The following is a 56,283-nucleotide window of genomic DNA, read 5'->3' as shown; positions in this document are numbered from 1 at the left end:
TCCAACATACAGTTATCAGGTTACGACGGCAAGACAATACAAGTGATAGGCACAACGCGAGTGAATGTAGAATACGAAGGGAATTCTCAAATTTTAGATGCATTAATCGTAGACAGTAACAAGATACCTTTACTAGGAAGATCATGGTTAAAACATTTTAAGAATATACTTGAAAGATTCATAGGCATGATTGATATGGATCATAAAGATGATTTGGCGAAGTTGAAATCCAATTGCAAGTCAAAATTAAATAAAAAATCTGAAGAAGAAATGCACATTATGGATGATATAAAAGAAAATAATATGGGATGTACCAATTAATTTTAAAATGATCGAAGAAGAAGCTTCTAACGACAGAGAATCGATGGAAATAATAAACGACATTAGAAACGGTGACACGATAAAAAATAAAACCTATAACAATATGGTGAGGGAATTATATATTATGGGAAATGTCTATTTAAAGAAATTAAATCATCATACCGAAAATTTTAAGAAAATCAATACTACAACATTTACACGAAGGACACTTGGGTGCCGGCAAAACCAAACATTTAGCTAAAGAATACCTTTGGTGGCCTGGAATTAACAATGATATTGATAACGAAATAAAAGAATGCAAATCATGTAACATTTGGGCCCATAATCCCATTAACACACAGCTTCCTTGGATGTTAACGGCGAAGCCATTCGAAAAAATACACTTTTAACAAATACTGGTTGCTTATAGTAGATACGTACAGTAAGTTTCCTGCCGGTGAAATTAATAATCGCGGAATTCACAATAAAATAATTGATGAAAACTATTAGCTTATTCGGTATTCCAGAACAAATAGTTTCTGATAATGGCTCAAACTTTACAAGTCAACTGTTCAAAAAATTTTGTAGAGACCATCATATACATCACTTTCAGACTTCAGCCCACCATCAACAGTCATATAGACAAGTGGAAAGGATGGTGAGAATTTTCAAATCACACATGAAAAAGTGTATGGAGCAAAACAATATAGATATAGATATATCTCTTGAAAATTTTTTGTTCAACTACAGAAATACGCCTAACAGTACGACTGGTATCCCACCAAGAAAACTTATGTTTAATCATGATATGAGAACTAATTGGGATTTATTAAAGTATAAAAAGGACGACAACATTGTTCACAGCTTTAGCAAAAAATAGAACTATGGATATTGGAGAAAAAATTTGGTACAAAACTTTTGGAGTAAATAAATGGGATAAAGGCGTTATAGTTAAAAAAAGAAAGTAACATGCTATATCAAATTCGCACGAAAAATGATGTATTAAGGAGGCACTTAGACCAACTTAAAAAAAGATTTACCACTGACAAAATTTTCATGCATGAACCAAATACTTCACCAACGGTTACAAAAAATGAAATGTTATTGACCAAGAAAAAGATTGTACAGCCGACGTTACGAGGCCTAGTTGAAATAGAACATTACCCACACGATACCAAGATTGTTTTTGAACATAAAAGATTCAAGTCCAAGAAGAACTTGATCGGAGTTTATTTCTTAAAGGGTGGAATGTTGAGATGTCCTGATTGATTTTTTTTAATAATCTTTTTCGCTATCTATTAACTTAATATTAACCTTACGGATTTATTATTTTTTTTATTAACTTAATATTAGCCTTACGGACTGATTGTATAATATTAACTTAATAGTTTGATTTAAATTGATTACTGTTTATGTAAACTATTAAATTGATTTTTATAAGCTATATAAGAATGAAAATTTACCACATTTTTTTGTTTCTCTCCCTGCCAACTTTAACAAATATCACTTGTAAATATGAAATGCATAAATATCACATGTAAATATAAAACACATAAATATCACATGTATATATAAAAACAAAAACACTTTTAAAATTAAAAACATCATTGATATATAAATTTATAATAAATAAATAATTTATATATTGCTATTAAATATATCTAATGCAGATACTGTAGGTGTTGGTAAAGTACCATATGTCTTTAGTTGATCTTGAAATTTTAAAACCTGAGTTTAAATAATAGTTGGTTGTATAAATTTAAGGTTTATGCATCCTCTACAAGGCCATTCATAAAATGTCTAAATAAAATATAAATAAATCATTGATAAAAATTTTACTGCATCCCAGATGGCCTTTCTTCCAAATCATTTATTAACCTGTTAATATCATTTGTAATTTTAGGTTTTATCAAGTTTGAAGGTGACACAACATCTAAATTGCCAGATGTTGATCTATCAGCAATAGTCCGCTGCATAAAGTTTCTATATTTCCTATATTTGTATTAATGCTTACCACCTTTTGAACTCGATGAACTCCCTAGTTTCTCCTTATTTAACTGATCTTTGAAATTTCTCTTTTCCTAAGATATAAAGTCTGGTATCAAAACCAGGGAATTCCAAAGCTAAGCTAATTGAATGATTATATTTAATATTCTTATATATTTATACCTGGAACCAATAACAGATAAATGTTTCATAACAATGAATGTTTTTTTCTGGTTAGAAATTCCTGGTTCCATATTATCTCGTCTGGTTCAATCATTTTAGCAAATTTTTTTGATCATCATTCCATGGGCTAAATATTTTATTGTATCATTTTAATATAATTATTCTTACTTTTTAGAAGATGTTATATACTCTATCACTTCAAAATTTAAAAAAAAAAGCAAGATATTTTGTTTTTTTAATAAATAATTTGAAATATAAAACGGAAATATTCTCAATTTAAACATATACGTTTGAAATGTATTATTTGCGCTTTGAAACGCTCAACTTGTGCACACTATAATATCATCATTCCATGGGCTAAAAATATTATCGCATCATTTAATATAATTATTCTTAATTTTTAGACAATTCTATCACTTCGAAATTTAAAAACGTTTCAGAAAACGCAAGATATTTTGTTTTTTAATAAATAATTTAATATGCAAAACGGAAATGTACTCAATTTAAATAAATGTTTTGAAGTGCATTATTTTCGTTTTAAAACGTTGGTTGAAACGCAATTCGCACTAGCCGATTTTAAAAATCGGCTCAAATGGAGCGATTTTTCACTAACATAAATTACTATGCAATTCAAAAAATGATAATTTGAAATGGTAACAATGGCATTGACAGTGGCAAACTAAACGAACAATTCAAAGGTGACAAAGGACCACGTTATGCCATATAGGCAGAAAACGATACCATACAATTGTGCATGATAAGCTAATGACAAAACAAAGCCAAAGCTATACAGGAATGATCTAATCGAACATAAATTATAGACAAGAAGGAAACTCAATTCCGAATCTTAAAATTTTCATGACCGCTCTTTTTTTTAGAGGAGAATATTGATATTTTATTATTTTTATCTTTTTAAAATATTTATTCTTGATTTACCCATAAGATATCTATCGCACTACCTAACATAATTTAACTTCAAAAATTTACTCTTGGTGGAGTGAGGGAGGGTCACGTTTTCTGCTTTTATTATTGAACTCAACTGAGAAATAGTTTCTTATTTCATTTTATCTCTTATAAAATCACCCCCCCCCCACTCCGTTATAGAAGCCTCTGAATAAGGTGCCTAACCAACGGAAATGGATCCCTCCATCGCAAATTCGTCTGTTCCCGAAAATATCATTTTAAGCTAATAAAAAATTTTCCCTACACCCCACCCCCCTTCTTTCTTCTTTCTACCCCCTCTCCCTGGCAAATATAAAAATTATATCACTAAAAAAAATAATTGTGAAAAATTAGTAAAACTAAATAACTATTTAAAATATGACTATAATTCAAAATTTTTAGAAAAAACATTTTTACAAAAAATAAGGGATAAAGGCCTAAAATAAGTGGACCTGAAGACTTCTAATAAAATTAAGGTGGAACCCTACCACCCCCTACCCCCCCCCCCCCCGCCTAATAGTGCACCACCCTATTTATATATGTAACCTTTCTATAAATATGGTTAAATTTTCACTTTAATCTCATTGCAAAAAATAAATACCAAACTGATAAATTATGTAAATGGTGGTTTTACTCAGGGTTTCGAACCGTTTAGTATAACGGTTCGGTTCGTTCCGGTTTTTATAAAATTTTATAAAGGTTTTGTTCCATTTCGGTTTTTTTAAAAAAAATCATATCGGTTCGGTTCATAATTTATAACGGTTCTTTTCGGTTTGTTCCGGTTTTTATAAATTTAATTTTAAAAAAAATTAATCATTAACCATGTATATATTAATTTTAGAGAAAAATCTTTTTAGTTTATAATTTCTTATTTAATTTATCCATGATAATCTTTAGGAAATATAAATTAGACAAATTAGTTTTTTTTTATTTCATAAATAAATAAGATAAAAACAAACATGCGTAAATAAATAATGAATAAAATAATATGTATACTATACTATTTAGGTTTAAAAAGAGAATTCGAACGGATAACTAAAATATTTTCTAATATTTCAGGATTTAATTTAGTTCTCTGCGCAGAGAGTATAAACTTAAGGCTTGAAAATGCTTTTTCTACGGAGACCTGCGTAGCTGCAACTGCTAGCACAGTTATAGCTAACTTATAAAGTTCTAAAATACTATTCTTTACATTTTCCCAATAATTCAAAAGGTTAGTATCTTTTTCTAATCTCTCTATATTATCAAATGACCGAATTATATATTCTATTTCTATACATTTATTATAATTTTCGATGCCCTGAGAATTATTCTTAGTAAGAATTTCATGCGACTTTAATAAATCTTCAAAATCATCATCTAAATTATCCTTCGAATACGAACACGTAGGCATAGTATTTAGAATTTCAATATTCTGATTATTTAGATTTTGTATCAAGTTCCAAGTTTTACAAAGATGTTTTCTGGCGATCTCTCTTTCTTCAAAAGTTAAAAATACATTATATCTAGGGTCGAGATAAATAGCAGAGTAAAAAACTTCATTTTTGAAATTTATTTCTCGTGCTTTCATCGTAGAAACTAAAAGTTTGGCAAATGGAGTGTCTACTTTACTCGTTTGCATGATTCATTTGATCCACGCAGCATAAAAATCGCCCATTGTCAATTGTTCACTTTGTAAATATTTTGTCAAAACATAAGCTGGATATAAAGCTTTTAATATGTCACTAATTATTTTCCATTCATTCTCTGATAAACATTTTTCGCGATCGCTTTGGATCGATATTTCTTGGCAAAAGCTTTTTAACTCTATTAATCTCTCCAACATTAAATAGATAGAGTTCCATCTTGTGCAACAATCTATTAGTGGTTTTTTCAAATTTAATTTTGAGAGAATAGCCATTGTTGTCTGATTTCTTATTTTTTTGCAGATGTTTCTTACTTTATTTATAATGACAATTTCATTTGAATTTTTAATGCAATCATTAATTGCTAATTGAAATGTATGTGAAGCACATCTAATACCTATTAATATGGATCTGGCATTTGATGCAAGATTAATATTTTCAATATTAAAAGGTTCTTTATTTTCATCATGAATTATATCATTATTATTTAAATCATCATTATCTATATTATTATTATTTAAATCATCATTAATTAAATAATCGTTAAGGTCATCATCTTCTTCATCGTGTAGTATTAATAGCTTAATTAACTTAATCATATTTGCTGCATTATCGGTGGTTATTGTGTAAATCTGCTCAATTTTTATTTCATATTCTTTTAGAACATCTAGAATAATTTTTTTAAGATATTCTGATGTGTATCGTTCTTTAATCACTTTCATGCATAGAGTCCTTAATTTTATTTTTCCGTTATTTATAAATTGAATATTGATCCCCAATATGGACCTATCATATCTAGTTGCTATATCTAATTTTAACGAAATAAGTTTTTGATATAATTCCTTTTTTATATTTCCCGAAAAATCTAACGCCATTTTTTTAATATTATTGCGTATATTTTCCGAATTGATAGTTAAATTTCCACCCAATCCTATAATTATTGGATCTATAATATTTCGAAATGCTTTGTCGTCAATTGATTTTATTGGCCTACCGTGAACTGTTATTAGCTCGGTGCAGGAGCGGATTAAAGTTTCTTTATTTATATTGATTTGTATTGTAGTAGTGTTGGATTTAAAAGCATCTTGGATTGTATTATACTGGTTTGCAGTTTTCGTTATTTGATTTTTTTTAATAGTCAAATTTTTTTCTTAATAATTTGAATTTCCTATTGTGGAATCTTTCTATATGTCGTTCAAGATTTGCAGCATGGTCCCCAGTTAAGACCTTACCACAATCTTCTATTTTACTAATAGATTGATTTTTTATGATATCTAATTTAAAATAGGAACGCACAGGATTTGACTTTTCCAGAACAATTTAATAGATAACTAAAAAGCTATATGATGATAGATGAAAATCTTTTATTATATACATAGAATAAATAAAAAGCTTAATAGAAACAATTTTACTTTCATTTTTATTTTTTTAAATAACTTGGATTATAGAATTTAAATGACGATAAATAAAATGGGCAGCAATAAATATTTTAATGATATAATAATTTTTTATTTATAAAAATCATATTTTTTTTTAAATTAGAATTCTAATATTTATTATTAAAATAATATGTTAGTTAGCATTTACCATTATCATATATGCAAAATAAAAAAAAATATGATTAAAGAATGGCATTTGTAATGAATATTTTTCTAAATCTGTATTTTTAAATATAAAAAATCTTACTATAAATCTTCAGTTTAAATAAGTTAACTAACATTGCATTAAATTATTTTATACTTTTATTTATTTGTTTTATATTAAATAGACTTACATTTAAAAATAGGAATTACATTTTGATGTTAAACTAAATATAACTAGTATAGTTTAATTCAAATTACCCACTCTGATATATTCTATATAAACTAAGATAAACTTTTTTTGAATATATCAATTAATAAGAAATTATTGTAAAACAATATTATATAAAAATTGGTCAGTACTTTATTTCTATTAGATGTTAATATAATATGACATGACAGAATAGGTAATTTAAGTTAAACTATAGTATTTATATTTAGTTTAACATCAAAATGTAATTCCTATTTTTAATTCACTGTAAGTTTATTTAAATATAAAACACATTAATAAATAAATAAAAGTATAAAAATAATTTAATGCAATATTAATTAACTTATTTAAACAGAAGATTTATAGTAAGATTTTTATTATTTAAAAATACAGATTTAGAAAAATATTCATTACAAATGCCATTCTTTAATCATATTTTTTTATTTTGCATATATGATAATGGTAAATGCTAACTAACATATTATAATAATAAATAATTTATAATATTAGAATTCTGAATTTAAAAAAACAATGATTATAAATAAAAAATTATTATATCATTAAAATATTGCTGACTATTTTATTTATTGTCATTTAAATTCTATGATCCAAGTTTTTATAATGAGATAAAAAATAAACCATATAATATAAAAATGAATGTAAAAGGTACGTGATTTCTATTAGATGTTATTTATTAATAATAGAATTATATAATTTTTTCCTAATTATTAGCAGGTATTATTCTAAAAGCTTATTAATATCTTATATATAAATTTGTTAATTTAGCCAAGAATAATTATGTCTGATTTTAAGATATCTTATCTAATTAACAGATAAAATGTCTAATCTCTTATAAATTAAGTATTTAAAGAAAAAACAACAAACCTGGTATTATTTGATATATAATGTTGATAATATAAAAATATTTAGTTTGATATATAATGTTGATAATATAGAAATATTTAATTTAAAAAGAAATCACCAATTTAAAAAATGATCCCAAGGAAATATAAAATTTTAAATTTAGGTTAATAATTTAAAATTAATTATTTTTAAAAGCGTTTTGAACCGGTTTAAACAACGGTTCGGTTCGCTCTTTTAATATTTTCTTCATAACGGTTCGGTTAAGGTTACGGTTCAGAAAATCATAACGGTTCATTCCGGTTTTGCGGTTCGGTTCGGTTCGGTTCGAACCCCTGGTTTTACTTTTAGAAAACCATGGAAAAGTGAGAAAAAAAAATGATTTTCAGATACTTATGATTTTAAAATGAAATTTATTCCATTCACATATTTTGTATTTAAAAAAAAGGAGCAGATTAATCAATTAAACTTATATTTTTATCGATTTACAAATAAATCATAAAGTGCTAAAAATAGAAATCATGTGTAAATATTTTGGTCTTAATTAAATATTCTTTTAATATCGAGTATATTTATATTTTACTTGGGGGGACCGGGGTTATATAGTCCATAAAAAATTAAAGTGTTATAAAAAATGGATGAAACAAATTTTCCATAATGTTATAGTTTTTTATTAATATAAAATTTAGAGAAATAAAAATTTAAGAATTATGATAGACACCCAGGGTACCTCTTAACTTTTCGCATTGCGTGTCATAGCGCTTCTTTATTTTTAGATAAAAATGTTAATTTTAAATAAATAAATGAAAATTGATTGTCAAATATGTTAAATTTACGTTCATCTATATTATGCATCACCTGAAAAACTTATTATCACTTTAAATTGTTATAAAACTTAATATCCGAATGATCTTTTATAAAATATATCTAGATTTCTACTTATGACCTTTTATTACATATATCGCGTCATCTCCCACTGTCATTCGTGGCTATAGGCAAAATAATGACTTTTAATGTTCTTATAGATTTAGTTGGATTTTTTTTATTTAAAATAATTCTTGCTTAAAAATGGCTAATAAGTATCTCGTCAAATCTGTGCCAGGTCTTCACAATTAACTAGAATTTAATTTGAAGATATTGAATTATCATAAATATTTTCAATATTTTTGTCAGAGACTTGCAGTATCCCTACTCTAAGCCTCGTATTTTAGTTTTATTAAAAATACCTGAGCTGGGAATTTTATTTATTACCAGAGCCGGGCCTAAAAATTTTTAAAAAAATACCCGCGGCGGGCTGGCCGAATATTTTAAATCGCTATTATTAGTTATAAAAACTAAAAATAAAGTTAATATATTTTTAAAAAATCCGGGACGGGCCTGAAAAATAAATAATTGTATGAAACTAAAAAGTTTACATAAAGCTACATTAAAAAAAGAATTTAAAAAAAACTTTCGAATAAAGATAATTTTAAGAAAAACATAATTTTAAAAATTTTATTTACATGTTCTGCCTAGAGTTGTGCAATCGGGGGGTTTTAGTCCGCCATACTTCGGAAGGGTGTAGTAGGGTTTCTAAAATATTTTTAACATTAGTAGGGTGGCGGGCGGGTTAAAATATTTTAAGAATGGACGGGCTTGGATGGGGAGGGGGGAGAGGTAAATTTTTAATATTTTTCCCGAGTTAAACAAAATTATAGATTTATGGGCAGACTAACCGATAAATTAAAAAAAAAATTATGAGTGGAAGGGTATGTCGGTTGAAAAAATCTCAAAACAGAGTGGCATTGGAGATATCTAGTTTGGCCTAACCCTGCATTCACTGTTTGTGCGAATATGTGGCTAAGTATTTAAAAATACACAAAAATACAGCATATTTTGTATCTTCGCTGCAAATTGGTGCTAACTGTGAATGCAGGATAAGGAATAAGAATACCCTAGGTTCAAGCGTTTGTAATTCTATTTTGTTAGCTAATTTTATTTAAAAAACTAAAGGTAATAGGAGCAAACTGCCTGTTGGTAGAAGTCATGATTAGCGAGAATATGAAATTACTGGGGCTTATATATATTTGTTTATTTTTTTTAACCTCTTCTAGAGTAAGCAAGTTGCTATTTATATTGGTGGGGTAGGGTGATACACATGTATAATTCCAAATAAGAGATTTGCCCATGGCCCAGGGAAAACAGATATTATTCTAACTTATTTCTTTTAAAACGTGAAATTAATTATAAAAATATATTAAACGTGTGCATTGGGGTATGGGGATTCGAAATCTCTTAACTTCAACTGAAAGTGATTTTTATATTTGAGAAATCTTATTTCACCGAAAATGTTCTAGCATGTTTAGACCACCTATTCTGACAAATTCAGACAATTATGACATAGACGTTTTTGTATTTTTCAATTTATATATATGAAAAATCTATTAAAAAAACGAATATAAATTAATAGTATTTCAAAAATTTTAGACCAAATTGCTTTAAATATAGAGTGCGGGTTACTCTGTACATGTTTGATGAAATGAAGATTTTTCAGATTTAAAAATCGTTCTCAGTAAATGATATAAAATTGAGAGACTCCGAAAGTCCCAATGAATTTCATATCCCAACACGACAAAAATCTAATATATGTAATCGTATCTTCCTAATATATTTAAAATTTCAGGAGACTATATAGTGTATTGTTATTTTTTTGCTCTCTACGAGAGTCGAACACAAGCCTCCCGTTTCAAAGTCGTATGTTATAAGCATGCACCAACTTGAATATAATTAAATTATATATATATTAATATAATTAATTAATTATATATATTAATTAATAGCTCTATTTTTAAAATTCTGCCGTTTATTACCAAACTAGCTGACGGAATTGAAGGGTAATTATTTAGTTTGTGTGTATGGTACTAAATATATTTTATTAATAAATATTAAAATTTAGGAGAGAAAGAGGTAAAATTGTTGCAATGTATGCCGTGAGCATGTATTAGAAATATCAAAATATAAATTTGTGATGGAAATCATATTGGATAAATTTTAAAATAGAGATGCTTTAAGATTTTTGAATTCTAAATATGGGTTATACATTGGCCTGAAAATTTTTTTTTGCAGACATAGCCAGGCCTGATCAAAAAACCAAGTCCCATACAACTTTCATAAAATTTTGCCATTTATTTTTATTGTAAAAAATGTCTTAAATTTAATTTTTATATTTAGAATAAAATTTAGATTTGTGATAGAAATCATATTGTGTAAAATATAAAATAGAAATGCTTGAAAATTTTTTAATTTTAGATATGGGCTAGTTGTGAAATTTTTTTTTATAGACACAGCTAGGCCTGATCAAGAAACCAAGCCCATGCAACTTTCATATTCTGATTTTATTTTTAAATGAATTATGACTTTTATATATTTTATTTCAGTTCTCAAATTACAAAATTATTATAGTTTTTGGCGGGCTTGAGAAAATTTTTCCAACAATATGGTTTTCAGAGATTTACCTATCTCCAGGCTTGGGAAAAAATTACAAAATTATTATGAGTTGGCCAGGTTTGAGAAAAAAAATTTCAAGCCAATGTCTGGTCCATATTTAAAATTAAAAAATTTTCAAGCATATCTATTTTAAATTTTACCCAATATGATTTCTATCACAAATTTAAATTTTATTCTAAATATAAAATTAAATTTAAGATATTGTTATTAATTTACAATAGAAATAAATGGAATATAAAAATCAAATTTAAGACATTGTTATTAAATTACAATAGAAATAAATGGCAAAATTTTATGAAAGTTGCATGGGATTTGTTTTTTGAACAGGCCTGGCTATGTCTGCAAAATAAATTTCAGGCCAATGTCTACCTTATATTTAAAATTAAAAAATTTCCAAGCATCTCCATTTTAAATTTTATTCAATATGATTTCTATCACAAATTTAAATTTTATTCTAAATATAAAATTAAATTTAAGATATTATTATTAAATTACAATAAAAATAAATGGCAAAAATTTGGGAAAGTTGCATGGGACGTGGTTTTTTGATAACAAAATTTTGAGGCCAATGTCTAGTACATTAAAATTCAAAAATTTTGAAGAATCGCTATTTTTAATTTTACCTAATATAATTCCTATCACAAATTTAAATTTTGATATTTCTAATACCTTTAATGCTCACGGGTTACATTGCAACAATTTTAACTCTTTTTCTCCTAAATTTTAATATAAAGCATATTTAGTATACCATATACACAAATTAACTAATTACCCCTTAACCCCGTCATTCTTGACGGGTTATTAGCTAGTATTAATATAAATATATCTCATTTCAACCCATAAAATATTCTTGAAAATATGAATTTACCTCTAAGGACTTTATTTAGCTTTAATTTGATTAATATGCTCTGAGAGCAAGTTTTTTTAATTAAAGGAAAATTCTATAAATAACACTTCTTCGTGTTAACGGCTTCAAATAAAGATTGGCTTATTATAACAAAGATGAGTAGCTGTTGGCCGAATGAAAACGGAAATGGGAAGATTGCAAAAGGGACTGAAAAGATTCGATAACAACTGAAAGAAAGAATTAAGAGCGAGAATGGATTTTATAGGTCAATTATATGTTATTTAATTTATAAATAAAATTATAAATGAAATGGCATATAGATCCTAATAAGATTCATAAATCGCCTCATATGATTGTAAATATGCGGCCAAAGGGTTTAAAGAAATAAATAGAGGACGATTTTTTAAAATATATTTTTTATTTAATTAAGATCACGCGGTATATATTTTTAAGCTTTTTAAAACTATATTATAACTTATTTAGGTTCAGATATAAGGTTATATCTAAAAATTCAGGTTTCTAAATTGAGTTTCATTTGAGGAATGAAGGAAGGAAGTAAGGAGTAAAGGTAGATAAATAGTCGGTATATATATGTTACACACATATATATATATATATAAATTTTGGTATAAAAAAAATCCATTAATCTTATACATCTGAGTATTCAGAAAGTATTGCTTAAATTATATTCTATTTCTAAATATTATATATTACTAGCTCTGTTCATAACCTAAAATCTATCTTAAAAATATAAAGGACTGGAGGTGGTTGGGCAAAAGATTAAGCGTCGGGTAAAAAAAGGGGCAAACAAAAATAAATTATTTTAATTTCTTGCTAATTGGAAATTAGATGAACTTTCGGTTATTAGCACATTATAAATTTTAAACGGGCTGGTTCAATTATTTAACTTGTTTAAAATGATTTGTTAAAAAAAGAAATGTTAGGGAGAAGATAAAGTGACAAACTAATTTTCTAAAATTAAATGGTAACCAAATTTTTTTTACGGGTTATTGAAACATAACAAGAACATACAAACTAAATTATAAATTCAGAAGTCTTTAAATAAATTCGAAGAAAAATTTAATTAAATATTAATATCAAAGGTAAATAAACTTAATAACACTTTTTCGGCATGTGTTTAAGCTCATTTTAAAAAAATTTTAAAAAAATACTATATAAAATAAAGGTTTTTTTAAAAAAAACTCCATACTTTGTTAATATCTATATTGTTCCATAATAAATTTTTAGCATAAACCAAATTTTTATTTATATTATATATTTATCTAAAAAAGCCATAATAATATCAAGTTACTACCCACCTAAAAGGTCGCAACCCTTTATGAGCAATATACTCATGGTTTTATTATATTAATTTTACTGTTATAAAATTAAATTTAAATAACATTTTACTTAGTCCTTTTGATTATTATTTTAGATATAATGCCTCGACGTTATTTTTTAAACTATATTCTGAAATCCTGAAACACATTATTTTAATTAGTTCGAAAAAAACAAATAAAACCAATTACGGAGCTACACAAGTTTTTTAAAGTTTTTTTCCGAAGATGATTGACAGTTAATTTATGGTAGATTAGTCAATATTATAGTAATATTATATGTAAATAAACATTCCATAAACTAAAGTCTACATAATGCGCCTTGCCAAAAAAAAATAAGATCAATTTACTCCTTCCTCTCTTTTCCAAATTTTAAAATACTTGTAATAACCTCAAAAACGAATAGACACTTTTCATAATTATCACGTAATACTAATTATTTTAAGCCTGGCTCAAATTTAATTTGTTGAACAATTATTTTGTAAAGTTTCTTAGATTTCAACTGATCATTGGAAATTTCAACAAATTGATGTCAAGAAATGCTAGAAATTCTACGTCTTATTGCGATATATACAATAAAATTTAATATATACGATATGCCATTCATTTTTGAATGAGAATCTCTATCCAGTTGCTTGTTTAGCTATCAGAGAGGGGCAGGGACAATTGGCAAAGTTTTATAAATAAAACTCTTCTTACTCTTATTCTTGACCATCTTTTCTCAAAATATGATTAAAATAAGATAAGTCATTAATAATATAAATTAACTATTACTCATATCGAACATTTTAGTCCTACCCTATTTTCTAAGATAACTCATCCTTAAGACTTATTTCATAAAAAAAATTTGTCTGAAGCTGGGGATCGAATTTGGGTTGAAATAATTATCGCATAGGGAGGCACTAACCATTTGCTCTTCATAAATCTTTCAGTGGCTAGGCTTTTAAAAATAATTTCCCACTAAGATGCTACTTCTGAACCGCACCTTCTACTATAAATGATTATATATATATATATCAGAGACCTGCAAAGTACCATTTTTACGGCCCGGCCCAGATTAAAAAATTTTTGGCCCGGCCGGATTTTTTTTTCAAAAATTTTTTACGGCCCGGCCCGGGTTTAAAAATTATAGGCCCAGCGCGGCCTGGATATTTAAAAAAAAATTTTTAGGGCCCGGCCTGGATTTTTTTTTAAAAAAAGATTTTTTTAAGCCCAGTTCGTAATTTTTTAAAATTATATTCGACTTGGTATATACAAAAAATTAATTATTTCGTATTTTATCATATTTTTCGGCGAGTATTATCATTTAATAAGCAAGTGTATTAGCTAATGTTGTTAAACGGCTCGTTTTGAGCCGATTTTTAAAAACGGCTAACTCAATATTTTCGCCAGAAAAATATTGTCTAAGCCTCGAAATTTCGATACTATATGTCTAGACCTTTGCTCCTTCTATGAGCAAAATTTTCAGGCTTGCATGATATTTTTCTGGATAAAAAACTGAGTTAGCCGTTTTTAAAAATCGGCTCAAAACGAGCCGTTTAACAACACTACTTTTTTTTTATTCTAAACAGATATTTAGTATATTACAAATTGATACTATAAAAAATTTGTGTAAATAAAATATACTATGTATTTATAAAAAAAATAAAAATGAAAAATGATATTTTAATTAATAAAAAATAAAAAATAAAACATATATATTATATAATAATGTATTTAATCCTTTGCGTATTTATTCCATGGCAGGAAAACTATAATTTTATTATGTAATAGATACTATGAGTGTTAGCTAGTGTTAACTTTCACCAAACATTAATATAATCATTATAACCATTCTAATTGACGAATATAATAATTCATGTTGTATAAAATTTTTAAAAAATACGGCCCGACCCGGCCCGGGTATTTTTTAAAAAAAAATTTCAGGCCCATTTTCAGGCCCGGCCCGGCCCGGCCCGGGTATATTTTAAAAATTTAAAATACGGATATAATGAGTTAATTGTCCTTTTTTAGAAACATAGTATACTTTGTCTATGTTAACTAGATTATTAAAGTACACCAAGTTTTTGAAAAAATATACTAAGAAAATACTATATATCACAATAATATTAAAATTGTAGTGGTATAAATTTATGAAAATGCTATTTTTTTTTTTAAAATATATAAGAAATAATTTTTGCAAATAGCATAAATCTTTGTATTGCCCAATATTTGGGATGTCGGCCTTTCCAAATACTAGTGGTTTGAAAACGGTGTGCGTTTGTTATCAACAGGTATTAACGAATGCGAAGAATTTAGAATTTATGTTCTGGTGCAAGATGAAGACTGAAGTATTGTCTTTGAAATGTTATCTTTTTAACCATCACCAGAGTGTGATAATTTATTTGTAAGATCTTATGGTTGTTTATTTTAGAAAAATTTTGCTAAATATAAACAAATGTAAATCCTAATTCTTTAGTAAACATAATGATAAGGAATGGAATATTGAAGATTTTTGGAATCGGGTTTGAATGCCAAAAGAGAGTTAAGAATATAAGAGGGTTCATAAATGGAATAATAGCATTGTAATGGATGATAGATAGAACATGATTGAAAATCAAAAGACAAGGGTACTCCATCTACCAGATTTAGTATGTAAAAGTCTTGAACCTAAAATAAAGTAAAAAAATGTGAGGTTGATGATTTTCTGAAAATATTTATAAAGCTTATATTTATCCTTTAATGAGTGAGTCGGAATTGAAGTAAATCTGTGAGAAACGGAGGAATTGAGGGTTTTTTGTTCAAGGAAAAAAAAGTAAAGGGAACTAATAAATTGTTAAAATTTTTCATTCAGAAGTCTCCCGTTTAAGGTTATATTTTTTGTAACAACTAATTTGGTTTTGGTCAATTAATGGGAATTAGAAGAATGAGCGTGTGGTGGTGTAATTTATAGTTGGTTTTAAATAATTTGAATCCGGTTTGGATTAGAGAGAAATCAGAACAAGGAATTTAGGTTCGAAATGAGAGGTGATCCGATTATGATTCAGAAAAAAATACCTAGAATCTGGGTCCGTTCAACTTAGTTTGAACTCTGTTAGCATTTTTTTTCCTTATATATTATTAACAATTTCTTTATAGAAAAGTAAAACATAATAAAATACACAATTATAATCATCTTTTCGATAAATACTTATCATTGATATTTTGATAAGATATCAATAATAATTAATATAATTATAACGTATAATGTGTTCTGCTACGTACGATTCAGACCTAAAATAAAATAAAAATAATAATATAGAAATCAATAGATAAATTTTTGTAAAATATTTTTTTTATACAAATATTTTGGTATACACCAAGATTTTATTTTTTTCTAAAAAAAAAAATTTTTTCTTCTAATTTATAAAATATTTTTTAAAGAAAATAGAAAACTGCAGTAAAGAATTCCTGAATCATCTTTAACTAATTTGTTAAATATTTTCTAAATTTTTATAATTTGAAAATAGAAAAAAAAGAATAATAAATTAATTAATAAAAAAAATATTTTTAATCCGCTTATCAAAAATCATATTGCGACAAGGATCTGTATGTATAACTTTGTAGGACTCCCTGTTTCCGTCATAATAATATTAATGATATTAGCTTTACTTACACATCATCTTTACTCATCATCTTTTGTTCCCCATCATAAAGTACGGGAAAATGATCCCGAAAACTTAAAAGACGATGCTAATCATGAGGATCTCCTAATCATTCCAGTGGGAAATTCCAGAGTCCTCCACACCAAAAATGGGGCTATAATTGGTTCCACTTGGAAAATCGGAAGCAGAGATAGCAATTTTGTTATGGTAGAACAATTTTTAGGCGTCTCCTATGCATCTAAGCCGTCCCAAAGGTTCATGCCAGCAGGGCCGCCAGTCAAATGGAGAGGCCTCTTTAATGCTACGCGTCATGGTCCTATATGCCCACAAAAGGTTGATCAGATATTATGGCATGAGAAGGAAGATAAAGATATCTATAATGATTCACTTTGGAATAGGACGAAATCGGGAAATTATTCATTTTTAACAACTAGAATTGAAAACTTAATTTCTATCATGTACACTGATGGAGTAGTACCGAATTACGATCAAAATGAAGATTGTTTGAACCTCAATATATATTTGCCCTCTATTAAAGGTAAATTTCATTTGTTATATTTATATATAACATAGTATAGCAAGCAATTTATCTAATATAAATGTTAGAGATGTTAAAAGACACTTATCAAAAAATGCAAATGTATCGAGATAAAAATAAATACCCGGAAAGTGTCTAGATACAAAATATGGCTTAAAATGTATTTAATGGTAGATACAAATTTCGGTATATTTTTCATTATAATCATGCAAGGTAACATAATGTCGAAATTAAAGATCTTTTGTAAAACTCAAATTTTGAAGCTAACCAAATTTTTTTTATATTTTATTTTTTATATAAAATACATAATTATATGACTATAAGATTATTAATAGCTTTTAATAATAAAACACTCTCAAAGCGTTCATCACCGAATTCCCATTTATCCATAAACACATTTTTATCCATACTAAAAAAATCCTTCAACTTATTCGATGGAAGGTTGTGTAGTATTTTATTTTATAAATTAAACTTTTATACTAGGGTAATCTCCAAATATAGTAAAATTTCAACTCTCATCTTTATTAAAAATAATCATTAAAAATATGATGGGTGTTAATTTTCTTTATCCATATCATCTTGAGGGTGGTGAGGGGGGGTGGGTGGTTTTCAATTTTTTTATTTGATTTTCTCTTTAATAAAATTTGTAAACTTTGAAAATTTATTGACTAAGCCATTTCTTACCTATCAGGTTTAAAAATTTGCCGATGCTGTGATTATTTCTTCTTTATCAGTATTACTTATATTAATCATCTAAAAATTTATAATGTATAAAAATTATTATTACCACCATTTACCTTTATTTTCTTTATCCATTGTGTAAATATTACTTTTCATTTGTCCAGATATTTAATAAATTAAATACAAAATATATAGGATTACATTTAAATAATTAATATAATAAAAAAACATAAAATAGTAGCAAAATGAATCTATTAAATGTCTATATATAGATACTTATATACCATTTTTTAATTTAGATACTTTAAAAATTCTGATTATATATACATACATCATACTAACATAAATCATAAAGGATAGGAATTTAAATTATGCGTTGGTTAAAGAGCGTGTGTGAATTTATAAAAACAGTTTATTAAAAAATACGTCTTATTTTACTAATAGAAAAATCAGGTTTTAATTTCATCGAGACTATTTCAGTCAAGTATAAATAAATCATTTTAATATCTAAGATATATTCAAGAACTTTTCGGTCATTATAAATAAATCATTTTAATATCTAAAATATATTTATTAAAATATTTCTTTGTATAATTGGGATTACAATGTTATAAATTTTCAAAGGGTTGTCATGTCACGTCCCTTTAATAATACATTTATAATTTGTACTGATTTGTTCAAATATGAATAGTTAAAATGAATATAAAATAAAAAGATTCGTTTGATTATTAATTATTTACTTATATGTAACAAAATAAAATTATTTGACTAAAAAAAATATTTCGATATTTAATATCTTATATTCTGCAAAAAAAATTATTATGGGCCAAATGAAGTTGTAAAGCTCTTTGTTCATTTCAAATGCAAAGAAATAAAAAAAAGGAAAGAGAGAAAGAAAGAAAGAAAAATAAAAGAAAAATAAAAGAAAATAAGGAGAAGAAAGATTAGGAAGACAAATAACTATAGTCTCATCATTGCCTCGATTTTTAATTGATTATCAATTTTTTTAACTTATATATTAATCTAGGAAATTTGGGGATAGAAATACATTAAGCCTAACAAGGACTAGCCAAATGAATAATATTAGATTTCATGGGGGAATTTAACGATAAAATCACAAATATTTTAAATTATAGTATTAATAGTATATCGAATTAATAATTCAACGCATTAAATAAAGTCTAGGGGATTTGGCCTATAAAAATTAATTAGTTATACAAGTGCGAAAATATTTATTATTATTATTATACATATTAATTATCGAGTTATTGCTAACTATATATTTATAAGTATGCACGAACTACATAACAAGTTAATCCCAGAGGTGATTATGTAATATGTAAATGCATATTATTATAACTAATTAAAATAATACATTATCTTATACAAAATAATATTTTATTACGCTTTTTAAATTGTTTAATACAGAGATCTGCAGAGGTACCATTTGTAGGGCCAGGTCCAGCCCAGATTTTTTTTTTAAATTTTCGGCACAGCCCGGGTTTTATATTTATAGACCCCGCCCGGATTTTTAAAAAATATATTATATTTATTTTTAATTTTTAAAGCTAATAATGACGATTAATATTTGGTTTTAAAATATAAGTCCTGGCCCGGTCCGGGTATTTAAAAAAAAATTAAAATACGGCTCTGGGCCGGACTTAGGGCCAGGCCTGCAAGTTTCTGGTTTAAAAAAATGATATAAATTGTAATTTGTACGATCATAAATTTTCCTGTTATCCTAAATATCAAAGCTAGTAAAATCCCCCCCCCCCTTCACACCCACACCCCTCTCCTCCAAAAATGTATATAATATTAGTGATCTGCATCGGGCCTAATTTTTCAAGCCCGGGCCGAAATTTTTTTACCCGAAATTTTCGCCGGCCCGGCCTGAATTTATTTAAATATAGAAATTAATTTTTATAATTACTCAAGATAAAAGATAGTTATATGGCGTCTAGTTTCTATAAATAAAATAAAATATTTTTATTTTACATAAAAAATTCAACATAAAATTGATAAATCTAGATATATTTTACAAATTTCCAAGGCCCCACCCGACCCAACCCTAATTATTTTAAAAAATATTAGGCCCGACTCAGCCCGAACCCGATTTTTTCAAAATAGGCCAGACCTGCCCGAAGCCCTGGGTCGAATACGGGACGGGCCTACTTTTGTAAATTTCTATATAATATATCATTATAATGAAGAATTTGAAATAAAAATTAGGAAATATTAATATCATTTTAAAATAACGACTATAATTCTATTTAGAAAAAAGTTTCATTATCCTCTTACCCCCCGCCCTTCCTCCCTTAAATTATCTAAACTTTCTAAGGGATGCCTATCTAAATGATGGATGCAGGAAACGAGTCCCCACTTGAGGATACCCTTCACCCAAACAATAATTTTAATCCCTTCGATATCAAAACATATTTAAAATTCTTTAACTCGACCACGTATGAAGTTAAAGTATTGTTGCCAAATTTCACAATTTGACCGTGATTACATTTTTTATCAAAAAATATAGGTTCTCTACAAAATATATAAATTTTAATTAATATGTGCTAATAACGGTAAGCAGAAAATAATTCCCCGGAATCGATTTTCTCAAAATTTTTAAATATTTTATTTGATGATTTTTATTTCGTGGATCTGGATATATTAGTAGCGAATTTTTTAGGAATTATTTTCCTAGATTCTTAAGCAACAAATCATATTCACTGGTGCATTTAAATTTATAAGAAAGGTTTAACATACGATGGAAATATTATTTTATCACGCTCACCAAATACTTAAGTGTTGGATAATTATTTAACCACGGAAAATTAATAAAATATTTAAGTTTGAATAACTATTCAAAATTTCGCGAAAAACTTTAAATTTATAATTATTGCATTTAAATATGTAATAATAGGAGAGGATATGTTATCTAAGGACATAAAAATATGGTAAGCGGAAAATAATTTCTCTGAAAAAAAATGCCCAAGAATAATTCCCCTGAATTATGATTCCAGAAAAAACTTTCCTCCCTGGAAAAAAAATTTCCCCATTTTTCAGATTTTAAAATAATTACCCTGAACGCTATGAGATATGCAGAATTTGACAAAAATACAGAAATACAGTATATTTTGTGTACTTTGTCGCGAATTTGCGCTAACAGTGAATGCAGGGTTAGGCGGAAAATAATTCCACTGTAAAAACAAGATGCACTATTAAGTTCAATTTTTTTTCTCGAATTTTATAAAGCAAATTACTAAAAATAAATGTTATAAAACAATACAATAAATGTATGTTTTATTTGGATTTCAGTGTAAAATATAATTATCTTTAACTTCCTTTTTTTTTTTGAAGTAAATGAGTATAAAAAAATATATTAATATCTTTTTAACATGGTGGAAACAAAGGCTAGCAGAATTTTTGACAGGTAGAGACTATATTTTCAAAAAATATTTAAAAAGTATTAGGATTATTTGTTGTTATTTTCAAAAAAAAAATTTGAAACATATTGATAAAATTTTTATTGTTTTATCAAAGATATATTTTTAAGTTTACATATCACGAAACACATTTTCTTCAAACTTTTATCGCGAGTGTTTATTATAGCGAATTGATTTTATAGCGAAGCTTGTCACGAATCCTCATTCGCGAAGACTATATATCACATAGGGTTATATTTGCTCATCTTGATCTTAACTGGTGAAAGTGATATCTGGAGCCAATTTATTGCGTGATGATTGGTAATTTTTAACTTTGATTCATCAATTAGTTTTTCCATTAGCTAACCAAAAATCTAGTTATGGGCTAAATAAATTATAACGTCATGCTTTGGAATACTTCTTTATGGGATTTTAAATCGCGATTCAAATATCAATTACATCTAAATAAAGTAAGTTTTCCCCGATTCAAAATATATTTGAATCTTATGATTCTAGAGTATGAACATCTAAATAAAGTAAGTTTTCCCCGATTTAAATATATTTGAATCTTATGATTCTAGAGTATGATCTTTATGGAACCTGTTGATATCATAGTAAATACAAAAAAAATTGATAGATCTGAATTCCAATAACAAAACTGAAATTCCATAGTTGGCATCAAACTTCAAGATAGAACAAGAAATATAGAAGCACTAAAAATAATTACAATAAATTTGTTATATTTTGATCGAAATCTAGCGGTTCATTTATATAACATTAAATATAATTTGATAATAATTTAAAATTCTATAATCAGTAAAAAAAAAATTTGACTTTTATTTATATTATCTCGTTAAGTATAATTACTAATAAGCTTAGAATTTTTTTCCTTAATTGCTTAGAATCGAAACTATTTAAAGCAATTTTATTGAATTTCATAAGTATTTTAAAATCTTAAATGATTTTGCTAAGTAAAAGTTTTTAATTTTCTTTCAGAATTGAATTGATTTTCTCAAAATTTTTAAATATTATATTTTGGAAATTTTTTTTCTATTTTTGTTAATTTAATATAAAAAAATTAATATTCTTAAGGGTCTTAAAAATGAAGAATTGTTTTACCGCGAAATATTTTTCGGAGAATTATTTTCTGTCGGAATTTTTTTCCCTGATTTATTTCCCAGGAGAATTTATTCTCCTATGATTTTATTTCCGGAAAATATTTTATTTAAGAATTATTTTTCCCAAGATTTTTTTTTCCGGAAATTAATTTTTCGGGAAATATTTTATGGATTTTGGAGAAAATATTTCCAGGATTATTTTTCAAGAATTATTTCCAGGGGATTTAAAAGTAACATGTTTCCAAATGAAAATAAATTACGTTTTCAAATGAAAAATATATGGCAATCATAGGGTGAAATAGAGAATATACTTCCTATCATTAGTCTCAAATAGCAATGTATTATTTCTATTAGCCTAGAGTTAATTATTCTCGAGTTTAATATGCCGGATTAACGACATTCGACTTAGTATTATGAATAAAAAGGTAAGTCAAACGAATGCTCTTGTTTAGAGGATTTAGTCGAATATCGTATCAAGTTTTAAAGTAGGATGATTAAATCCTCTAATGAGTTAGGGCCGCTTGGATCTTGATCCTGTCAATGTAAAACCCTAATTCGATAACTTTAAAATGTTGAGCATACTCACAAACAGCAGTTCCCCTCCCTCAGTATTTTACCCCATTTTATAAAATCCCCCTTAAAAAAAATTTAAGCAGAGAAATCTCAAGAGAACCTTAAATTTTAGCATCACACAAAAAAAATAAAATTTTGGATTTTTTTATTTTAAATATATATTTTTTTATAAAATAGAAGGATATTTTTTGTGAACAGATTTTGGAACATAATAGTAAAGTAAAAAGTATATATATTTACTATAATATGTATAATCTTTTATTAGATAAATTATTCATAAGGGGCAAGAAAGAGCTTTTTAGTATTAATAATAATATAAAACTAAGAATAATACTATCCAGTATAACTAAAATTTGTTTTTATTATTGATTATAATATATTTGTAATATGTAAATATAAAAAGTTACTGCAGAAAAATATTTTTTTGCCTAATTAAAAAATAAATTAAATTTTTTTATTTCTAAAAAATTGGAAAAAGGAAAAATATATATATTAATAAATAATACAGTGTAATTTATCCGAAATTTCACAAGGATAGAGTATGGAATATCTGAGTTAGAATCCAGAATCTTTATAGCACAAACAAATCTAGGAATAAGAACATTTTAAAATTTTCAAGAAGTCTAATAAAAATGACACTTATAAGAAAGAAAGATAGAAAAAGAAAGAAAGAAAGAAAGAAAGAAAGAAAGAAAGAAAGAAAGAAAGAAAGAAAGAAAGAAAGAAAGAAATAAGATATAATCAGTGTTTTCTTCTTGGTCATCGATTTTACTTTTGGATTCGCCTCTTTGGGTAAGGGATTGGATATTTATGAATTAATGATTTAAAAAATGAAATAATAAAAAATTTTATTTCAAATAAAAACACATATGCTTTTATATCTAAATATATTGGTAAAGTTTTTTTTTTCTTTAAATTAAAAATTCGATATGAAAATTTAATATTTTTGCATGTGCAGTTCATAATTACATTCATTTCCAAAAATAATATTACAGTAGTTTTTAAATGCGTCATAAATAACCTTTATATATGTGAAAAATGAGAATATGGTCAAGAATTTTTTTATTATTTCGTTATCATAATTTAAATAAAGATTAAATTTAAGTCAGCTCTAATTATAAAATATTTCTAAATTTTGAAATATAAAAATATAAAAATTCTAGACTGGAACATTTTTGTTCTAATATATATAACTATGCTTTGATAAATCTTAACGCCTCTCTAGGTTAAGTAAATGTCACTAGTGATCAGTGGTGCCACTAGATTTTTCAACTTTAAATTGGCTCACTTTTTAAAAATGTTCAAAGTTGGTTAAAAAAGGTAATTCTAACAAAAATCTCCTTATAATCCTCCCTATCGTAACGAAACTACTAATATTTATGAAAATCTTTCAATGTTGATCGCATAAAATGACAGAATTTTTCAATCATAAAAAATTTTAAGGCTTATAAAAAAAATAGACGGAGGAATCTCAAATTATTTAAACTTAGTTTTAAATTTTACTTATAATCTCTACGGTAGAAATTATTATATCTTATACATTTTTATATTAAGTATAATTTTAAAAAATAAAAATTTAAGAATTCAGACAGACTACCCTAATGCCTTATGTTATAGTGTCTTTCTATTTTTTTTTAGATTTTATTCATTTTTTTTATAGAAAAATGTTAATTCTATCAAGTTTGCCAAGTGAAAATTTTCAAATTGTTGGGTCTATTTGATCAAAAAAAAATTTTGAGAGAGAAATTCGAAAATTGCGAAAAAACAGCAAAGTGCAGGTCTTCGGTCGGGTTAATGAAAATGCCATTTTGGTTGACATTTGAATTTTCAAATATTTAGGGGATTTATTGATGGTGTAGATAAAGTAGGTAGACGTCCTTGTGATGCTTGACATTTTAAATACAATTTTATCGTTATTGTTTCTTTATCAGAAATATTGAGATTGTTATAAATGACTGGTTAATCAGTCGCTCAAAGTGAACTATAATAAATAAATAGATAATAATTATAACTTGATATTCAAGCAAGTGTAACCAAAAAGAATATCCCGCTTATAAATGTATTTTTCGCTTTAAACCAGAATGACGATGATGCTTATCTTTTGTGTTATTGGGATTAAAATATTTATCAAAAATTAACATCTAATAGGGAGTGGGAAGAGTTTGAATTTTTATTATTTAACTGCAGGAAATAATTTTCTCTTTTAATAAAACAAACTAGACATGTTTATTGATAAATTTTCTTATTATAATAAAATGAAAAAATATTCAAATACTGTTTCTCAAAATTATTATTTATAAATTAAAAACATTAAAATGCTGAAAATTATGATGCGGAATTTTAAAATTGTGGTAGATTTTTACGGGAGATTTTCAATAGCGGGAGTTTTGCGGGAGGGGGTATTTCTGCGGACTAAAAGAGTCTCCCGCTGATGGGGAAGAACTGGTTAAACTTGTCACTTAAAACTGTTTTACAAAAAAAATCAACCATTTCATATTATCATTCTTAGCCTTATATAATCTCATGTTTTTGGGTCTCCCCGTAAAATAAATGGATTTTTAATGTTACCAAGCATCTCGCCATAACCCTGCCCAGGTCTTCACACTTAATTAAAAATTAATTTCGAGACATTGAATTATAATAAATATTGTCAATATTTTTATACAGAATTGATATTGAGTTTAGTAAAATAAAAATATGTATAAAACTTAAAAGTTACTTTTGGAGTGTTAAATTTTTGTGGGCAATTTTTTAGAAAATATTTTTAGAACCATTTTAAATATCTTACAACTTGCTAAAATAGAATTTTAAAATTTAAATCTCAAGTTATATATTAATTTCAAACTATTTGACAAGAAAATACTTGTCCTGAGATAACATTTCCGGTCTCTTCTGCACAATTTTCCTCAGAAACATTGATATTTCTTTCTTCAAGAAACATTATTAACTAAATATTTCCACGAAGAGATATAATGAATTACCGAAATTACCACTAATCTATTTCCGAGAAAATATTATATAAAAAACATAATTGCAAACAGATAATTTAGAAGAATCTTTTACTGCTAATAGCAGCCATAAGGATCTATGTAATTTTACTCACGGACCAAAGTATTTGATTGATAATACAGGTAAACACCAGGCTGAACCCATGCTTAGTTTCGGTGAAATTAATAAAACATTTATATAGAAAATAATATATATTATATATATGCACATAATAACATAGAAGACAACTCCGGGCATCCCTACCTAGTTTCGGCAAAATAAGGCCAAACATTTCAAATTATTAATTAATATTATTCTAGCTTAGATCAGATCAGGTCTTTGCTTTGAATGCATTTGCAGTAATGCATTCGTGGTAATGCCATCGTAGGGATAATAAACATATAAATTAATTATACTTTTGGTAGAACCTGTTCTGAATTCTATATCGGTTTCCTGTAAATTTTAAGAGGAAGTGCTAGCTTAGATTTGACATTGGTTCCCAGGATTTCGGCTTCGAACTATACTTAGGACTCGATATAAGTCTTAAAATTGAATTATAAAACTCTGGTTTTTTGTTTGATTTATTAAAATAGCTATGATTCTGGTAATTCATAAATAACAATATATTTATTATTATAATATTATTTGATATTATTTCTTTTTAGCATTTTCATAATATTCAAATGAATATTTAAAACAAGGAAGCAAAAATTATGCAAAAAAGAGCAAATTATAAAAAAAATTGTACCATCCTTTTTTTCTCTCCTAATTTTTTTGCGTTTCATGTTTTTTTTTAAAAAAAAAACAATAATTTAATTTAATATTATTACAAATTATTCATAAATTATAATCTTTAAAATACGGTTATTGATTTTTGAAAGGGAAAAAATAAATATTTATTTTATATATTAAATATTGTTATAGATAATATAAAATTTTTGAATATTATCATGATTATTAGTATAATAAATTATATGCAGTGATTTACTAGGATAAAATACTTATAAAGAATAGATAGTTGCTGATAAAGAGATAGTGTTAAACCGATAATTAATTTACATTTTTTTCGGTATTGTTGTTGAGCTTCAAAATTGAATAGGCAATAAAAATATTATGTTCATGGGAGATAGGAAACATGATTTTAGCCAATACAATACAATTTTTTCCTTCCTTCCTTCCTTCCTTCCTTCCTTCCTTCCTTCCTTCCTTCCTTCCTTCCTTCCTTCCTTCCTTCCTTCCTTCCTTCCTTCCTTCCTTCCTTCCTTCCTTCCTTCCTTCCTTCCTTCCTTCCTTCCTTCCTTCCTTCCTTCCTTCCTTCCTTCCTTCCTTCCTTCCTTCCTTCCTTCCTTCCTTCCTTCCTTCCTTCCTTCCTTCCTTCCTTCCTTCCTTCCTTCCTTCCTTCCTTCCTTCTTTCCTTCCTTCCTTCCTTCCTTCCTTCCTTCCTTCCTTCCTTCCTTCCTTCCTTCCTTCCTTCCTTCCTTCCTTCCTTCCTTCCTTCCTTCCTTCCTTCCTTCCTTCCTTCCTTCCTTCCTTCCTTCCTTCCTTCCTTCCTTCCTTCCTTCCTTCCTTCCTTCCTTCCTTCCTTCCTTCCTTTTAATATCAATTTAAAAAAAAAGAAGTTTTGATACTACGGAAATCTGAATTGTATTGAAATATTGATAATAATATAAAACAGTTTAAAATGTCAACTAAGTTTATGTTACAAATCAATATCATTTGTTGAGAGGTTACTCTTCATTTTTTTTACAATAACCTATTGTTTTGGCATTTTTCATCTTATTATCTATCACTACTCGTTTTTTTCTAATCAATCGATACCAAACAAATCTTAAATTAGTCTGGCAATATATTGCTTTTTATATATTGCATCTTATTTGTTATTTTAAAAATTTAAAAATTCAAATTATACCATGCTAATCATTTCCTATTAAAATGTTTGTATTCTGAGTGGCACTCCCAGGAGATAACCTTTTAATTTCAATTTGATTATTTGGAAACTCTGGTCTTGCCGGAAAGTCTTTTATTCACCGTCTTAGCAAACCTTATAATTTTTGAAATTTTAATTTTCAAATGGAGGTAATATCAAGTCGTAGCTTAGAAAGAAAGAAAGAAAGAAGACAGATGTGCGAGGTAGGCAACAATTGATGTAATAATTAAACCTGCTATTTTATTATCAAATGATCTCTTAAGGGCAGGATTTAACTTCGGCATTTTGATCTTTCTGTAAATCCCTAATATTTTGAGACTTCACATGCATCTTTTTTCTCTCCGAGAAATGGATTGTGATAAAAATGTTTCATTAAAAAATGAAGTAATTAATATTTATTTATGTTTCATTGCAAAGAAATACAAATACTATAATTTTATGATCGACTTTAATAAAAAAAAATTAAAAAAAAAGAGTCAAACTATATATCTCTTTTGTCCCTAATATGTATTTAACAAAGTTTAAAGAAATCCTTAGTCCTCATTCTGACCCTGTTATCAGTCATCAATTATCAAATTTACAATGATACTAAAGTTATAAGCTATATCCGACGTCAAATTATATAATATGTTAGGAAATTTTTTAAACCTCTTTAAAATAAAAAAAACAAAACAAAATATAATCCTTAAAAAAATTTGGATCTTGTTATTCTCTCTAGTTTTATATAAGCCAAATATTATGAAAATACTTTTACTTATTAAAAAATAAAAATTATAAATGTTTTTTTTTGAAAAACTTTCGAACTTTTGTGACATTTTAACTTTTCTGATATACACTTCGTTTTATTTCCAGTTTCTTATCTTGATTAATTATTATATTCTTTATAACAAATTATATTATATCTATCATTTTTAATTTCATTTTTTAGTAAATCCTAAAACCTTTTGTACGATTATTTTATTGTCTTAAAGAGTTATATACTTTATATATAATTTGCCTTTTCATAATGCCCATTTACATTTTGTCACTTTTGGATTGTGTAGTCGGCATTTATTATATTTTTTATATGCGAAATTGAGAAAATGAATGTAAATGACTTAATTCATAATGTAATACTAGACTTCAGAATATTACATATTTATTAAGATTTATATGTCATTTTTTAAATATATATAACTATATCTTAAATCTTTGAAAAAAAATAACATACTTTGGTATTGGAATGAAATATTTCATTCATTTTTTTCATAGTTACATTTACATAAATTTGATTTTGCATTTAATAAAAGATTTTGTTTAATAAAAGTTAGAAGAAGGATGTTTTTATTTATGATTATTAAGTTTTTCATTTATATTATTAATCCTCTTCATTAGTTTTGTTAAAAAGCTAGACCAATTAATGTTATGTAAGCCTGAAGACTTTGCTCATAGATGGAAGAAAGGCTTGGGCATCTATTTACGAAATTTCGAGGCTTGAATAATATTATTTTAACTAAAATCGGTTTTTTTTTAAATCTACCCAAATCGGGTCCTTTAACAATACTTTTCTTCATAATCATTGCTTTATTCAGAATTTAAATTATCATAATATTTATTATACTATCATTATCATCTATTCACACGTTTCCAAAGGGCTTCGGAGTTTTAAATAGAAAGTTCTTAATTTAATTACTGTTTTATTATGATACCGCAATATAGTTTTCTTGCTATATTTAATTTTTAATTAGTATTTATTTTTACAATGAGTAAACTTTAACATTCATCCCCACCTTACCTTTAATCATTAATATATTTAAAGATTAATGTTGTTAAACGGCTCGATTTGAGTCTTTTAAAACGACTAACTCAATATTTTAGCCAGAAAAATATTTCCTAAGCCTCGAGATATCGCAGAAACCTTTTGTGCAATCCATTACCAAAATCTACAGGCTTGGGCAATATTTCCTTGGATGAATAAAATATTGAGTTAACACTATTACAGATAAATATTTTTATGTTTCATAAATAAAGTTTTTTTTTATTTTATATAAATTCCTTTTTCAATGTATAATTATGAAACCACTTTGAAAATTTCAATTGTTTCTAATTTGATAGCTAAAATGTTTTGGATGTTTAACATAAAAAGCAAGGATGGGAATCTAAAATCGAGATACTGAACCCAACCTGGAAAGCTTTTAATTTAGGGTTTAGGGTACAAGAATTGTTTATTATTTTTGTTTTCAATATTAAAAACATTATTTTTGTGAAAAATATTTTTCCTTGAATTATTTTCATTATAATTAAAATGTAAAGAATTTTTAAATTTCACCACCACAGTTTGTAAAAAAATTAGATAATACTATATTTTAGTAATATTAAGTATTATTTGTTGGATCAATTAAAACTAAGACCAAAGAATCAAAAGGTGAAATTGTTTTATTGAATGCAAGTTTCAATGCACTGTCAAAGTTAGTGTCGTCAAACTGCTCGATTTGAAATGACTTTTAAAAACGTATTACGCAAGCCTGTAGATTTTGCTAATAGATGGCATACTGGTTCATCAATTAGCGAAATCTTGAAGCATAGACAATATCTATTAGCAAAATCTTGAAACTTAGGCCATATTTTTCTGGCTAAAATATTGAGTGAGCCGTTTTTAAAAATCGGCTCAAATCGAGTCGTTAACAACACTATTATTCAACATTTAGTCATAAAAAAAATCTATATTTTAACTTTAACATCTAGATTTTAAAATATATCATGATAATCTCTTAATAAAATATTTATAAACAAATATTGCCTTTTAAATTGTATTGTATCATTCTAATTTTAATTATAATGATAAATTATTTTTTTGGTGAATACATTTATTTAAATAAGTTTTTAAAAAATTGATGTTTCTGTTATTTTTACTAAGTCCTTATTTTTCTGGACTCCGAACCCTGAGCCCCCTAACTGGTTCTGAAATTTTTCACTGAATGAACCCGAATTCTTTTTTTAGGACTAAGATTCACAGCCCTTAAAAGCTAACTATTACATATCAATATTATATTAATTTTTAGTATATAATTATGAAACCAATTTGAAAACTTTATCTAATTTTAATAGCCTAAAATATATTGGCTGTTTAACATTAAAAGCTAACTATACTTATTATACAAATTTTAGGCGAATAAATATCTTTAAATTACGTGTTATAAAATGACATTTAGATTTTCACATATCATATTTATATAAAGCATAAAAATTTTTTTTATAATATTTGTAAATTATTATATTCGATTCACGAAGAATTTGCTTTTCTAAAATAAAGAAATTTCATTTTGTTAAATATTCTAATCCCTCACTTTTATATGGATAAAAAATTATCAGGCTAGATCCTTGAGAAGAATTTCGAGAAAATAAATATGTTCATAAATTTATTTATTCGGAAATATAACTAACTCTCATTTATAAAGATGCACAATATTTTTCCTTTATATTACTTCACTAATCGGACTACACAAATTTGATGAAAAGGGAAAGAAAGATATGGTCTATATCCTAAGAAAAACAAAGCAACCCAACGATGATAGATATAATTCCAGTAAAGGTGCTTAAAACTTTTAGTCATTATCGAATAGAGGATCTCACAATGATGACGAACATAATATTCGAGAACTGAAATAACAGTTATTTAGTCCTCAAAAAATAAAATAATTATATAAATATATAAATAATCAAATAAAAATATTTTTGTATACAATTGTGAAAATTTTGCTATAGGTAGAGTCCCATAATTTGTAGAAGTCATAATAACAATATGCCTGAATTATTATATACGAGGAATTTGTATAAAGATAGAGGCTCATCAGTCTATGCATTATCATTACTTCTGCGCGTCAGAATTTTTAAGTGTATATAATAAAATAGAGGATAAATATCTTTGAAATGCTATAATATATACAGCCTCTAAAAGGCAAGAAAGTTTGTTAGAAACAATTTCCCCTTTCTCATAATCTATCTCATACCCTCTTAAAAGATTGCATACTTCGGTTAGGACATCCGCGGTATTCTTTCATCAATTTTACTATAGCAAATCGATGATGTTAGTAAAAAAAATTTATTGGGATACTATTTATCTATGAATTATCCAAATTAATTGAGCCATTAATCATAACCTAAATCCAACAATATAATAATCAAAATTATTCAAGACATTATAATTTAGGATTGGGATATTATTTTTCTATGTATTATAATTAATTGAGCCATTAATTATAACCTAAATCCTACAATATAATAATCAAAATTATTCAAGACATTATAATTTATGATTGGGATATTATTTTTCTATGTATTATCCAAATTAATTGAGCCATTAATTATAATCTAAATCCAACAATATAATAATCAAAACTATTCAAGACATTATAATTTAGGATTGGGATACCAAATAAACATTGGTTGGTGATAATTAACTGGTTGTTAATAACAGTGATCAAAAAATGGGTCTTGAGCATGTATAAAGTCTTAGTCAAAGTGATTAAGGAAAAAATTCTATTAGATTCAATTTTTTATCTGAGCGAAATAGTAATATAAATCTTTTTTGGTTAACAAAATATTATATTGTTGGAAATTTCTTGCCGGGTTTTTTGACCCTTAATTATTTTTACCCGGCCTTTAAAATATGGTTTGTTCCTTAAAAATATTTAAACAATTTGAAACATTCTTAACTGACCCGACTCAAGGACTGGGCTGTACCGTCCTTAAATGTCATTCAACGGTAGCAGTTATAATAATAAATAAATGTATTTATATATATGATTGTGTAAAGGTTTCTAATTTCTTTTTTTTAATGTATCTATCATTCATTCTTGGCGAATAATTTTTTTTAATTTAATTTTCACAAAAGTTTGTAAGAAATTTTTTTAGTTAGTTAGTAAGTTAGTTATTTCTATTATGTATATTATTATGTAATAATATTTAATATGATTTATTAAAGGGAAAGGGATTAGATTAGCAAAAAAAACTTAATTTTAATTTAATTATATTTTTATATATTATTATTTATTTATACATTTTTTATGCTAGAAAAGAAAAAAAGAAAGAGAGACTTATAAATAATTATAAAAGTTTGTTTGTAAACGCACAGTAATATATTAGTTATTATAAATAGTCAAAAACATGCTGCTATGGTTAAGCTAAATTTAACCTAACTATAAGAATAGTAAATGAGGCCAAAATTAAAAACAATTATATTGTCTAATAAATTATTTATTGTTAATCATTTAGTTATTAAATACAAATATATAAAAATAAGGTACTTTATATAATAATCAAAACTAATGATCTGTTTTTAATTAATTTTCTTCTTATAATATTTCTTATATAGATTTTTTTAATATTATAAATCACAAAAGAGACAGTATATAATATATGTCGGTTTAAATAATAAAAACGTTAAATGTTTCAAATATAAAGTAGATTATATATTTTGATAAAAAAAAATTTATTTTAGAGAATCTTTTGTTGAAAATTAACACTTTCTGTCTTAAATATTAGATGTTGTTTTAAGTGTTTGAAAATCGATGATAATTTAGTAAACTCTATAAAGTATATATTTATATATTATCAAATTAAATAAGAAAACTTAGTTTTAAGAATTAAAACTATAATTTATTTATGAGATATTTTTGCAAAAAAAGTTATCTTTTTTAAGAATAAATATAGAGAGACTATGTATATTTGAAATAGAAATTAATAAATAGTTAAAAAAAGGAACTCTAATATAAAACCTTATTTAAAAATATAGCCTTTATATTAAATACTAAATTTTTCGTATGGCCAATATTTTTTTCATTCACGAGGGGGTTATATTTTATATAATTCTCCTAATAGTAAATAATTGCTATAATAAAAATTTTTTAAATTTCTCCATATATATAAAAAAAAAACTTATTATTGGACTGGTAAAAATAATATATAATTAAAATTTAAAAGCCGAATATAAAAGGTTATAAATGGTTAAAAATATATAAAGTATATAAACAATAAAAAATAAAATAAATTGCAATAAGAAATCTAACGATGATATAATGTTTGGCTTAAAATCCCCAAGAGATAACCTTTGATTTGAACAATGCATTTTATGATATATTTCTCACATTTCTTTGGATAACAAATTGATAATAGTTTTAATTTCCTATTTTTGATAATATAATTATTTCAAAAAATTTAAAAATATATAATTCTTAACAGTCAATACAGGGTATTGACTGATTAATAACTTAGTCAATTCACCTATCTCCATATAAATTAAAAATGATTCAAAAGTTTATGGTTAGATTTGTCATAAATTTATAGGATAGGTATTTTACAGATATATGAATACTTTTTTCATATTTTTAAGATTTAAAGAAAACCCTCAATAGATTTGTGCTATTTTGTCGAAATGTACTTCAATATGAACTGACCTTACAAATTTTAGACGATTTTGTAAGATATTACACATTTTGACTGAGGTAATCATGTATTGACAGATTACGCAAATTGACAAATTAGATTAATAAAATTTAAAAAACCTGCTAAATAAATCATTTAAAATAAAAGTAGCATAATAATTTTTTGAAAACGTTTGACATTTTAAAAATCCTGATTTATCCTTATTCTTAAATTTATAGTATACCTTATACTATAAATTTCAGTTATTTGGATCAAAAAACTTTAGTTATCTTTAACTAGTGATACGCGAGATGCTAAAGCATTTAAGTGCTAACTTTAAAAGTTAGTATAAGCCATAAAAGCTAGAGTTGCAAAATTGATTACAAAATATTCGATATTAACTTTTCCGCATTAAAACAAATCTATCTCCTGTTTATTAGTTGTATTTATTCCAAATAAACTTCCATATTTTTTAAAGTAATATGAAGTATATATAATTGATTCAATTTCTCAAACGTTAAGACGCTTTAGTATATTCATAGTATGAGATTTATGATAAATAACTTTTGAATATTTAAATATTGATCTAATTACCATAAAGAAACCAGTGACAACAGCTTTTACCACTTAGGGGCAAAAAAAGTCTTTGAGGAATTTGCACTGCTCAAAGAAATGCTTTATAGAAAATATTTTAAAGCACGTTCAAAACTAATTAACCGGCCATTATTGTTTTGTTGCACATTTCAATATATATTTATTTAATGTTCACTTTTATTAATAAAATACTTATGCTAATTTAATAAAAATATATCAACGGTCATTCTTTAAAAACTGATGTGAGACTTACAAGTTCCCACAAAAAAAACAAGAATAATTATATTTTAAAATAATAATTTTGAATTTTTTGTGGTTCTGATACTATTATTTGAAAAAATTCATAGTTCCTCTTGGCATTATGTTCAATGGAAGAGATAACGATTGGTATGAAAATACAAATTTATTAATTTAAAAGAGAAGAAGGTTAATTTAGTAATTATTTTCTTCTACATCAGGATTATCAAAATTTAAAAAATAATTATTTTTTTTATAGAGATAATCTGTACCCAATATATTTTTTATTAAAAAAGTTTATATATATATCTCCATTATGAAGTAAAATTAAGCCCTCGTTTCTTTATCAAAATATGGGCCATTAAATTTTCCATTATCTTATTACATAAAATTTATTTAAATTATAGGTTATATAATTCATATTGATATCTTTTATTTCTAACAATGCATCTATCAATATTATACTTATTTGTTTTCCTTACCCTTTTTTTAAAGTCAATAATAATCCCTGTGGGCCAAAATGAATCTGTGTAACAGCTTCAATATGTTAATCGTTAACGATATTTATTTTTTTAATTTAAAAAAAATAAATTATTTTAACATTATTCTAGCAAAGCAAATTGTATTAGCTCTGATAGGGGGGGGGGGTTATAGAATATACAATTATATTAAGATTTTCCTAATCTAAAGATTCTGGGTTATCTGATAATACTTGCTTCTAGAGGTCTGCAACAGGCAAATTTCAGACCCGCCCACGTCCGCTCATACTTTATGTGGGCGGGCGTAATAAATTTTTAAAAATTGGGCGAGTATAGGTTTAAAAATTTTTTTAAACAATGGATGAGCCTGTGGGTGGGTCAATTTGAAATATTTTTCAGGCGAAATATATTTATGAAAATAATATTTTTATTTCATAATATTGATTATCCTATAAGTTTAAAGAGTAAAAAAAATATATTAAATTATAAAATAAAGAGCCAAACCAATCAATCAAATAATTTTAAAATGATTATGTGTTACTAAAAAATAACACACCTGATATGTGTAATGTTTTTATATTAATTTATACAAAAAAACAGAACACGTTCATGAATTATTCTTAGAGGAGACCGGGGATATATTGAACCAGGGGTTATAGAGAGACATGGTTTTATTTTCTAGAATTAAACTCTAAGGGTTAATTTTTTTTTGCCAAAACTATATAATTATATTGCATATGCGGCTAAAATTTTTATTTATATTGGACAGCTTGAAGAATTTTTATAATGCATTATATGCTTCGAACATGCAAAAGTGACTATTTAGAACTTTACTATTTTTTAAAAATAAAGATTAATGTAGATTTTTACAAGATCATCTTATATGAAAAAAAATCATATTTTATATAATATCAATTTACCCGAATAAAATAGGTATTAAAAATGCTTTAAAATATGATTTTAAATGAGCGTGATGGCATTTATGACGTTAAGACAAGTCTTTTCAGCCATTTTTAAAAAATTTACTCATGGAAATCAAAGCTGATTCTTCATAGCGATAGAAATTTTTGAAATGAAAATAGAAATAATTATTTAAATAATATTTCAGAAACATTATACATCTTTTTTAAAAATGGAATTGGGCAAATTATTCCTATAATCGTATCGCATATTTTTAATCGTCCCATCGCAACGTATGTTTTTCAACATAGCATTATCATCATTTCTTCATATATATTAATCATACCAATTTATTGGCTAGGTTTTGTAATTAACTTAACGTATAGCGCACGCTTAAACAAAACGCATTATAAATTAGGCCTTAGAGAGATATGGACGATATAGAGTGAAACGCAACCAATCCGAGACTTGATTCTTGCTAGGGTTATTTTTTTCCTAAAACAAACTCTTGAGCGTTGAGTTAAGAATAGGGACCACCAGTTATGTATAAGGGTTTAACATAAAATTTAAAAAAAGTTGATAAAATTTGGTTGTTATGAACTATGTGCTGTCCGACGATGGGCATTATCACTGAGCTTTAAATCATATAACTCCTTTTGATATCCGTGCCACGTTGAGTGAATATTCTTAGCCGGTTATTTAGTATCGACTATCGACTAAACAACCTAAAAAAAAAATTTTTATTAAAAAATGAAAAAAAAAACCGAAAAAAACATGAAAATGAGAATAAAATACAAAAAATACAAAAAATACAAAAAATAATATGGTGTCCTAGTTCAAAAGCTGTTTTGTCTAGGCTAAAAAAGCAATTAGGTATTAACAAATCGAGCCACGACCCAGCCTTAGTATTTAATAGTATATGTATATATATAATATAAATAGTTATAGTTATAGCTTAAACTATAATTTTATATAATTGAAAATATCTAAACAATTTGTAACATTATACAAACTAAATTTGAGAAATCATTGCAGGAGATAATATTTAAAAAAAAAATTAAATAGGGGGAAAGAAAAATTCGAATTGAAAAAAGGTTTATAATAGTAATATTTTACTTTAAATCGATATAAGATAATGAAATTGGTGTGTATTATTTATAATATATAGAAGCATCTTTATCCTTTTTTTTGCATAAATTTATTTTTCTTTAAAAAAAAATAAAGAAAAGGGGGGGGGGTGGGTCTTTTTCATCTAACGTGTCAAACATAATTAAAGTTTTAAATTAAATTAATATAATAATAATCTAATATTTTATAACATTCTTCGTTTTATTAAAATGTTGACAAGGTGGCAAGACTAGGGAAAATGATACTAGTTTCCCATAGTCAAAAGATATTATGGTTAAAAGGTTGCTTACAACTAAATGAGGAAATGACTTTCCAAAATTACATTTTCTATAATTAATGATCAAATTTATCGGAGATTTTGAAATTTCTGGACTAAATAACTCGGCCCCCAATCCGTAAAAAAATCTTTTCAAGAGGTTATTTATGCTTGTCATATTTTCTGAACCATTCGTGTTTTCTGATAAAAGAATGATTTATAAAATTAAAAGAATTCTTTAAAAAAACGGATTTAATATTCTTAAGTGCCAAAGACTGCCGCAACTTTAATGAGATTTTACCTGATCGGTGTTTAAATAAACAAATCTTATACTATAATAATGCAAAACTCTTTCCTAATAAGATTTATGCTGGCATTTGATAAGATCTCTTGTGTTTTCTTTGTATAAATTCAGGCACTTAAAATATTGACTGTTTTATATCTTAAGACATTTATAATGGTTATTATATATAATTGAAGATATAGGCTTCTGTGGCGCCTATTTGGAGATATCAGGCTTCGAATCCAGCAAGGGCTGGTGTTTTTAAAAGGTAACTAGGTTACTAGGTATTTGTGTGCTATGAAGTAATGATATATAGCAGATAGGAACTGATCGCATATCATCTATTTGGTGAATTCCATGACAGGAACATGAGATTTACCCCGACTTCCTCAGATTTTCTAGGATTCTTATTAGAGTTATTTTATATTATATCTGGAAAAAAATAAAATTTTAGCCTCCAATTTCCAACAGCAAATGAGATACGGGCCTCTAAAAGTCGAAAAAATGAAGGATTTTTGGCAAAATGCCCTATCTTTAATTTTAGATATTTTTGGATATAATTAAGCTAGAAGCAACATTTAAATTTATTTATATACCTAATGGTTAGCCTTTAAAGTTATGTAATTTTAAATATTGTTAAAAAATTTTAAATGTTAAAAACCGGAAATCATCAAAATTCAAATCGGCATTTTTTTCACTCTCAAATTGTTTTATTTATAGCTTTAGGATTGCAAAATCTCAAGTTGGGCTGAGCACTTTGGGAGATATTGCCTTTTAATCATTAGTGTAAAATTTTTTGATAAATCATCAATGGTATGTAATATATTTAGACCTGAAGCTTTTAATAAATTTTATTATTTTATGTATCTAGATAAAAGTTTGGATAATTGGGGGGGGGGGGCACTGTTGTTAATTTATGTAATATATTTTCGTTCCCTATATTTGCAATTATTTTTTAGATTCTGAGAATTGTAAATGTATTTCATCAAAATATTTAAATACATTATTTAGCGTCTTCTTCTGATGATAATAATTCTGAGATTTATGATTCAGATTGGAAAAATTATTCCTTTATTTTACTTTATCTTTCACTTTCTGTTTTTCTGCTTTGCCTAATTTACCAATTTTATATAAATATTTATTAACTATTCCTACTACCTCATGTATACTGCCGAAAGAGTCAGGAGTAACATTAGACTAATTAAAACAAGACTTCTTAGTATCACGGAAGATCCCTTTTTAAATAATTTATCAATAGAATAAAATTTACTTTCTCTTCCCCTAATTCCAAATTATTAATTTATAAAAGATATAAAGCATATATTTTTTTTATAATTATAATATATATTAAAGATTGATGCAATGAAAATTATTTTTGAAATTAATAATTTAGGTTGGGGGGTAAAAAAATAATTGACTGCTTTTTTGGAGGGAGGTGGGGTATATTTTTAGAGGGGTGTTCTGCTTTCATCACTAAGAAGTTGTAGGAAGTACTCTCAGCTAGTATCACATTTCCTTCAACATCCATAACTAAATCAATAATGGGCATGACATCAATTATTAAGAAACGCTTAAGGTAATAGATGTTCCATTTTTAAAAAATTGAAAATCCAAGGAAAATTAAGAAAGATTGAAACTTCTTTAGAAGATAATTATAATATTACGATGAATGTTAAATCATTAAGCAATTGAAAAATAAATTTGAAACAACACAGAAGATATTGACGGTTTTACCAAATTCTTGGACCCTAACAAGAAGATTTTTTACGACTGAATTTATGGAAAGATTGGTAAATAAACTGGACGGAAAAAGTGGTTTTAATTCAATCAAAATGTTATAAAAGCTGGCAGTGTTTATCGAGATCGAGACTATATTTTAGATTTAATTGAAAAATTTTATAATTCCGATTAAAGAACAGTATAACGCAAACGGCGTAATATCATTAAAGATTAGGGAGAACCAATTGAAGAAAATACTCATTTTATGCAATCTTAAGAAATTATATCGTAATTTAAAAAAAGCTCATATTGATGTAAATGTGAACTAGTAAATTTGCAGATTAAATTTTTTAAAATTTATTTCAACTAAAATTATTTGGTTTTCTTAATATAAGAATGAAATTCATAATCTAAGCTATCATGAACTTGATTTTGGAATCAAAGCGGATTGACACATCTTCGTAATGTCCCATGGCAAATATTATCAAATGGTTAGCAGCAAGTGCTAGCCTACAGCAACCATATGAGAATCGAATATTAAACACCATAGATTTATTTAATTTTTATAAAGCAAATATCATTGGAATTAATTCACATATGATAACGAACATATCCCGGAATACAAAAGTTTCATGCTATTATACCTAAAAAAATTGAATTAAAATTAAATTATAGATTTAATATATTTTTAAGTTGTACATGTAAACTATTTGTATATATTGGATAAGTATTTTGTATTATTACTTTTATATTTGTATGCCTAATAAAATTTTTATAATATAAAAAAAAAAGAAAAAAATAGAAAAAGATATTAGATAGTTTTTGATTTATATTACTATTACAATCATTAAATGGATTTAATATTTATAAAAAATATTTGCTATAGAATAATGATTAAAATGATATACCCTAAACTTAAGTAATCCTATATCTATTCATAAAAAAATTTGAGAGAAAAAATGCCGATTTGAATGATCATTTTTGGTTCTATTTCCGGTTTTTGACAATTGAATTTTTTAAAACAACCTATCTTTAGGCTATATAACTTTACAGGTTTATCTTTAGGCTATATAAAGAAATTTAAATGACGCTTCTAGCTCAATTATATCTAAAGATGTCAAAAATTAAAAGGAGTGCAATTTCCCAACCCCATTTTTTCGACTTTAGAAGTCCATATCTCAGCCGCGGTTTGGTGTTGTGAGGCTAATATTTTCCCATTAGTTATAATATATACAACCTCTTGTTAAAATTCTAGAAGAATCTGAAGGAGTCAGGTTGACAATAGTGTTTTTCTGTTGACACCATTTATATATATTGAAATAGGTCCTTATTTAAAAAAATTTGGTTCTTAGTAAATAAAAACAACTATATGTTAATGGGGCACCGTTTAACATTATTCAAAATAATATTTTTAATGCATAAATGCATGCAAATAAAACTACCAGGAATTGTTAAAAGGCTGTCGGGTTATACTATCCTATTTATTAAATAATATATTTTTTTCAACACTATATATTTATTTCTAACATTTCTTCCTAAAAAAAATTTTTAATTATAAAATTTTTATTATCTGCCAGAGCCAATATATATTATAGTTTTTTTAAAAATATAGTATACTGAAAAATTATAAAATTAGTAATATTTGACAATATTAGATCTTAATAATCAAAAGGTTTTGTTTTTTATACTTAGCTAATCCTGAAATTATTATTAATAAGCAATATAAGATCATTTATATACGTATGAATATAAGGTTTTTTATAAGGAAATGAGTGATAAATCTTGATGGAAAACATTATTTTAGCAATTAATATAAATATCCTACAGAGTTAATTATCAGTTTATAAAAAGATTATATATTTATATAACATTCATATAAAAAAAATTAAATTTTTGCAGCTATATATTAAATAAATAGTAAAATATTTGTTTTTATTTGGACAACTTAGGCATTAGTTTTATATTTTAGGATTAAAAACTATATCTTTTCTTTATATTAAATATTATATATAACAATAATTAAACTATAAAATTATATTGTATAATATAATGTATTTTCGTTTTATAACATTCGTTCGTAAATTCTTATCACTTTCTATGCAGACTTTCATTTATATATTTTTTATTTCAGTATAATTTAAAATTTGTAATAAAATTTTTATATTTTAAAAAAAAACGAGATAAAGTGTTAATAAAATTTTTTATATGTGTAATTAATTAGATTAAAATTTTAAAAAATCTATTTTCAAGCTTGCAAATATTTTTTTCAAAAAACATATACACAATATTCTAGAAACTTTAAAACTTTCAAGATATCGCTAATTAAATTAAATAAATTTAATTTAATATTTTGGATATCATGCTTAGCTGTAATTGTCCGACATATCATGATGGTATTATTAATATTATTAGTTTTAAAATAAAATTGGTTAAATGTTTGATATTTTTTAAATTTCATTAGGAAAATTATGAAATAGTAGTGGAATTTATTTGATCTCTGCGCCATTTTAGTTATAGATCTAGAGAAGGTCAAACATTAACTAGTTTTGAACTTATTTTAGGTACCCTTTAAATCGAATCCATCAGGATTCTTTAGAACAAAGTTGGCTGTTATACATGAGAGTCAATTACATTTCCAAAAAAGGGTCGTCAATCTGGAAAGTAGCCTAAATATGTATAAGTTTCCACATCACTTCTGCAAACAAAGCTTGTTTAAATGACAGAATACAAATTCAAAATTAGACATTGTAGAAATAAAGAAAAATGAAATAAATTGATAAAAGGGGGGAAAAATAGGACGAACATGATTAATAATATGTGCACATGAGAAATTAGCTTACTAGTTGAGGACTGGCCATTTTTTTGTAAAAACGTTTTTTCAAAATATTTATATTTATATATCAAATAAAAAAAAATTTATTATGATTTTCTTCCTCTAAATTTTAATTATTTGTAATATATGATATAACCAATGACGAAGAAAAATGCGAGCGAACAAAAATTAATAAATTATGACAAACCCCTCACTTCCTATATCCATTCTTCAAAGTTATCATATTAAACATGAATATATAATTCAATATTTCATTATTAGGAAACGATAGGCTAATATATATTAAAAATTGAAAAATATAAATACCAATGTTTGACACATACGCTTATTTCAACTACAGTTTTATATCATAAATATGTATATTATTTATTATAATATTATTATACACAAAACTTCTAGATTTTTATATTATGTAACCTTAAGATTTTTTAAAAATATACAATATAGATTAATGTGCATAACTTATATATCAAAAAAAAATAGTAGTAAATTATACTATATATTTTTCTACTCATTTTTAGCAAACAATATATTGGATATTATTTGGTTGTGAATTTTCAAGCAAAATTTAAAATTTAAAATTATAAAATAAGTGACTGTTTTTAATTTTTTTTAAAATTAATATATTATAAACTTTCGCTTAGTAGTAAAATTATTTCTCCTTGAAAAAAAATAGGATTTGTTATAAAACAAAATTTTAAAATTGCTAGTTCCCAATTTAAGATGACAAATATTCAAAAAACTAGATTTTTGATATACAATCTGATTCATATTCAAAATATATATAGTATGTGTGTAGGCAGTAGGCGTACTGTAAATAATAACTCACTCATGGGCTTAACTAAGGGGGGATGAGAAACTAACCATTGGCATATTACAAGATTTGTAAATATAATTTTAACATTCCTCATGCCCCCCCCCCCCCCCCCCCACTTTTCTAAAATGTATGTAATCGGCCCATAAAAACAATAATTTTTAAAAATAAATAAGTATAATATAATAAATTATTAAAATAATTACTATACAATTTGAATTTTTCACGAAAAAAGAAATTTTTTTTAGAAATTATAAATAATTTTTGTATTTAAAAATGTTATCCCATCTTTTGAAAGTAAAAAAGCGACAATTTTATCTCTTATTTTTTAACATTGAATTCGTTTTATATGCAGCGATAAAGAAGTTGCACCAGGACCGAGCCTTAAGCGACCTAGACTGTTTAAAAACCTATATCTCTTAAAATATTTAACCAACAGATTTATCTATTTTTTATAAAATGAGATATTTGTAATTCATATAAATGAAGGTCTGAATAAGTATAATCATTACATTTTTTTTTAAAAAATATATTTTAAAAATAAATTTAGACAAATCATTAAAATATCCCGTTCTCGTTTACCTTCTTCTTGATTCGTACAATGCGGGAACCGGAAATACCTACGATGGGAAAATAATGGCTGCCAAGCACGACATTATAGTTATTACACTAAATCTTAGGCTAGGCATATTCGGTAATAATTTTATTTTATTTGTGATTGATTTTTTTTAAAAAAAATGGTATTTTGATAAATAGTGCTTTATGATGAAGGCACTTTCTCTGAACCAGTCAGAAACCTCGCCCATTTTTACAGTATTTATCCCGAGATTTTTTTAAATTTATGAATATATTTGTTATTATAAATTAAAAATGTTCCTCTAGCACTCTTGCTAATTCAACTTTTCAAATTTATTATGTTATTGCAATTTATCTATATCATTTTAATAGATATTATCTTGATTTGCATGTCTAGATAATGCATTTTGAAAATTTGCATAAAAACATTTTAGTATGCTAAATTTTAGGTTATTATTAATTTAACGAATCTGTTTAATTTTTCAGTTTGGATTAACACCACCACATATGATTATAATATATATTTTAAAAGATTAATATCTTTAGAAAGGCCGTAGTGGCCTAATCGGAAAATACATATATACCTATTTAGTAGATCGGAAGCAACCGCGTGATCATCTCTTAAAATATGAAAAATGGATATTTTTGCATTTTTTAAAAAATAGGTCTTTTTTAAAGCAAATGTGATTGCTGTTTTTAGCGAATTACTATGTGCTAACTGGAATTAACATTACCCAAAATTATAGGGTAAGGATGTATAGCGTTGAACATGTCTTAAATTATTTATATAAACCAAAATTGTTATTCTCGATTAACAAGGGTGGCTAAGTTGCATAGACATATTATAAACTTAGATATGGGTTTGAATCCAGAGAGGACAGATTTTTTTAAAAAATAAACTTAAATAATTTTGTGCTCCGGACTATGATAAAACTTAAAAAGGGTTTTTTAGGCATATTTCCAGCAATTTTTATTTATTTCCAAAGAAAGGATCCTAAATTTTTTTGTATAATATAATATTTATAAAATAAGGCTTAATTCACTCTACGTGAGCCATTTAATCGTTTATATAAAAATCAAGATGGAAATAGTTATAAGCATTTTTTAAAAAAGCGCCAAAATCGCGATCACATTAATATTTTGTATTTTCCAATATTTTATTATTTGTGTTTGAAATTTAATATATAATAAGTTTTAAATTTTTGTATGATTAATTCTAATAAATTTTAATATTAAAAAAGAACCCCCCCCCCCCCCCCCCGTAGAAAATCTCTTATGAGCGAGCCTGCAATGTCGGTATAATTCTTTAGATGTTTTGTCAATTATCACACATTTATATTTTAAATAAACTTATTAATTAAGTATTATTTTTAAATTTGGTAATACTTATTTAAAAGTTGGAGTTATATAATTTATTTCAAAAATAAATTCATAATCATAACAATAGAAAACTATATATAATCTTTTAAAGAAAATCAATTTGAAATTTATTTAGAAAGGAAAGTTGATGAGGTATAATAAGTAAATTTTAGTAGGGATGTGAACCCTTCAACAAAAAAAAAGGGTCCGGGTTCGGGTCCTGTAATAAATTTTTAAAGGACCCGGGTCCAGGGTTCGGGTCCAGGGTTCGGGTCCAGGGTTCGGGTCCAGGGAACATAAAAATAATGACTCAAAATAAGTTTTTTTCATTCATTTTTATTATACTTCAATATATATACACATTCATAATTCAAAATGAAATAATTTAAATTTTAAATATTTTATTCAATCGAACGATCATAATATCTTCTAAAATATCATCCTTGAGATTTCCACGTAAATTAGACAATATGTATTTCAAAGAAGAAAATCCACGTTCTACGCTGTCCTAAAATAGATAGTTATCTTTATAATATATAAATTATTGTACCTGTGTCGCCGGTACAGCCATGACGAATCTAGACAAGGTATACAATTCAGGATATATTAGAGAATTTTCCTCCCAGAATGTTAAAATATTTTTATCCCTATTAATTCTCTTAACTTCTGAGATTTCAATTAAAGATACAATCGATATTTTTTTCACCTTTCTATCTGATCCTGATGATAATTTTATTTTTTTTTCTCTATCTAATAATAAAATTTCGAGATCGTCAATATTACTATCATCATTACTATCGCTACAACCATTAGATGTTGAAGCCTCCAATATATTGTTAATAATAGAGTTATGGTTATGCCATAAATCGTCGAGATGGTCTATTGCCATTTGCTTTTGCTCAATACTTAATAGAACTTGATATCGAGGATCTAAATATATTGAGGCATACACAACACTATTTTTCAAATATTGTTGCTCTCGTATTTTCATGTTTTCTAATATTTCGTATGAAAAGGAACTTGTAAATTTTTCTAATTCTAATCGACATCTCATCATATGCCATAAAAATCGGATAAACACAACTGTTCTGACTGCAATCGTAATGTAGTAATTTTCAAAGGAACCAACACCCTAGTAAGGTCTTTGATTTGATTCCAATCATCCTCTGACAAAATGATTTCACATGATCCTATAATAAAATCATCACAGAAATCTTTTAAACTTATTAATCGCTCTAGCATCATACAGATAGAGGACCAACGGGTTGTGCAATCTAATATTGCCATTTGCCTTTTCATGGATTTTAATATTCGTACAATTGTAGGAGTTCTTAAATATTTAGCAACATCCCTTGCTTTGTCATTATAGTTTTAAAGATATTATTTTTGAGGGAATCATTAATAGCTAATTGTAGTGTGTGGGCTGCACATCTGATACAGTATATCTTCGTGGAAAATTCTTTTATTATTTCCGGTATGTCAAATTCACTTATGTCCTCAAAATTATTATCATCATTATTTATATCTATATCATCCATTTCGTCCAATGAACATTCATTTAATAATTTAATAGATTTGACTAGATTAGCACCATTATCCGTAGTAATGGTATAAACGTTTCTTAAAGGAATATGGAATTTATTTAAAGTTTCTATTATCATTCTTTTTATATTTTCAGAAGTTGAACTTTCTTTAATCTCCTTCATTGCTAAATTTCTTAAGATTATATTATTTCCTTTAATATATTGTATATTTCTAAAATATTTCTCCCTAATCTTTGGGTGGAATCTATTTTTAATGAAATTAATTTGTTTTTTGTTTCTTTTATAATTTTTGCTTGTATTTTTTTCGATTCATCAACCACTAAAATTTTAAAACGGTTAATTGATGTTCCAATTGCCTTACTAATAGGATCATAATTTTTTTTAAACCAGAATCCTCAATAATATTGAAAGGTCTTCCATTTATTGTAACAAGCTCAACTAAAGCATTCATCAAATTCTCCTCAGACATTTGAATATGAATGCTTTTTTTTAGGCGAAAAGCATATTAATAAATTTACATAATAAAATATTATTACTTACACTAGAAAATAATTTATGGTATCAATCTCTAAATAAAATGAAATGAAGTCCAGGAAGAAAATCAAATGAAAAGCGCGAATATAAAATAAATGATTCCACGAAAAAAATTAATAAAATTATAAAAATTTTATATTATTTTTTAAAAATAATATTTTTACATTATTTAAAAAAGAATTTATATGTTAAAATTTTTACCCTGAACCCTTGTCCGGGTCCGGGTTCACATTCCTGAATTTTAGTCAATAATGTAACTTTATAGGCTTGATTATTTTGTGATATATTTTTAAAACTAGACTATAATTTAAAATGGGATTTAGGTTTTTGTATCTTATTTAAGCTGACTCAATAGACATATATAAATTAAAATATTATAAATAACATTATGAATATATAAATAAGTAATTGATTATTTGGGAACTAAGTTATGTTTATTTTATAATTAGAAAAAATTTTTAAAGAGGAAAAATAAATTACCCATAGTGTATTTATTTCTATTTTTATACTAATTGTAGTGATGAAGAGTCCATAGAAGCAAAGAAGTATAAAATTAATATAATCTTTATGCAACTTTAAAAAAAATTAATATACTTTTCTTACTACGTTTAAAAAAATTGATACTATTTTTAAAAAGTTAGATATTATTATTATCACATTAAAAAATTTATACATGTGGGAAGCAAATTTAAAACTTCTTATTTTAAAAATATAATAAAAGAAAAAAAGTCATACGATATATCTTTGGTGTAATTTTTTTTATTATACGTCAAATAAAATAAACGTTAGGGAGTCAAATCTATATCACTTATTATTTTTTAATAAATAACTAGAAAATGATGCGAATGTATTATGTAATTTTACGTTTAAAAAAAATTAAAAAATGGAAAGAATTTTTTTTTATTTTTATCTTTTCTTTTTTTAAATAAAAATTTCTTCTATTTTAAAAGCAATAATTAAATATATAATAATTGCAATAGTGGCGTTAAAAATTTATTCATAATATATTTTAACTCAAGAAATTTTGATATGAATAAATTGAAGGAAAACCAACAACATCTTTTAAATTTGGAAAAATAATCATAACTTTTCATCCTAACATTTGTTCAAACAACCGTAAGTGCAGAGTAGGGATTATTAATTTAAAAATGATTAAAACTTAGGAGAAACACGACAAGTTAAATTATCCAACCCATCATTGATTTCTATTGAAAACAAATTTATAAATCTAGCAAATTACTTTTTAATTTAGTTATCGAGTATTACTCAAAAATCAACGACAAATTCATTTATACTTACATTAAACTTTGGTATGGTTTTGCAAATGAAAAAAATTAACTGCTTCCCTATTAGTAAACTTCGCGCTTCGTCACTGACCAAATATATATAATTAAGTTTATGAATACAATAATTTAGTTCAAAAAAAGTGAAAAATAATTATATTTCATTTGTCCATAAATTTTTTAATATAATTTTTACCAATTAGTTATAAATAATCTTAAATATAGAAAGAAATTAATTTACATTTAAAGTATACGTTTTAAGAACATATCTTCTTTATGAATTTGCTAATTATAATTGTTAATTTTTAGCTGTGGCGTAGCTAGGAATTTTCCTTAGAGGAGGTCCATACATATAAAATCATGGGGGCGACCCCCAGCCCTCCTCTTTAACGGGCCTTCGCCAGTTTATCTTAAAAATTATATTTGTTTTTCTTATAATATAAAATTCCTAGAATTATTGATCATTTTAATTAGTGTTGTAGATTATTCTCAATGACTTTATAATAATACTATCCAGAATAATTTCAGTAGTAATATAATATCCTTCCACAAACATCAAAACCAGAAAAATATATATTTATTTGATATAAAGTAACATTTGAGTCTTTTGAATGTATAATCTAAAAAAAATTGTTCTGGTGTGGGGGAGGGGGGTCCAAACCCGAAAACCTCCCCTGTAGCTACGCCACTGATTTTTAGACATTTTTTGTAAGTCTAAGATTATCTTTAATAAGTTTAATCTTCTCATATTCATTCCACTTTATCATGGATATTCGGGGTAGATTTAGCACAAGTAATTTTTTTATTTGCACATCCTTGATAATTTGGATTTTAAATTTTGAAAAATAACTGAAATAATTTAGGTGTATTACTATCAGGGGAGGAGTTAGTTAATATCTTTATTAACTGTCAAGTGATTATTTAAACCGCCTTGACTCTTTAAATTCTCAGCAACCGTGTGTATAATTCAATTAAAACGAACTTTCTACTTCCCATAACTAATATCATCATTAAACAGAGCGAAGAATACATGTTTATAATTATTTAACTTTATTTGTATTATATGTTATTTGGTAAATTCCATACCAAATCAATAAAAAAAAAATCGATTTTCAGCCTAACCCCCTCAGAATTTTTCTAAATTTTGTATATTGGTAGTATATACTATACTATAATAACTAAGAAAAATGATAACATTTTACTTCCTTACACTACTTACTTACTCGCTAAGACATGGGCGTTTAAAGAACGGAAAAAAGGTACATTTTTGACAATATGCACTTCATTGATTTTCAATATCTCTGGAATAAATTAGTTGGAGCAATAATTTAAATTTTATTATATAGCTTAATAGTAGATCTTTAGTATGACATATAAATAAATGTGATAGATACCAGATTATTACCAAAAACCAGAAGTAAAATCAGAAATGGCCATAGAAAAAAAAGGTATTTTTTCAAATTTTTTTCTCTGTAGATGTATACCAGACTGCTTTATATTTGTACAAAATCCTAGACTGGGCTGAAAGTGAAAATTTATTAATAAATTCTTAAGATTTTTATCGGGTTCCATTTTACTTATAAAATTCTTTGCACGCTTTTGCCTTTCAACTTATATTTGGTTAGCAGAACCTGATATATTATTATGAAGAGTATTCATATTTTTAATTTTTTTGTTAACATCTGCTATATATATTTATTATTATATTCGGAATACAAGGATTTTTAACTACCGGAGACTCGATTATAAGAGGTAACAATGGGTTTCTAGATCTCTGCGCTGCTCTACAATGGATTCAGGAAAACATAATTAATTTCGGAGGAGATGCTTCTCAGGTTACGATATTGGGATATAATTACGGGGCAGCTTTATCAAACTTGTTAATGGTTTCTCCGATCTCAAAAGGTTTGAATGAAATTCAAAAAAAAAATATATACTACTCTGCTTGTACAAAAAAAAACAACTCTTAGTTTTTTTATTCGTGAAAAAACTCTACAATCATTTACTTACATATAAAAAAAGGATATATAAAATTAATCAAGTAGTTTTTTAATAAGAAATGGGCAGTGATATTAATTATTTGATGGATTTATTGTCAAAAAAACAATTTTTTGATCAAATTATATTTTTATAGATCCTTTTTTAGAAAATGCTGAAATATTTTGTATTTAATACTAATAATCCATTATTGACTGAGTAGATATTAATTTATACTGGTAAAAATAAAATAAACAAAAAAAATACTGAAAATTTTTTTAAAAACTACTGGAGGCTTTAATTAGTTTCCATAAACATTACAAGAACTCTTAGCTAGCAAGTGTAATTAAATAAAATTAATTTTCTGATAGTTTTCATGTTTTAAATCAAATAATTATTTTTATAAAAATATATACTTTAAATAAATCGGGCGGAATTGTCCACGCTAAATCTTCGGTTGCCAACAAGGCCGAATTGCTGGGAAACCATTTTAAATATATTAAAATATAAGATACAGAATAAAATATTATTTCAACAAATAAAATTAAGGTAAATTTAAAAGAATCATACTGATCGATGGATCGATATATTCGCAACCTATCAAATTACGGAAACCGCCATACACCACAAACCTTTTGCTAAAAATCTTCAATTGCACATCGCCAAAGAATCTTCAAACTAATAATGGTTCTTCCAAAATAATGTCATACACTTTAGCCGAATGTTTAAAAAAAATGGAACCTAGTGAAATCCTCGAAATAACTCACAAGTTACACGTAGGTCTTATAATTTGGTCACCTCATATAGATAATTTTGTAATTCCTAACATTTATCAATCGCGTAGTGACAATAAAAAGCTAATAAAACATGACCTAAACCCCGATTTTAATTTGATGGTCGGTTTGATCAACGATTGTTCACTTCAAAAGTTCAGATCGTATTTAAAGGAATCATTAAATATAAACGTTCTGGAAGATCCGGAAGTATCAAAATCAGCATCGTCATCCCGCAATAATTTCGTAATTTGGAAACAGGTGGTTAATAGGTTGGTGATAAATAATTTTTTCAATCATCGGAAACACATTTATGCCGCCATTGCCAATGAATACCTTAATTGGGAAAAATTGTACAACCTTTCCCAGTGGAACCTTATGAAAGATCTGAAAGACGTTATCAAAGATTTTACGCTTTTCGCTCCCACTATTAAAATGTTGAACCTTTACTCACCGAGTGTGTCTTCGATGCTATGGATCTTGGATCCACTAATAACAAGTTTATATTTTATAAATCATAATAACAGATGCTAATATAATAATTATTTATTTTTTTATACTATAATAGATAGACCGGATAAAAAATCGCAAAACATATTTAATTACTGCCCCTTTTCTTACTCCCATCTACCCTATTTACTCACCGCTTACCCTTCCATGATCAGGCCAAATATTTTTGAAAGATTAATTAACAAGACATTTAAAACCATTTTTATAGCAGCTGGCCAAAACTCTTCTTCAAATAAAACTCTAACACCTGAAGTCGTTGTCATTATGAATAAAATTTTAAAGGCGAATTATTACTATTCCCAAATGATAACTGACACAATATCTAAATTCGTGAAATCGGGGTTTAATATATTATATAGTTGAGAATGTGTGTTACACGGCCCGATTTGGGTCATAAAAACGGCTCGATTATGATTTTGGCCAAAATAATATATCGTAATCTATAGATTTGGCAGAGTTCCAAATTTTTCTGCCACTTATGAGCAAAATCAACGGGCCGTTTTAGAAATCGACCCAAATCGGGCCGTTTAACACTTGTTGAGACGAACTTATCTTTATATTGTTTTTCTACCTTTTAATAACGCATTATATTATCAATAAAATATGTTACATTAAAACAATGGTTTTTCAGTATCTTTAGATACAAATAGAGATTTTTTTACAAAAAAAAACTTGGTGAGCTTCTTTATAAGGGTATGCATTTTTATTTATAAATAAACAGTTTACCACCAAAAAATATAGCCCATTTTAGGTCATCATTAATTAATTAGATTGATTAATTTAACCAAATCTTTAAGAAGTAATGATCGTCATTTCTAAATGTATTATCGAGATTAAAATTTTTATTTAATATTAACAGCCAAAACACGGATGTCAAGAGATCAAAAAGGCAGTTTTTAAACGATTCATCTGCCAATGTATCCTCGATTAATTATGATATCATTAGTCAAAGATATATTTCGATAAGTATTTTTTTTTTGAACCATTTTTTTTGTTGTATTTAATTATCGATAATTTTGATTTTACAAAGATTAATATTATTAATGCGTCTACAAATTATTTCAATGAAAGCTAGCCCATAAAACTTTTTTTTTTAAAGATATTATCGAATTTTATATTTATATTACGTATCATAATTATACTTTAATTTTTTTAAAATATTATTTACCATGTACTATATAAGCGAAAAATGGCACCATCGTCGATAATCATTACGAAGCTAGAAGAATGGCACTGTGGAACAGGTTCATTCCAATTTTGAACGCGAACGAGGAACCAACTATCTCTTTTACCGCAAGTAAAAATAAAAAGATGAACGAAAATAAAAAATCGAAATGGTTACACGACGTTAAGAATAATGATGAAAAGGATATAGATGGAAATAATTTTGCGGCATACGAACAAATTTTAGATATGGACCTAGATTATGAATCCGATTACCGCGATTCAGAATTTCCTCCCCCTCCCCCGTTACCTCCCGCTACCATACCCTCCATGGTTATGGAAAAAATTATGCGACCTCATAAACTCGATAAATTGATCAAAGAAGAACCAAATCAGAATTCCCACTATTCGGTTGATGATAACCTGCAATATTATAATCCCACTTTTTCGAGTCACTTGCAAATTCCTATATTTCCCTTTCGGAACACCCCTAATGGAAATAACCATAATAATAGGGCTGTTAATTATTCATTAGGACTCGATGAGCAAATGTATCTCCAAAATATAAATGGGTACAAATATTTTGACGACCGTGAATACGCTAAAACCCGGCGTTTAAAATATAATTCCGTTCTGATTATAACTTTGGGAGTCGGGGGGAGTTTATTAATAATTAATTTGCTAATTTTGGGGGCTGTTTATCACCAACGGGTTAAGTCTTACCAATACCGAGTCAAGCGCAAAGTTTTGATACCTCATGCTGATAATAATTGCCTTTATAAATCTAGCCAAGATGATGGCAAAACAGTAGATGATTGCATCTGCCAATATCACAAAGGATGCAAAGATTCCTGTTTCAAAACATCTAAATCTCACAAGGGATCCGTCGAGGAAGACGATTTAAGTTTTCGACCTAAAAAAAATGGGTCCGTCAAAAAAAATTTCAATAGAGGTAATAAAAAATGGAAAGGTAAGCATAAAAATGATTGCTCCAAATTGTTGTGCAACAACGACAATACTAATAATAATGAATTTAAGAAGTTCAAATCTAGCGAGGCATCCGACACTGACATAAAAAGAGATACATCTGACAATAAGTCGGGAAAATTTTATAATTTAGGCAAAACAACCGCCTCTTTTACGAATGCCAGTCATAAAAATGACAAATCGTTATTCATAAACAATATGTCGGAATTCAACCTGAAAAACCTAAAGAATGACCATGATCATGAAATATGTACAAAATCGTTTAACAACGATATCAACCATATATGGTTGGTTAACCCGAATAAAATAGGTGGTTCAAATCAACAAAAGCACCAAAATTATGATAATTCTAAGCTGTCACTTCATTCCTTCTCAGACGAAAACATTAGGCGCAACATTATGTCAAGTAAATATGAATCGATTAACTCATTCGACATTAACAACAAATACAAATCTGAATACGATGTCAATTTTATTAATGAATATTTACCGTCTTCTAGTCAATCCAACACCAACATTGATATCTCCTGTGATAGTACTAAAAATATATTGGACCACGATTGCAATGAGATCATATGGTCTGACATGGTGGATAACCATATGGAATCTAACCAAATTTTTAAAAATGCAAATACCAGTAAAATTCATTGCCAAAAGAATTCCCTTCCTAAAAACTTAAATAAATATGGATCCCATCCTTATGAAATCTACAATAATCCATATGGTTTAAAATCAGTATATACAACTCATTTTCTAAACTTTTCAAAATCTAATTCAATTAATACTGCCGAGGTTAGTAGTATACCTGAGCATCAAATCCCTCCTCCTCCAGCTTCTCCACTTTCAAGTTTGTATATAGGTCAAAATAAAAAACCCAAACTTTTAGATTATACTCTTCAAAGTTTTTCTACGAATTGTAAAAAAAATGATTTCGACAAAGGCCTAACTCGTGAAAATCTTACCCAAGCTAAACATAATCATGATGAATCCTCGTTTGTGCACAGGCATCCTTCAAAATCCTTGAATACTGATAATTACAAAAGTGACGATGACGTAAACGAGTTATACATATTTAAAACTTCTTCGTTAAGAACTGAAGATTCAAAGTGCCAAACTTCAATGGAGTTAAAATTATCACAAATATCCGAAAAATATTCTAACAATATTATAAGTTCTTCGGGTATTCAGGAGGTTCAAGTTTAATCCAGTGCCTTTAAAACTGCAACTCACACTAATATAGAGGTAAATAATCTGTATAATAGCCATTTTGTACAACCTCATAGTCTTATCACATACATCACAAGGCCAGTTGCGGAATTTCTCCGTCTTCAGATTGTCCCCATCAATCTTTGTCTTTACTGCATTCATTTTCAGGCCTATTTTTTTTTCTTACTTTGGAACTAACAGCTAATGATTATACTTTGGTTAAAATTTATTAATGTTTACAATATTTTTATATCTTTAAAAGATTTTAGACTTTAAGAATTATTTATTAAAAGTTATATAAAATAATACTCGAATATTATAAAAATTATATACATTATAAAGTAAACATTATTATATAATAGAGTATATATATATATATATATTAAATAAATATAATAATCATATTGCAAACATGTTTCTTGATGAGTATTATATTGACTTGTAATTTAAATCCAATTAACCGACATAACTTTTGACATACTAACAAAAATAAAGGAGTG

At 26.0% G+C, this 56,283-nt stretch overlaps 1 protein-coding gene across 1 annotated transcript; it reads left to right on the top strand.

Moving 5' to 3' along the window:
* Positions 1-16,817: 16,817 nt before the first annotated feature.
* Positions 16,818-55,996, top strand: LOC135925588 (uncharacterized). The gene is made up of 7 exons (XM_065460995.1): positions 16,818-17,519; positions 44,421-44,564; positions 50,886-51,071; positions 51,693-52,415; positions 52,485-52,767; positions 53,286-53,392; positions 53,610-55,996. The coding sequence occupies exons 1-7, from the start codon at positions 16,928-16,930 to the stop codon at positions 55,778-55,780; spliced, it is 4,206 nt and encodes a 1,401-aa protein (XP_065317067.1). The 5' UTR covers positions 16,818-16,927; the 3' UTR covers positions 55,781-55,996.
* Positions 55,997-56,283: the final 287 nt, after the last annotated feature.

The sequence above is a fragment of the Gordionus sp. m RMFG-2023 genome, chromosome 2, assembly GCF_954871325.1.
Source record: "Gordionus sp. m RMFG-2023 chromosome 2, tfGorSpeb1-WG-v2, whole genome shotgun sequence".
Classification (NCBI taxonomy): domain Eukaryota; kingdom Metazoa; phylum Nematomorpha; class Gordioida; order Chordodea; family Parachordodidae; genus Gordionus; species Gordionus sp. m RMFG-2023.
The sequence above is the reverse complement of the archived record's forward strand: the minus strand, read 5'-3'. Positions and strand labels throughout refer to the sequence as shown.

Excerpts from the sequence above, each read along its gene's own strand:
- LOC135925588 (XM_065460995.1), top strand. The coding sequence starts at position 16,928 with ATGTATAACTTTGTAGGACTCCCTGTTTCCGTCATAATAATATTAATG. Across the intron at positions 44,565-50,885 it reads TCTTAGGCTAGGCATATTCG|GATTTTTAACTACCGGAGAC; the intron begins GTAATAATTTTA and ends TCGGAATACAAG. Across the intron at positions 53,393-53,609 it reads TCAAAGATATATTTCGATAA|CGAAAAATGGCACCATCGTC; the intron begins GTATTTTTTTTT and ends GTACTATATAAG.